The sequence below is a fragment of the Corapipo altera genome, unplaced genomic scaffold, assembly GCF_003945725.1.
Source record: "Corapipo altera isolate COAL_440 unplaced genomic scaffold, ASM394572v1 50, whole genome shotgun sequence".
Taxonomy (NCBI): domain Eukaryota; kingdom Metazoa; phylum Chordata; class Aves; order Passeriformes; family Pipridae; genus Corapipo; species Corapipo altera.
In genome coordinates, this window is record NW_020884889.1 from 12,384,462 (window position 1) to 12,447,852 (window position 63,391).

Genomic DNA, 63,391 nt, shown 5'->3' on the forward strand with positions numbered 1-63,391 from the left:
CTACACAAACTAAATGTGATAAGACTCACTACAAGATTACAACAAAGAGCTGTGATTTGTCACCTTACATGTTTAAGCTGATGCCTACACCTGAGTCAGGGGAGGGTGAGAAAAGCCCGAAGTTTTTCATGTTGTGCATCACAATGCTACAGGTTTACATCAGCAGGAGGCATTTACCTTTGCCAGCAACTCATATCTGCAACATCCAACAATTCAAATAGGAACATACTGCACTTCCAACTCTTCTCCTTCATTTTAAGCAGTAAGACAAAACACATAACATACTATGATCTAACTTGGTGGCTAGAAAGGCTCTCTCTGATGTTACTGTAGACACTTCAAGTCCAAACACCTTTACAGGAGCTTCCAGCAAGTTGCAATCCATTTCTGAGGTTGAACTATGATTCTTGACACACCTCAGTCAGCAGCAGGTGACTGATTAGGGTCAGATGAACAACTACCACACAGAAAAAGCAGCTTAACATGTAAGACAGATAAATTAAAGTAATTGTTAGTAATAAAAGAGAAAGCTTTTATTTAGTGGAAGGGTTATTCAGAGTACAGATTTGATTAGTATTGAAAAATTAATTTTATTGGTTTTCTTATTTTAATATTTGGTTCTAGTTTTGGCTTCAGTTTTTCAATTTCATTTTTTGAAACGACTCACACAGGATGTAAGGAAACACTAAGACCAGGATGGTTAATCTAATGTGAAACATAAAATGGCAGTATCTCCTGGACTACTAGAGAGCTTTTTTTTGAGGAAGCCAATATAAAAATGACTGAGTACTCTAACAGAGAACACTTGGTTGTAAACAATTCCTCTAGGCAATAACATCCTGATATTCTTTTGTTCCAGTTAGATAGGTCAAGAATCAAGTACCACTAAAGTCAAGAAAAAAGCATCAAAGCTTATTACAATGATAAAACAGTACAGCAGCATCACCTTTTAAGATTCAGGGAGCATCAGGAACCATATATTAAGGCTTTCTTAAGCTTCATATCATGCCTGCATATAGTTCTCATTTGAAAGAAAGCATTTCCCCCAGAATGGGAAGCCTTAGCTGGAAAAAAGTAATTCCTGCAATACTCAGACCTTGCAAGTGAGGCAGACATATATGTTAGGGTACATCTAAATGATAATAAATCTTTTTCAGCATCATCAATTCAGTTTACCAGGAGAAGGAAAACAGGAAGGAGACTTTGCTGTCTTGACCACTGCTTCACAACCCAGCGAGCACTCTCTTCCCTCTACAGTTTTGTGTCCATAAATAAGAAAGTCTCATCCTTCAAGAAATGCTGGCTGTTACTACAGGTTGTGTTTAACACCTGCATTTGATGGCAAATTAAGGAAAAGATTCAAGAAGACAGAAGTTCACTAATGCAGTTACTCATTTGTCAACAGAATTAAAAAAACACAAACAACAAAAAGCAACACAACAAATAAAACCCAACCAACCACCAAGCAATTTTTCAACATGTGCAACCCAATATCCATAACACTCCCACTTAGTGTTTGTTAGTTCAGTGTGAAAGAAAGGCTTTAAAAAAACACAAAGCAGACCCAGGTACATAAAACAGCTTCTGGAAACCACCAGATCTACACAAATTATATTGCTGTTCAAAAAAACCCAACCACACACCAACCAAACCCAAAAGAAACACAGAAAACCTCTCAAGACCTCAAGCCAGCAAGCATCACTATTTCTACAAGTGTCTTCACTAATCAAGGCACACTGGATTCCAGAACACGCCTTGCAATGGTAAAGTCCTTCACAGCCTAGAAAAAATGGAGAGCATTTCTGAAGCACAGAGTTGTGCATGTCTGTGGTTCTCAGTTTGAGTGTCTGTACAAGAACAGTCACAGGGAACAGACACCTCGTGCAGAGGTGCTGGGGACACCGTGGGCTTTGAACAGAACAGAAGCACTGGGCTGCCTCAGGGTCAGGCACAAACAAGCCAAACAAAACTACTGTTTTTGTCAGAAGCAAACCAGAGGAAGACTAGCCCATGCCAGTCTCTGAAGTAATATTTGAAAGATTTCTGATCATCAGTATCACCTCCAAGACAGCATCATGAGAAGGGCTGGGGGGTAAGGTGTGCAGAAGTAGAGAAGACAAACCATATATCTCAGACATTCAATTCACCAGGTAAAAGCTAAATAACCATAAACAACCTACTCCAGTAGTAGATCCTAAAGGAATATAAAAATATATCTAAAGCTTTCCAGAATGAAATACCATATGTTTATGAGAAATCCTATGCGACCTGTTGCAAACAAGAACACTTGTTCTACACAGGACAGCTCTCAAGTGACTGAGAAAGCTGAAGTGGAAAATGTATTCAAGTGGGAAGTGTATTTTTGCCTGTGAGAAGTTTCCATTTCTGGTTTGATGCCTGAAACCGATTAAACATAATAGACACAACAGGTCTGAAAAGCTATCTAATATGGAATGTTATTTAGGCAACATTAAAAGAGCTAAGCAAAATAAGAAGCTCTTAATTCAGGCTGGGAGTGTAAGAACTCTGATATATAGAATTTTTTAAATTAAATTGATTATCAAATACACGTATAAAGCAGTGTCATTCTACAGAATGCCATTCCACAGTGCAAGCAGGTATTCTAATAGAAAACAGAAATAAACACCAAACAACTCTTTAGCAGTTATATTTTTAACATGGCAAACCACTCAAAAAACATAATTCCTTCTGTAAGCAAGGAAATAATTGTGCATTAGCTGAGATATCAACAACTCTTCCTTCAGTCTTTGAAAGATCATTCCACAATTACTGCTGGAAAATGCCACATTTAGTATTGCAGTCAACAGCCACAAAAACACAGTAAGTGGAAGTGAATTCTTCATTAGGAAATGCTTGATTGACGTGCTTAATCTACAGAAATCCAAGTCTTAACAACCTGAAAGTTTTGTATGAGGAAGCCCTAAACAAAACCCTGTAGGTACACACACTCCACCTCAGCAAGGACATCTAAAAGCATCAGCAAAGAGCACTGTGAGAGAAGTCTGACCTGGAGGTGGGAAGAACACTTTATGGCACTTCTTTCCACTCTAACAGAGGTTATAAGAGGATAAAAAGTAACTTGTTTTTCATATTATTAGAGATTTTTATTTTTCTATTGCTAAGCCCCTGCTCTGAATACAGAACTATCAGTTTTTCCCCATTGACCTTACTAGTGCTCATGATTTCAATACTCACCTAAGCCATAAAAAGTCCTATGGGTGACACAAGGATACTTTTACAAAAGAAAAACAGAATAAGAGAAATTAAGGACAACTGCATCTGCTTGATTCAGGCACTGCAACTCAGATACCTACATACAGCACACACAATAATCCACTGTATACAGAATAACCTCAATTACAGGTTCCTTTTTATCCCAGCTTCTTTTTCTTTGTATCAGAAACATCAGATTAGCAATCCTTTATTAAGTCCAAGTGATTAATACACCATTAACCAAGTGATCTGTCATAAATGCCTAACTCTCATGGTGGTGGGGGAATCCACACTCTAATACTGCATTCAACTGTCTCAACAATTACACCAACTTCTCCTCACCAGGGTTATTTTATTAACCATTTATTTATAATTATTATATTTACCACATGATCATACTCAAAAGCTGCAACAAGTAAAATGGTTCTGCAGATAACATCGCCTTTTTTTTTAACCAGACAATTTTAATTCATACCCCAAGTAAATCCCTCTTGGAGAACAGCCCCGGAGCAGCCCTGGGAAGCAGCAGTGTGCAGACATAAACTATAACAAGCCTGCAAAACAAGGCGGGGGATGGAGAACTCCTCGATGATACCCTCAGTATGACTTGGGTTTCTGACTGTGCAAACACACAATCACAACCAACACAATCTTCCAGATTTAAACTCTCAGAAGACAGAAAAAGACCATGTAGAAAGGGAGAACTCTTGTTTTCCATTCTAGTACCCTTAGGCAAAAGCAGCTGGCAGAGCAATTCTCCTATAACCCTAAGATCATTTGTTTTGCCATTTGTGCGTGCAGAATCTCACATGAAAACTATGAAGCTCTTTACATGTGCATCAGTAAGTACCACTGAATATTAAAGTCTCTGATCACAAACAAGCTGCATTTTTTCACATTTGTAACTTGGAAAGGTTTGGCTAGGCTTTTGAATTACAGAAAAAGTTGGATCTGATAGATTTATTACATGCTCAAACTTCCTCTCCCTTCCCCTAGCTGTTCCAAACGAACATATTTATGCTCAAAAGGATAGAGGGAATATCAGAATTGTTCCATTTTAAGCAGATTTCAGAATATTTTCCCCATAGCAAGAGAGGCTAAGAAGCAGCTAAACTGAACAAAGCTTAATAAAGTTAAAATAGAGAGCCTAAGGCATGGAATGTTTTAGTCCAGCTACACAGTCTCAAAAAGTTACTAGCAAATGAAAACAGGATCTTGCAATAGGAAGTGTTATGCAACCCTTGAAGCATTCAGTGCTTATTTTCTACTAGAAATCCTATGTAATTCAAGTATTAGGATGAAGAAAAAAATAATTTAAGAGCCTTTTAGTTACTTCTCCAGAAGTGAAGCACAACTTGAGAAAAAAAGCCATGCTAACAGACCAGGAATACCATTTCAGAGCTTTAACAAACTGAATTCCTGTTAAGGCAACAAGTGTGCATTGACACAGAGATAATCACTGCCTGAACACAAAAAAGAGCTGATCAAAGACAGTCTTGGTAAAATACCCTGTTGGCTCAAAGACAATATTACTGACATTTCACACAGGTCACCAAACACCTTTCAGACAGAGACAGATTTTAGTCTTCCTGCACCTGCAATTAAAAAAGTGGGTTTCTTTCTTCTTGATTAAGTTAACTATTCCATAACATCCTGCCCTATGCACAAGCCACAGTTAAGATGCAAAATTCACATCACCTGTCTACAACATACAGCCAGTAACAGGTACCTCAGTCTCAGCCACCTAATAAAGATCCACATGCTCAGGACCTACGACCTCAGGACAGAGGCCGCCGCAGGAGTCACTTCCAGTCACCCACGGGTTTGTTGCCAAAAACTCTGAACCGCACCCAGGATTTCCCACCGCCGCTCACGGCAAAGCCGGGATGAGCCCCATCGCTCGGGCACCCAACTACATTTTGTACCGCTCCAATGCACGCAGCGCTCCTGTGACACCACCTGCCACAAAACCTCGAACAAAGCCTCGATTCTTCGCTACCGGGGAGGGCGCGGGGGGGACAAGAAATCCCGCTTGGCCCCGTCACGCGGAAGTTGGGAGCACACGCGGATCCCTCCGGCCACGGGGGAGGCTCCACAGCTCCCACCGGGAGGAGCCGGGAATGCCGGTGCTAGGCGACACGGCAGCCGCCAGCTCACCGCGCTCCCCCCTCCGGGGCGGAGGGGAACCAGCCCCGGGGCTCCGGCCCCGCCGGGACCCCTCTCACCGCCTCACCCGCTCCCCCGCCCCGCGCCGCAGCGGGCCCGCAGGAAACCCCCGCCCCGAGCGGAGACCCGCCTGGACCGGTCCCGCGGAGAAGCCGCCGCCCGCCCGCGCTCCGCGCAGAAGGGAACGGGGAGCGCTGGGGGCGGCCGGGGCCTCGCTCACCTCGTCGGCCGGCAGCCCCAGCACCTCCGCGGGAGACGCCGCCATGGCCGCGCCGCCCGCCGCCGTGTTTACCCGGGCCCCGCCCCCGGCCCCGCCTCGCGCCCGGCCCCGCCCCGCCCCGCTCCGGCCCCCTCCTCCACCTCGTCTGATTGGTGCAGAGGGCCGCGGCACCGCCCACCCGCGAGGCGGCGGCGCCTTCCGATTGGCTCCCGCCCCGCGCCCCGCCTGGAGACACGCGCAGCGCGGGCAGCCCGAGGGGGCGCGCGGGCCCCGCCCCCAGCCCCGCCCTCGGCCACACCGCCCCTCAGGGCGCCGCGGGAACAGCGCTGAGCTCCGCCCTGCGCTCCGCCAGGTCCTGGGGGAATAACGTAGGCGGTCTGACATTGCTCCCGCCGGTTTACGTTGTCGAGGTCTTTTCTCACAGATTCACAGAGTCAATTAGATCGGGAAAGACTCCTGAGATCATCGAGTCCAACCTGCGACCGAACACCACCATGTCAACCAGACCATGGCACCGAGTGCCACGTCCAATCCTAAACACCTCCAGGACAGCCCATTCCAATATCTAATCACCTTTGTCTGTGAAGAAATTCTTCTTAATGTCCTCCCCTGCCGCAGCTTAAGACTTAAGGCTATTTTTGCATCTCTGAGAGCCGGGCCCAAGCCGAGGAGCTCTTGCCTAAACCCGTCACACCCAGGAAACCTGGAATTGCTAAAATTCGGGGAAAACTGAGAGGAAAAAATCCTTGTCAATGCACAGAAAGGGCCTTGCCTGTCAGGACAAGGCAGTGCTGGCTTCCAGGGTGCTGGGAGGAGGAAAGAAGTCCCAGCTGTGTGAGGACCTGACCTAACATCCAAGCAGGGAGAATGCCAGAGGACAGAAAAAGATAAACTGCAAAAGCCTTGTCTGTAATCAAAGCAATAAAGACGTCAAGACTTTTCTGAAGAGAAAAATCTCTTCGCTCCCCCACACCCCGTTCAAGCTCACAAGCAGTATAGCAGCACCTTAGAAAAAGAGCAGGACAACATTTTGGGGAGCAGGACAATGTTTCTGCTGAGCACTTGATGTCATTCCCAAATCACCATTCAGTGACACTTTCCTGCTGTCACCCACATTCCCTGGGAAGAACTTGCTTCCATGATGGTTTTGTAAATGGCTTGAATTCACACTGCCTCCAACAGCTGCCTGTGAATCAATCCCTCAGGAGTCCCTCCTGCCCACCAGCCCTTCCAGCAGGCAGAGGATAACAGCCAAGAGCTGTGCAAAAAAAGCTATAAATTAAGTAGGGTGTCTTAATCTTAGCTCTGTAGCCTTTCTACAAGCCTGAGCCAAACTACCCCAGGCACTGCACAGTCTGCAAGTGCAGAGAACACACCTTCATCTTAGGATGACCACGTGGAAAATCACGTCACTAACAATGAACAAATGTAGCAGCACCTGTACTGGCCGGGAACCAGAGTCTTTCGTCATCTTTCAACTTATCCAACCTGGCTCCTCACGACCTGGGTGACCTACTTCTGTCATCATCTTGTGAGAAACTCTTCCCTTTCTAAAGCAAACAAAGACCCAGGCTCAGCCCTTTGGACTGTGACCCAGGCAGATCACTAAACACCCAGGTAGGACCTCCTCAGCAGGACTCAGACAAGCCTGTGCCCATTACCACACACACTCCCACTCTCCTCCACAGGTGAACTGGTTGCTCCAAGGACAGGCAATCTCAACAGCAACATCAGCTTGTGCATGTCTAAAAACCATTGTAGGGTATTACCTATGAAAAGTCAGATGACTGTCTGACAAATAGACAAAGTGGCACTGGGCAAGTGTCTTCATCTGACCAGGTAGATTTACATGGGAAAACAATGTCTGTTATAAGATCAACTGAGAAAGTTTGGAAAAAAAACCCAGATCAACTTTGGGGTTATTTCAAAAGAAACAACCCTATTCTGTTTCTGGATTGACCCTCTGAAAACCCAACATTTTGACTCCTTTCACTCAGCCTTGCCTATAGCACTCTTCCAGCACAAGTTTAGATGCTTGTCCAAATTTCAGTTCCTGAGTGACAGCCAAGCAAGGAAAATCTGCCAAAGTTACAGCAGCCATGATTTCTAGGTCCAGTTGTTTCTGGGATTGAGCATAACAATGATTAGTAAATTGTTCTTAGAGCTTGCTAGAAAAAGCGTGTGCATTTGTGGCTGTCAAGCACGAATACCTGGTTTTGCAGTGCTGTCTCTCATCCTCTGCTACAGTGTACAAACCATGTCAGACAGAAAGCATCAAAGCCCCAAAAGCTCATGTGTCTTATCTTTGCTGTAGAGTCTTTAAGAAGAACTATCCTCAAGTCCTGTTTAACAAAGGTTTTGTGTGAATATTTTATTAGCACATTACTTATTATGCTTTTTTGTGAGACATCAAAACTCATTAAATTCCAACTAATGTGCCATTTCAGTAACTTTGAAATTTAAAATAATGCCCTTTGGAAATATACAACAGGCCATTGACATAATCAATTTGTTATATTATGATTTTTAAGTAGCAGAGTGTAACACAGCACTGACTTATTTTTTGTGTGGAAAGACCACTGACTGTCCAGAACAGCAGTTACAACACAGTCAATGCCCAAATCCATAAATGCATGACCTGCTATGAACAGGTCTGAAAGACAGAATTTGTGTTTCTGGGTTTGTACCCAGAGGCATCCATACAGTAAGGTAAGGTCTATGTGCATTTTCAGTGGGATCAATAGTTATCTTCAATATTCCAGCAAGATATCTAGCAATTCACTCAAAACAGAATAATTTTAAATTAAAGTATTATTTTACTTAAAAACAGAGGAACATAAACCACAACCTGTTTGCTAACAAACATTCCATTCTTATGCTAGATATACATCTCCACCATTTAATATTTTATGGTCTTATGCCATTACAAACTACTAGTGAAAAACAGCTCCTCTGAAAGCAAACAATTGATTTCTAGTTGCAGAGAATAACCTGCATTTGAATCATCTGAGTGCAATGGAACACTTTGTATATCCACACCATTAAAAACATATTAATATTTTATCTCATTATTCCATCCCAATAGTGAGTTCTCATCTGGTAACAAAGAAATTTGACTTCTCTTGCCATCTAAATTAACCTTCAGTCTCATGTAAGATCAAAAATTTACAAACTTTAAAAATATTTTCCATCTCTTAGCTTTTGGCATTCATCCTGTTGGACCCAATTTATGGTTTGAATTTTATATACATTTCCAATATTTGGTTTGTGTCTTTATCACAGATGCTTTTTAGGCCAAAGAGAATCCATACACCATAATACTTTGAAAAAAACCCAAAGCCATGGTTGTTCTTAAAGGAGGAAATTATGGAGATTTGTTTCAGAATTCCAAAGGGTTATCATAATAATTTTTAGTTTAGGAATATATATTAACTGTAGTCATGGTTAAGTGACAAAAGCTAGGACATCAAGTGACATCAAAGGATGTTTTATGTTACTAAATATAGGATGCACTTTTGCTACAGAGGATTTTAAATTGAATTGGATACATTATCTTCACTGGTCTTCCTTTAAACGAGAGGAATCACAAGTCATTTTAACTGCAATTAAACAAAAAAACGGATGCAAATGGAGGAAACAGATTTTTGTCCTATTGTCTTTTGTTCTACTGAGTCATACAATAAAAAATGTTGTGAAGCCTTCACAATGTCACAGTGACAGGTAAGTGGAAAACTGCATACAGTGGTGAATTAATGGAAAAAATTTGTATTTCTAGTGAGTCACTGCTATGACTAAGAGAAGTAAACACCTATTGGTAGCCCAGTAATCTCAATTTCTCTACTATCATGACAGTGACTCACTAATGAGACTAATAATTAAGAGCTCAGGACTTAACACTCTTCATGGTTCTACTGTTATGTCCAAATACGTGCTAGATCCTGTTCTTAGTACTAGATTTCAAACACCACAATAACAAGATGCAAAACTGAGACAAAGATGAAGGCCTAACTTTTGGAAGCAATAATTTCAGTCTGGTAAAAGCCACAGAGCCTGGCGGCTGTCTCTGCATTGCATTGCAGCTGGGCTGGGTTAGCTCACACTCAGGTTTTCAACAGCCCCTTCCTGCTCCTTTTCCTTCTCAGTTCTCCAAGGTCACAGCTTCTGTTTTCCTCAACTTTTCTTCTTTCCCTTAAAAGCAACATATCTTCTGTTTGGATATGTGTGCTTTGTGTGTTGCCTGCAGCCAAGCCGTTGCCTCCAGCTGTCTCAAAGCCTGCAGCTCTACCTGTCCCTGCAGGATGACAGCGAGGTGTGACCATCACCCAGGGACAGACCAGATGTGCATCAGAAATTCTCCACTCGAGCAGCTTAATTTTCAGGGCAAACTGCAGACAAAATTTAACACTGCTCTCCAAACGAGGGTCTGTGTTCCCAAGGCATTAACACCTGCCCTGGGCCAGCTCCCTAGTCCCTGTCTCCCAGGAAAGCTGCTGAGATTTTCAGCTCTCCCAAAGGAAAGCTGTGAGAAGGGGAAGATATAAAAAATGTTTTTTCCTAATTTCTGTGACTGGTATAACAGTTTACAAGCAATTTCTTTTGGAAATTTCTCCGTCTTGATGAGCAAACTTGCATAGTAAGAAGAGCAACTGAAGTGGAGGTGGAAAGTCACACTCATGTTGTGCATATGCATTTGAATGAAGTGGTAAACACTTGTCTGAATCACCACCGCTCAGATGTCATCTTTCTCTCCCTATTTTCAGCTTGAGGGGGAGGAGAGCTGCCAGAACAGAAACCCGGAGGTGCTGAGCTCCAGTCAACTGCTGTCATGCTGTTCCCAGATTAATTATCCACCAGTGATCCCATGGTTAACACGGTAATTGTGGATATTTTTGCTAACAGCTCAACCCATCACAATGTTACAGAAGTGAGATCTTTCCGGGGATGACACAACTGGGCTTTTCTTCTTTAAATACCTTGAGATTATCATTCTCCATATGTGTATGAAGTAGTACGTGCTATTTGCTTTTTGCCAGTGCCTAAAACATCAATAAGACCAGTGGAAGCTACTGTTCTGACTTGGAGCATCACTCCCATCTTTCCACATCTCATTTTCACACAAGATGCTCCTTCTTATAATGTGTCTCTCTTATTTAATTAGGAAACTGGGAATAGTAAATAGGTGTCATTATTGGGTGGTTTGAACTACTTCTGAGGGGTTTTTAATATTCAAATACTTTTGAGCACACAGATTTCCAGTGTGTCATCTTTTGTCCATTGATTGGCTTCCAGTGATCTTGAAAGTGTTGTCACTGGAAATTAATTACTGATAAGGCCAAACTACACTTAATAGCACACCATCCAAGAAGTGTCCATACATCTTCAGGTCTGCCTGGCATAGAAAGTAATCTCATAAGAAAGTACTCCTAATAAACAGGATGACTGTCAAGGATGTAGGGCTGTAAAAGGATACTTATTAGTGATGAGTAAATTGTTCTTACAGCCTGTTAGAAGAAGCGTGTGGGTTTGTGGCTGAAAATTTTTTAACAGGCATCACCTAAATAAGTCGTGTGGATAGGCAAACTTCCAATGATACATAACTTTCCCTAATCCATAGAAAAGCAGGTTATTTAAAAGGAAGCTGACAGCAGAGAACAGATGAGCCACAGGGACAAAAATGAACCTTTTTAATGATTTCAGAGCTGAGGTATTACCAGATATAGAAATGGGTAGGCAGGCCCAGGAAGAACAGACTCAGGAGGAGGCATGACAATAGATATGCAAATGTTCCAACACATCTGAGTATTTACATCACTAGTAGGATATCTCCTACGAATCCAAAGCACATAGCAGGAATGTTGTGAGCTGTCAGGAACTATAATCACTTGGTTATGTATTCTGCATTGTATCAAGGTGGTCTTTTATTTGGAGTATTTAAACACTGTAATCTGCATGAAACTGCTGTCTTTTTACCTTTCTAAACAAATTTTTCCATGTCCTCAGTTCACCTCTGACTTACTTGATCTGGCCTTGCTTAGTTTATATTTCACCCTTTTCTCCTTTTTTACCAAGCTGAGTAGGAAGAGCAAAAGAGACTGGAAGGTTTGCAATTTCATCAGCTAATGTTAACAATGCACTAGGAGGTGCTGGTTTGTTATAACAGCAGTAACAAAGGTGCTCAGATTCTGTGCAGTAATGCATAAAATGCCCTTTGCTAGAGTGAGCACTACAAAGAAAGAGAGGACAGTGTAGACAGTCTGACATCCCTTCAGATCCCCCAACTGTGCAGCACTGAATGGGCCTCCGAGCTACAGGCAGATGTTGCCTGTGGAAGGGTTGCCCCATTTCAGTCCTTTGAGCTATTACAGGATTTTCTTACCAGAAAACAACTCTGCTCATCACTCCAAAGCTCAAGCAGAAAGGATGTTCACATGAGAACTTCTTGCTGCACTTTCAGATAAAGGCATGGACACTCCAGTGGCATCACTGCTGGCAGCTGCCTGCAGGCTCCTCTGTTTTGGTGACCTGGCCAAGGTTTCCCTGCAGCGAGGGGATAAACACAACACAGCAGGGACAGCACAGGCCTGGGCACATGCAAGGTAATTTTTAACTGTTATGTGGATCCCCAACTCAGAAAAACCTTAAGCATACAGTCAGGTCACTGCTCATTCCTTAAGTTTGGAATCACTTTCCAGAGTTTCTCCACAATTTGTAAAGCCTCACTATACTTTTTTTTTTCTATTTTGTCTCCTTACCCAAGCTTAACTTGTACCATTTTTAAGAAAGGGATGAGGGCAGCAAGATCCAAGCACCGGTTAACTCTGACCTAACACATCAGAGGACGCCTAGATAATTACAAGTTTGCTGTCAAATGAATCTGATAGTCATCAAATATTATGCTTAAACTTTACCTGAATGAGAGCAGCCATGCTACACAGTCAGATCCAGTTAGGTTTACTCAACCCTCCAGCTGCCGACCCTGCACATGCTGCCAAAGTGAGGTTGTAAGGGAGCTCCAGAGGTGTCCTAACCCAGCCCCCTGTACTCCCTCTAGTGCTGCAGCTTCAGACAGAACTTCTTCTTCTTGGGTCTAGCAGAAAACCTTCACAGAGGCAGTTTACTCTGCAACCACCTAATAATGCAGGGCTTCTTTCTCTGGAGAAGACAGTGGTATCAATTGCCAGAAAGACACGAACCACCAGCTAATTTGACACAGCAATCCCTTTCACATTAGAAGTGCAATTCTGTTACCAGAGCACCAGCTGCATTCACATATACAGATCTGTATTTCTAGAGATGTAAAAATATTTCAAAGCAATTGTTTAGAATTTCCTCTGGATGTCTTTATTAAGGAAGTAAGTGTCCAATCTTTTGAAACCTACAAAGCTCACGAATTGAACATCTTGCAGCCTTTAGTTCCAACATTCCTACCTTCTTAAGTCTTTCCTGGTAGGACGTTCCCATTTACAGATTTGTTTGCTCTTTCGACTGTTTTTATTGAACATTAAGGCAAATTCTTTCCAGCCTGCAGCTGAGAGGTTCCAATTAAAACCCATTATTATTTCAGATGAACAATAAATTTCTAATATAGCCTTTTGTATCTCCTACATTATATTCCATCTCATTCCTTGGGAGTTTTTAATTTGCATTTTTTGTGACCGTGGAACATGAAGAAATTGTGTTTCTGAATTTTTCATTGAGAACTCTCTGTAAAGCATGTTAATTTAGAATCCAGTGAGATATATTAATAGCATTTCCTCCAAATTAATGTCTGATTCTCTTTCATTTATGTTGTCTCATGTCTCCCTGAGAATTCTTTTTCTTTGTTGATGAACCTAAGTGATTTTGTGCCACCATCAAATCTGCCAGCTCATCTCAGCACCTCTGTAGTCTGGGATGTAATCTGTTAAACAGTGCTACCTTTTTGGCATGAAAACCTGAATATTTATCCTCACCCATTTTCTCGTGGCCACTTTCTGCTCCGTGGCAACGTTTTTTCCATCACTGGAAAATCCCATCCACACAGACTGTGCTGGCAACAGTGCTGGGTTCACATACAATTTTACAATCCAAACAAAGGACTCCACAGATCAAAACCTAGATTTTCCCCTTTATGTCAGCAAGCCAAGCCACACTGTAACACTGTAGTTTAAGAATGCCTTACTAGTATGGGAAAGCAAAACCAGGCAACACCAGCAATGGGTTGTTGTGTCACAAGAGCAAGAGCCACCACCTAGGCATGAAACCAACACTTGCACTCTAAGACAGACCACCCAAGGCACCCCAGCGAGGAAGATTCACCTTCACGCTCAGCTTTAAGTGTGTGACTTGGCTCAGCAACTGCAGGAAGTTGGTTTAACTGGGCAGCTCTCATCTGTCATCACACAAACTAGAGAACTGTGTATTTTAGGTCAGACTGAAAAGCACATTTTCCACGTAAAGAAAAAACTCCAGAAATAATTTTAATATAAAATGTTTTTATTGTTTTTGAAAACATTTAAAAAACAATTTTTGAGCACTTTCAATAAAAAAAATAACTGAAATGCTACTGCAATATTCAACTACTGTAGTTTCAGCAGTACAACAGACAACAAAACACTGGGGAAGAGGGGAGAAACTGGATTTCCTGCACTAAATGAAAATGTGGAACAGGGCTTTTTCTTTCCTTACGGTGCAGTAAATAAAGCACAGTATAGTACAAGACTATTATATGAACCTCAGATGCACTGCACAAGAAACGCTTTCCTTCTTTTCAGTTCAGAAGTCAGTGCTTATTGCAATTATTTGCAAATTATTTACTTCATGAATTCTTATCATGATAAAATGATGCAAAAATGTTTTTTCAACACCAGAACAATAAAAAATAATCCAAGAAAGGAACATATTCAACAATAACTAAGCTGAATTAGTTAACATAAAAAAGTAAATAACTTGTGAATAACTATGCTCACCTGGTTAACACTGAACCAGCTTCAATACAGCAAAAGAATAAAAAAAATAAAAGTGGTTACAGGAATATATCTAGTACTGTACAAGATTAAGTCATTAACACTCATGCACGTTTTGTGATCATGTATTAACATGGTGAAGCAAACTAAACTTAATTTTTCCTGCTGCAATATTCTCATGTAAGAGAATCAAAAATAGAAATATCTCATTGAGATCAATGCACATTGCTACATAAGACAATTTCACCTGTCACTTTTAATGACATTTTGCCTTTTAATAATGAAACACATTAAAAAGTTTTTTTTTTTTGTTTTGCCTTTTTTTTTTTAATCTGTGGGCCGTATTTGTTGCATTTATCCTAAGGAATGTGCCTGCCACAGGTTCAACAGAATTTTAGTGCAATATATGAACCCAGAAAGTTTGCTGGACTAACCAAGCAACCAAATTTAAAGTGTTTGCTGCAATACTGTACACAGGGTACAAATTCACTAGTTTGTATACTTTAGCAAAAACTGCTATCAAAATAATTTATTTCTCATGTTAGTAGGAAGCCAATAATGTAAACAAGGGGTCAGAACTGTCTCAAATTCTTAGTTTTGGAGTATCTGACAAAGACAGGCTTCCATTTGTTAGAATCACAGAATTTTCCTTTGGGTATTGCATACTTTGGTGTGCAGTAGTGCTCTGTCTCAATGTATTGTAAAGAACTAACTAGCACTAAGTACAGGGACCTAACATTAATTATAACACCAACACACAAACATCTCTAGAATGATACATACCAATGTACAAAGCTGTGCCTGTGCCTTGGATTTTACTTGAAACAATTCTTATAGAATTTAATACTTTTTAAACTAAACATATTTTTGCTTTAAACCCACTGATTATAGAGTATTTCTGCTAATTAAGTCATGTTAGGCCCAATGTAACGCTCGTATTTAAAAATAATTTTAAACACACTTTTAAAAACCTTTGGTGATGGCTGCATAATTTAGAACGCATCAGCTTTAAATCTCCTCTTGCTTTTCTGAGAAATCTTTGTTAAAAAAAAAAACTAGTAGTTGGGCAAAACCCTACTTCCCCCAGGCCCACCTCAGTCTCAGTGTGAGGGAGCCGAGGTGGGGCTGAGCACACGGCTGAGCAGCACCCGTGCAGCTTCTCCCCACAGCTTCTCCCCACAGCGCAGGGCTCGGGTCACGGAATCACAGAATCTGCTGAGCTGGAAGGGACCCTCCCCCCTCCATCAGAGTAGGTTTCACCTATTCACAGTAGTGCTGGCACTTCACACAGGGTCAGGAAACAGAAACAAAATGGTGCTGAGTGTCTCTCAGACCCATCCTCTCAACCAGGGAGAGAGGATGTTCAGCACATCTCCGGCAAAAGGCCATGGGCGGGTCCAGGACTCGAGCCCTGCCTTCAGCAACTTCAGTCTACATCAAAAATGGTTCAAGTCTTACTGACAGACACCTGGCAGGGTAACAAGCAGAAGGCTACCATGCAGCTTTTAGTCTCCTCCCCATTTCTTTAACAAAACTTAAAAGAGTCACTTGGTCTTAAAGCAACACACACTGTCACACATCCCTGCACTTCCAGGAAGGATCGGAACTCTCCAAGCTTGTTTCCGATGAAGTGGCAAAACTTGTGATACAAGCACAGTGAAATCAGGCCCTCAATAAGGTGCTATAGCTTGGCACAACTGTTTGTCCCTGCAGAAGAGGCCACAGACTGGTGATGAACTGGGGCAAGAGCAAGAGCACCTCCAGTGCCAATGCAGCAGCACAAGTTGAATCAGCACCACCAAAAAATCTGACCAGTACTGGGATCTCGAGTCATTCACAAAAACTGAAGAAACAGAAGACCACCAAGACACTTATAGGAAAACACTAATCACATGAAAAATATGAACATCATTCCCTTAAGGAAATCTATGGTGGGGTTACTGAACCTCCCCTTCACAAATTCATGATCACTCATTCAAAGTAATGCAAATGAGGAAAATTTTTCCTGCTCAGTTTTCTGCTTAAGGGGTGGTATTGTGGCATACCCAGTGCACCACTTCTTTTGTAAAAACTTGCCTCTGCAAGTCCTCTTTCTAGCATCAGGGCCATGGCTGGTTAAGTACCTCTCTCTTTTGATCATTTGAGATCCATGCCATGCTGATAAAATAAAAGGTCTTTTTTGGTTCAAGTGAACTAGTGAGGCAGAAGTCTAATTCTCATTTTCCAGAGGGGCAGCTAAGGACTTAAAAAAAAATTTAGATTCACCAACCCTGTCAAATTACTTTTGAAAATGGAGTTCAGGCTTTTAAAACAGTAAGCACTTTTAAAAGAAGTTTTACCAAAAGAAAAAACACGTCTTACTGTGTATCTGTAAAGTGCCTGGCAGTATTATGGCTCTGTATGAAATATTTTTAGATCAACCACATTTTCTAATATTTTAATAATCTTTTGTTTGAGAGAGAGTGAGCAAGAAGGACAGAAAGGCTCAACCTACTGAAACACAGAGAAAATAACATCTTCCTACACCCTCCACTAGGTGACAAAAGAGCAAACGTGAATAAACCAATCTTTAAAAACAATATTTTAATGAGCTCCAGCAGCTCTTTATTTAAAAAAAATGAGGGAAAATATGTTCCTTCTCTAGCATTGATAAACAGTACCTATCACTTTAAAATAGGGTGTTATGCCTAGATTAAATCTCAGTGCTTAAAATCTTTTTGCACGAATTTTACCTAATATAAAAACACTGATGTAAGAACAAAAATATCAAGTATGTAATGGATATTAATGGATAAAATAACTACATAGATTTATTTCTCTTAAATAAAAAGATTTAGTGCATCTTTCTTTTTCCTTGATCATCCCCGTTAGCTTTCCCCATCTCTGTGTTTTACAAGAGATGCCAATGGCACCAGTGCTACAGAGATTTCCCACAGTTCACCACTGAGCAGTGCTCCAGACAGCTACACAATGATGAGGCACCTGCAAGTCACCTGGTCCACTTGTACCCACTCCCCACCCCTACCTACCTGCAGGCACCCTGCATTTCAAACCTGAACACAAAGGTCAGTAAGGATCATCTACTAAGAAGTAACAACCAGTACAAGGTATGGAAAGCCTACTAAAGAGCTCGACTTCAAACCCTCCCAGAGCATCAACCATAGCTGTCATCGCTGGCTGGCCATTAACCACTTCTTTATTTGCTAAAACGAGAAATGTTGAATGGGAAACACTGTAAAGTTCAAATTTTAATACTGGCTCTTTGATAGCCCATCACCTTCAGAGATTTGTTTAAAATTGGTAAGACTGCCTTTTCCTTGCTGAAGAATGAGCAACAGGTACAGCAAACTTTTTTTAAAAATGCCATAATACATAGCAAGTGTTTCTGCTGCGGGAGGCACTTCCATTAAGACAAATACAATACGTCTGTCTTTTAGATACAGTGTGCTACATACATATTATAAAACAAGATTAACCCAACATTTCAACAGCAGGATGATCCTTACTCTCCATCCACTCAAAACCTGATGCAGTCATTGAGTTAATGGATTCATTGCAGATTTGTTGAAACAAGGGGTCATTTTTTAATTCCTCCAGTGTAGCATCATCGTCTTGTCCCTGCTGACGACCTGGATCAAACAGTAGATTTGTGTCTAAAGTGTTCAGATCGTTAATGCTGCCTGAGAGCTCGGAAGACAACCTGATGTCGCTGGGAAAGACAGATGCAACGTTATTGAGATCTGATGCCACCTGATTCACCAGCTGCTGGTTTGTTGGCAGACTGTCCTCCCCTAAAAGGTCTTTTACAGTGCTGCTAAAATCTAATTGCTGCTCTCCGATGTCTGATTGTGCTTGGTTATCTCCAGAAGAAAAACTGATCTGATCGGTGCTGCTGTTTTTTGTGAGGTAATTTGGTGTTTGGAATTCATAAACTGAAGTGCTGGAATTGATCATACTTTGTGGGTTGGCACTAGGAAAAGCGGCGGATGTCTCCAAAATCTGAGTGAGATTCATCCTGGCTGTGTAATTTGAGGGCATGTTGTTCATTCCCAAACCTCTCACTGCATCATCGCTATCAGAATCAAGTTTGTTTAACAACACATTTGTTATTTTTTTAGTGTTTGTTTGTTTCTGAAGAGACGGGAAGGCCGTCTGCATCATCACAGTCAAGGGGACTGACTGGCTTCTCTGTGCTATGTTATTGGCACTGGTGTCTGCATGGATATTAGCAAATACATTGTGAACTTCAGGAGTTACTGGACTTCCAAAGGGTGTCATATTAGAGCGTGGTATATTTGACACGGGATAAACAGTGCTCCCACTGAGATTGCGCTGGCGATGGACAGCAGGGCTCACGCTCCGGCACCTCAGGCTGTTGTTGAGAGAGGAACCGGTTCCTTTGTTGTCCAAGGGAGCAGGCACAGCAAAGCCCTCCTGCTTAGTAGTGCTGCTGACAGGGGCTGCCTGGTGCTGCACAGGTGACACCGGAGTCACGCGGCCGAAGTGAGTGTCGTGGTGGCGCGGCTGGGACTGGTAGGACTGGCCGGGGACGGCGAAGGCGTGAGGTTTCCTGAAGCGATCTTCCACCAGCTCCTGGTAGCTCGTGAGGATGCCGTGGTTTGCAACCGAGGAATTGCTCACACCACTGTAGCCGTTGTTCATCCACTCCAGCTTGGTTTTGTCGGGATGGGTCGCCATAGGCCGCTGCATTGGCTTCACGGGACTGCTTGATATAATGCTGGCATCGTGGTAAGCCATGCTGGAGCTGATGGGAGTAAATGCAAATGGGTTTCGGCATTCCACAGGACTGGGAGGGACACTGCTGCTGCAGTTTGAGTGTGGTGTGCCAATGGGCGTGTGCCGGCTGCTCCCTAGAGCACTGTCCACGGGAGTCGTCTGAGCCAGCCTCGAACAAGGGCTCTCTCTCGACATGTTCTGAGATCCAGCAATCATTTCAGAGGTGGGTGTTGGAGTCGGAGTGGGGGTGGGAGTGGGGGTGGGTGTGGGTGTGGGAGTGTGAATTGGAGTGCTGTTGTTGTGGATCGAATGGTAAAAGTGCGTGCTGCTTGGGTGAGATGACACGGGAGCTCCTTGAGCTGCAGTCTGACTCTGAATTGCCATTCCTAGACAACCACCATAAGGATGGGAATTATTCATGGACATTTGCTCCTCCATGAGCACCAGCTCCTCCACAATGCTGTCCTGGGTAAGGTCATCATCAAATGAAAAGAAGTTTTCATTTGATTGAGGGACTGTATGCTCAAACTCTTTCAGCTCAGACTGCAGAGGTAACTGATTTGAAGACTGTGCTTGTATTTGACTCAAGGAGTCCTGGATCTGGCTCTGTAGCTGTTGGCTGTACACATCCTGCTGTATCCCTTCGCAGTGCACCGGCTCCCACGCAGATTCCTGCAAGTCACTGGAGCCAGAGTGCCCAGCCATAGTCATAACACTGATATCTTGCTGCTGATCACAATTCACAGATGCAAAGTCAGAGGTTTTGGTGATATGGTGCCATGTATTTGGGTTAAAGCTGCCATCAGATTTTGAATCATTTTCTATGATAAATAAGTTTCCTTCCAATTTTACTTTTATATCTGGAGATGATGCTGATGCAAGCTGCTGTTCTAAAGTAGGATCACTCGTATTTAAACTGGTGCTCAAAGAAAGGTCTGTTGCTAAGCTGGCTGCAGCTGCAGAAGCTACAGGTACTGTCATGGGTACCGTGCTGGGGACTTGAGCAAGTGTTGCTGTACTGTCACTGTTAGCTAATGATCCAACCTTCAGAGCCTTCTTAACACTGTTTGCTTTTTGACTCTCCACAGCATTACCAGCTGAAAACTGCTCCACTAGTGGTTTCTTTACAGGTGGTACCTGGGAATCCTGAACTGTGGAAGGTTGTCTCTTTCTTGGACTTTTAGTGCATGTTTTATCTTTAATCGTAGACTCACCAGAAGGAGGTGAACTGATGCTGGTGCTGGACAAGTTTTGACTGGCAACTGTGAGCTTAAGAGTGCTTTGATTATTGCCTGCTGAAGAAACTGGTGTGATCTCATTAGACTGTGTTTTATATTTGGTCCCTGCTTCTTCAGCTCCCTGATCACAGCCCTTACCTGGTTTTGCCTCCATGACATCATCAGTTGAAACCTTCAAGGCTGCAACCTCAAAATTAATTAGCTGTGCAGGAGGCAGGTCAGGGGTTGCCTTTATGGATTTAGACACATCAGAACTCTCTTGGCCCTGTACTGAGTTCTCATCCAGCAATGCTTCCGGTTCCATTTTGATCTTGACTGCAGGCGCAGCTACAACAGTACTAGGCTTGGATCCTGGAGACTGAAGTGAAACCACAGACCCATTTTTGATCTGAGGACCAGTCCTCCCTTCTTCCGCTGCTCCCGCACTACTGCTGACCGAAGGCGTCTGTTTGACGGGCACGCTGCTGCTGCTCGGGGCGAGAGATATTGCTGTCATTTTCACCACGTTTAAGGAATTCACGTGTGGAGCTGGCACAACAGTCTTGATTGGGCTACTGGTGAAGAGCACCGTGGTGGGAGAGCGGATGGTGAGAGCACTGGTGTTTGCTGGCTTCGGTAAGATCTGCGGGTAGCGATGCCGGGCAGAGCGGTCCCCGACGGGGCTGGCGGGAACGTTCTGGGGAGTCTTTGGTGGCTGCTTGACTGATTGCATGTGCTGAGTGACCACCTGAACGTTGAGCGGCAGGACCTTGCTATCAGACGATCCCATAGGACTTGGAGACGTCACCAACTGCCTGGTCCTTGGCACCTGGGCAGAGAGAAAAAGAACAGGTGTGGCATTGAAGCAGCAAGTCCCCAAAGCCCACGGACCACCTCGGCCCCAAGCATTTCAAAGGTGAAGGACCACACAGCTCAATACACCAAAGCCAGTGAATGTCAGTTTGAAACAAAGTAAGCTCTTCTACTATGTACAAGACAATTTCTACTTGTCTGCCTAAGGACTGGTAGATATGTAACCTCTATTTTTAAGGCACAGGGCACTGGTCTACACACTACTCTGCACTTCTGCTAATGAAATGGTCATTCTCATAAAATCCTTCACCATGTGGGACAAAAAGACAGACATACAAAGGCTAAAGAGGAAAGGATGTGTTCAAAACACTACTCATTGTTAAGGTTTCAAAAGTGAGTTAAATACAAACTATCAGGCAGAAAAACTGGCTTACCTGTGGAAATCAACAGCACAGTGAACATCTTAAAAACAACCAAGCTCCCCCCACTGCCCAGCCCAGTTTTGTATGGCCGAAAGACAAAAATGTTCCATACTACAGACATTCACTCAAAAATAAAATTGTAGCTGTCAATAAATGCAGTGGGTCAATGAAAGGCAATTTAGATTCCATATTAAGACCTCAGTGACTCACACAACTGGTGTCAGCTCTCTCATCTGGTTAAACTTCATCTCAGGGCTAGCTTAAATCCCCCTGTCACAATAACTTCAAAGACAAACTTGGCCTTTGCTATGCAATCACAATTCTGATGCCTCCATATGAATCCTGTGACTCATGTGTATAACACAGCCAGGACAGAGAAGCATCGAGGGACCCAAGCCTTTGAACAGAAACTGTTCTTCTAGCCCTCTGACACCACTGAGTTACTGTCAGTGTACAACCTTTTCATCAGGTGGTTTCTCTAGAGAATTGCTGGAGAGCATTACCGGAATGGGGCTGGGGACAGCTGCCACAACAATGCCAATAGGTGGAGGAGACAGGATGGCAGGACTTCCATTAGATATACTGGTCACACCGTTGGTTGTGGCACCTTCAGTTTTCTTTGCTGGAGACTCTCCTGGCAAAGGAGACTGCAGTTTCTGTTCCTGCTGCTTCTTCTGGATCTTACGCTGCAGCTGCTGCTTGGCATCAACAGGAGATGGCAGAGTTTTCACTTGTGGTTGAAAGGAATTACTTTCAGCAGTAGGTATAAAAGCTGAGGGCTGGGGGATCCCTTTTATTCCTGAATAGAAAAGAAGAAGGATGAATTATAACCAAACATACCCTGTCTGCTGTGTTGCCACTTCTGTATTTAACAACACAGAATACATGGCAGGCACCTCCACAACCTTTCTGGGAACATCTCCTCCATAAGGTACTCCCACCCACTTTGTGCTCAAATCTATTCAGTGTTTCAGTTTACTTCCACATTTGTGGCAAAGTCTGTTAGACAAACTGGGCATTAGCTGCTAAAATACTAAAGTACTGGCCTCTTGTTTCTAGTAATCCCAAATGGCAACTTTTGTGTCAGCAAAATCTCAACCCAGTGCACTTCACTAAACTGGCAGCAGAGGGCGGCGGGTACGTTTCAGATAAATCTTTAAAATCCATTATCTGCTGTGGTTTTGTTTTGTTACCTGTGTCTAAGGCAGGCATTAAATACAATGCATCTAATATCAGAATGGATCAAAACCTCTGTGTGGTCAGGGATAGTGGTGAAAGAAGGGCAAGAAGAGAAGTGTCCAGGGAAAAAAGGAAAAAAGAGAAGAAGGGAAAATTGAAAGAACTATGGAAATTAGAATGGGAGAACATTTTTTTCTGGAGAAATTACTTTGCTGATTACAAGCAAGCAAGTGGTGGTTCCAGGGAGAAAAACAGTACAGCTGGTACTAGTTTCTCTTACAAAATCACATCACAATTATCATCTCTGTTATTAAGAGTCAAGAGGAATAGCATGCTCTTTCAATGACCAAATAACCTTGCTGAACTGCCCCTCTAAAAATTCTTTAACATTGTTTCATTTACACTTTGAGGTTATACAGTTTTAAAATACCTCCTAATTATAAATTAATCAGCATCATTTTACTACGTTACTAATTTTACTAATGCTAATCCCAAGTATTTGGTTTTAGATGCTCAGCACATGCTTAGGAACTGTGATCTGAACACATTTTGCTTGATAGGCCTAGGCAGTACTTCCCAGAGGCAAGTCTGGGGGCATGCTGTGCCCCTGCATTTCCCTCCTCATCCTTTATTTCTGTAAATTACTTCATCCACAGCCACCAAAACACACTTAAGATGATTAGGTGACTCATTCTGAGCATGCAGAAGCAAACAAACCACACACACAAAAAAAAAATCTGCTCTTGACAAAAAATTAAGACAGACAATTGTTTCCAAATTAGGGCAAGGTATCAGACAGAAACACAGCTACACCAGCAGTCTGTCTACAAACCAGCACTGCAGCAGCACCAAACTCCTGATCTAGCCGAGTACATAAATTCAGCAAGTACTCACACGCCCCAAAGTGCTTTAAAAGACCAGGTTCCTCATGGGAGAAATGGGAAAATCACAGACTAAACCTGAGACTGCTGCTGATTTTCACATCTTTACCCAGAGTACCAGCACGTAATTTGCAGCAATGTGACCAAAATCACATAACTGCATGCTCAATGCTCAGTCATGTTTAAAGTTTGCCCTGAAGAGAAGTCCCTCCTCAAACCAAGATGTTTCTACTATTAATAGAAAGATCCCTCATCTCAACAATTGAGCATTATCTCATTACCTGCTGGTGCCCCTGCCATTACTGTTAAAGCTGCCATGGACTTGGTACCGATATAGTGACTTTTTACAAGGAAACGAGCCAGTTCCAAGACTGTGTCAAAAGGCTGGCTCAGCACTTTCTGGGCCCATTCACAAACAAGCCGGCAGGCTGCAGAGATGACTTCCTCATCAGCACTTTGCAGCTGCCCAGATGGCTCTGCTCCATCCAACTAAAACAAACAAACAAAGGAGGAAAGGTTACTTTGATTATTAAGGGTCATTGAGGCACAAAACCAAAAACAGAGCAAACAATTATCAGAATCACACAAAAAGTTAAGTATGTTCACGGTTTTTCATGAAGTGGAGAGAATGAGATCACATCAATGTAATACAAAATTAAATTAGTGTTAAATCTAGTGGTTGTTTCCAAAGACATCAGATGGAGCTGACATCTCTGGAAGAAACCGCAAACGGAGTCCCAATATCTGGACCACCAACAGTTGATGCTCCTTGTATCCAGAGTCTTGTCAACTCAGCAGTCACTGCTACCCAGGATCTGCTTCTTTCACTGGGATATCTCTTCTCTAGCATTGACTTGAAAAAAATAAAAAAACCCCAGTAAAACCAAAACAGAATCATATCTTATGGGTGGCAACACTGTGGAAGTCTGCTTCACCTCTAAATTAGTTTAATAGCACTGTAATTCATTACAAACTTTACAGAAAAAACAGCAAACAATGATTCAGAATAGAAGGATCATAAAGAAAAATCTTAAAAAGCTGCACAGCTCTTCACTTTGTTTTGAAAACATCAGAAAGAAAAACAGTGTAATAAATGTTAATTTTCAGAAATATATGTCTATATATATAAAAAGAAGCAAATATGTATCATACCCCATCTCCAGTCTTATGAAAGTCAAGGTTGGGCAGTGTTGGCATATGCACAAAAGCCTTCTTCCTCAGTCCACTGTAGCAATATGTGAACAACAATTAAGGTTTAAATTGTGTCCTTATTAACTGGGGGATGAGAGGGAAGGGCAGTAATTTCTCTGATAACTCTCATAAGCTTTATAAGCAAACTCAACACAGAACTAAGAATTACTGTCACTAACATGGTCTCACAGCCAGAATCAAAAGCCTGTCAGTGGCTGTGTTTTGGGCAGGTCCTTGGGTTTCTCCATCTGTGCAGAGGTGCTGAGTATGATGAATTGCACCTGATCACACAGAAACACGACTAAACCAGGCCAAGCAGTTTCAGTTAGCTACTCAGTATTCAAATCATTAACATAAATTTGGACTGAGCTCTCTTCCTAAAACAAGATGGGAGAATGAATTTCCAAAAGTTAATCACTATTAAAATACACGGTCCCAAATTTAGGATCTATTTTATTTCCTTCTCCTAAGGGACTTCCACATGAAGTTCCCCATGACAAGGATAAAGTGTTTGATGAGGGCATGCCTTTCTAAGATTTCACACAATGTTTGAGGCACTCTCTCCCCATGATAATTTTTCTTCTGTAAAAATATGAATACAAAGACCCAGACTGATCCCATCAAATCAGTACACAAAAATACACTCCCTCCATTCTTTGTACTCACTTGTTTATAGGTCTAAATATCAAATCAGCCTTTTTCTAACTCTCCACAGAATTACTCTGGGAGTTCACATATGGTGTCCCTTCTCTGTGACACACAAATCCTTTTCAGAATCACTAATTTTTCACATTCTGTAAATATGTTTGTATTTCTCCTTCCTAGACCATGGAGTTTGCATTTGCTTACATTAACCTGGATGGACCATGATTACAGTAAAAGAAATGGAAGGAGCCTGGGTATTACAGTAAGTGTGAGACAAGGTCATATTTTAATCATTCTATATTAGAAACTTAGGAAACAGAACTTAAAGAGATCCCTTGGGTCAAGCTACAATTACATCATATGATTTCTCCCTTAACACTTCTCTAGCTCTATCCAGAACATGACTACTAAGTTTCGGATTCCACTGCTTGATAATCTAACACTGTATTTTAGGAAACAGTTTAACTGACACACATCTTCTCCATTTACTACAACATGGAAGGTTTTCTTCCTCTACAGAAGACAAGTAACTCTGGGTTGCCCACTAGCATTGAATTCTCTCTATAAGAACATGCTTCAAGTGAGACCTGGCAAAGGGCAGTATTGCAGCACATCCCTACCATCACTGTTAGTTCCTTGGAGTGGTTTTTAATTAGAGCCTACAAGCACCTCAATGCCTTTTAGTCTCTTCATGCTCTCCCTCCCCTGCTTTACTGCAGTGGCTTTGCCTGCCCAGCACGTCAGGACCCAGCACGAGCTGACCCTGGGGAATGCAGCAGGTATTATATTACTGCATGAGGGCTTCTAAGGACTCTCAAGGGAAGGTGTAATTCTCATCTTGGAAAAGACAAAATTGGTGCTGATGAAAAAACTGCTTTGAAAATCACTAACATTTCTGGTTCCTTTATTCCAATCTCTCTCTTTGCACTAAATTATAAAACTTCTTTGATTCCTCGCTGCTGTGACAACTGAGCGTCAGAACCTAAATTTAAGTACTTGTTTCCAAAGTTATATCTTGCAACACAACACTGCCACAATTAATAATTTTTAAAGAACGTTGGAAAAAGTGTCTGCATTTTTTATTTAACATTACTTCCACATTTAGCTGGTAGTTAAGCCATAACGACAGATGTTCCCCAGGCAAGTGCAGAACAAGTCACTGAGAAGTGTTCTAGCAAAGGATATTTTGATTTGCCTCTTGTGCCTAGACGACGGGCCTTCATGTTTGGAAAGACATTTTTCATGATCTTTCCAAAGTCAGCAGCGCTTAATGGGTGGTAGCCAAGATTGTCACAATAGCTCCTGCAACAAAGAGAAAGAAAGCGTGAATGGAATCAAAGTTAATACAAGGGGCCAGCCTACATGCTAGACCCCATCAAAGGTTTTCAAAAGAGAACACTTATACCCATCCATAGTCAGAACCACATTTAACATTAATGAAGCTATCCACAACGAATTGAGTGCATTAAAAATGTATAAACAAGAGCTATTAATACCATAGTTTTTGCCTTGTTCTCTACTGAGTTCAAAGACAAGTCATGTGGAGACATAACAAGCACTGGCATTATCTAGAGCACAGTTAAGATTTACTCCACAACTTAGTTTGAAGCATCTGTTTCAGTTCACTTATTTTAGGACATAATAGAAACAGAGATGCTGTTCTAGCAAGAAGCACAGCTTGAGTATAGTAAGGCCTGAAGTCCTGCAAGAATATTTGAAAAGCAGCAGTTAAATGCAAGTGCAGATATGTCAGTGTCCAGAGAAAGATTCTGCCCATACAACCTCAATTAATTAGACCTTAAGAGAACTACATTTAAACCAGACTTTCCCAGGGAACCAGTTTCACCTTTATAGATGTAACACAAGCATGTACTGAGGACCTAGTCCTCCTACCTCTGTACCACTACTGAACTATGACAATGTTTGATTACAGACAACCCTATATAACAGTCCTTATACTAACAGAGATTCCAACTGCTGCTGCCAATGAAGATCATCATGTGGCTCAGAATACCACCTGATGATAAAGGGGAATAAAGAAACAAAAGGTAATTATTTTGCCAAGTTTACTTATTCCAGTAAAATGAGTTTATCTGCCTTCAGTTCTAAAAAATAGTAGAAGGAATTTTGTTTCGACATCTGAGACATTTAAAAAATATGTCCATGAGGCAGACAACAAAAATCGTTGATTTTGCTGCAAAAGGTGAATGTTCTGGAAAACCATAAACCTATAAAGCAAAAGAGGAAACCATGAACTGCCCTGGAAGGTTTACCTGCACCCCAAGGGCTTGAGGCTGCACAAAGACAGGAACGCCCTGCGCTGTGGCACAGACATTGATGTGCTCTGGCCTAAACCGCACCGTTAAAGCCTTCCCAGCCACAGAGCCAGCACCAGACAGCAATGACCTCCTTTCCCATGAGAAGTCCTACCAGCAATACACAGAAACAACCTGCCTCTAAAAAGAAGAGGTGACTGCACACGATCCACTGTGGGTATCAGCAGGAGTGCAGAAAAACAATGACTTCATACCCCACAGTTGCCTGCTATAATCAGGTACACACACGCAAACAAACCTCTGGAAGGTCAGGCAGACAAAGAAAAAGCAGCAGTCTGAAACAGATGCTTCATCCCCAGCATCACCCAGTAACAATCTGCATCCAAGTAGGCCAGTCAAAATGTCTTCTCTGCAAGCTGTAGCTCTATAGAAAGCTGTATGTATTTCTTGAGATACTTCCACTGCATTTACTTTCTGCAAAAATGCTAGTTATTACAGAGCAAGTATCTGGTGCTTTTACCCTGGCTGTATGTTGGTATCCTCCCCTTGAAAAGCACCACCACAGATGTAATGATTGTGATGATGATAAACAGGAACATTTATGCTCTTTGGTTCTGACACCCCCTGCAGAGCCTGTGTGCACCCAGCCACCCCAGTAACCAGGGCCAGTGTCCAAACCAGGACACGTTGCCTACAACACAGTCAGGCATCAGTCTAGTTTCTATATGGGACATCAAGAAGCTTCATATCCAATTTATATACCAACACATTTCATTTCAACATATGTCAGTCACAGAAGCTGGATTCTGAATATGCCCCTTTGAAGTTATTACAAAGGAATTCTTCTCCCGCCTCACTGTACCCTCTTAGGAATCAGATGTTGATTTATGTGTAATAAATAGATCTCTGTGCGCTTTTTGTCCCTTGCATCTTGCCAGGCCTCAGTGGATTTAAACTCTACTCTGAAAATTCCTAAAAGGTGGGTCTTTGTTGCTCACTGATGCTGATTACAAGACTTTAAGTCTCAACTAGCATGCAAAGGAGGGCTCTCCGAATTTCTCTGCCAGGGTCAGCAGAATCTTTGACTGAAACTCAACAATGTCAGCAAAATAAATTAAAAAAAACCAAAAAACAACCCAGCAAAACAACAGGATTAGGGACCTACCAATCTATCAACTTCAAAGTTAAAATTACTGCCTCTCTTGGAGAAAATAAATAAATAAAATAGGAATACAATTATCTGCTCCTCAAGTCTAGCACATCTGGTGTAAGACAATCACTTGCTAGCAGCAAAAACAGTTACACGGTTCCCTCGTATCCATACTGGCAGCTCCTGCGAGCTTGTGATTTCTGAGCTATCAGTATTATCCTGGAATTTCAGTTTCCAGACAGATCATCCCACATGGCCCCTCCCCCTCCTGGCTTGGCCGAGAACCCTCCATGTCCATCTGTGGTCTCTCATTGACTTGACAACATAAACCAGGAGTCTCTCCCCTGGAGCTCTTCTCTCTGCTCCTTGCACTCTTGGCACATGGCTGAGCCCAGGAGCTGTCTCGCTGTTGGAAGGGTGGGTGGGAAACAGACGGGGGGGAGGGAAGGTCTACACAGAGACAGGAATGACAACGGACACGCGGTCGCTTTGTTCCTTTGTACAGAGATCCCCTACACAATAACCAGAAAAGGCTTTTTATTTTTTTTGTAAGATCTATGAATTGAATGTACTCCAGACCTAAAAAACACTAGAAGTGCACCTGAATTAAACCATGAAAAAAAAAATTAACCCAAAAGCTAATGAAGATGGTCAGGTTATGCAGCCCAGCTTACAGTTTCCTGGGCAGAAAAAACCATCATGAATAGCAAATGATAAAAAACCTACAGAATGAAACAAATGTTTTGGTTTATCCACTCTAACCAAAACAACTGCTCCCCCAAAAGAAACCAAGAACCTTAGGAAGAGGTAGGCTCTCATTAAGCTGACGAACAATGCTGGCACAGAAATGAGTCCTAATAATCAGGTAGGATGGAAACCAAATGTCTGAAAACCAACAGAGAAATGAAATTGCAGGTCAGACTCCCGAGAGTGGGGGGCAGAGGTGGGAACAACTGCTTTAGTTAAAGTTTGATTGGTTTTCAAAGGAATATATAGGTAGTTGCTTATGACCTAAGACTAGACTTTGCAACACAAGAGAGCCCATCCTGTTCCTATCAGGGAATTTTATATAAAAACACTGGATAAGCACTATCAAACAATATTAGTATGTACCTTGTGTCCTTTAGGTGCTTAGTAGACATGGTATTCCTATACCTACTGCCCTCTTCTGTGTTAGCTTCTGAACATTCCTCTAAGTTGCTGGTTAATATTCCTAACACTTAGTGTACATAATCTATGCATCAGGTGGCATCAAGTGGCCCAGCAGCCAGTAAAGCAAGGATTAATGATTTACAGACTAAAGGAAAGAGATACGGGATGACTCCAAGACCTCCTAATCCATATTAAGCGTATCAAGTGAATCTTCAGGGCACCAAACTTAAATATGAATGACTTTCTTCCCTTGCGTCACAGCAGCAGAAGCAAGATAAGAGGACTCCAGTGTTTACTGAAGGCTCAACAAATCGTTTTATGGGCAAATAGGGATTTTGCCTGCATAAATACTGCAGGACTGCACTTGGACTTGAAATCTTAAATCTCTAAACTCTAAAGCCAAATCTACACCTGGCTGCGTCCAGAAGGGTGTTTACTAATAGGGACAAGATATCCAAGTAAAACTGACTGACAAGAAAACATTGAAAGGATGTGATGGGAAGCAGCGTCCATTCACTGCAGGCTAGATAACATGTTAGGCAGCTCCCCTTGAGCTCCCATACTTTCCAGCCTGTATTCCTCCCTCCCAGAGGAAGCTGGCAGAAGGATTGTGTGTGCCCAACAGAAATACAGCTTCCTGCAGGTCACTGTATTCTGTCAGTGCAAGTGGCATCAGCACCAACAAGAGGTGAACCAGCTCTCATCTACCTCCTTTCTGAAATTCAGCTGCAAGCTCTCAGCCTCCTCAAGTGCTACTGCCTTATATTAATGATGGATTTTCAATTTATTTTATCCCTTTCAAAAGAAAGATGAATCCATTCACTTTTATCCAGTTGGAGACATGAATTCACAATTCAACTGAAGAGTAACTAAGCAGAAAGAGGAGTCACTGTGTTGAATAAGCTTAGTGAGAACAGGCTACTGAGACATGGAAGAGCTGAAAACACTCAACATCTGCCAACAGTGGACTTGGGCGGAGTGCAAGCTTCTGATTCTCCCTCTTCACAGAAAAAAACCCATGAAAGGTGATGCAGAAGGCCAGTAGTTTTGCAAGATTTATTTTGACCAAAATTTACAGCAGGACTGGAGATGCTGGTATGATGCAGCATCTTCTGAAGCCTTGCACTTTTGATTTATGCATGCAGAGTGCATAAGCTTGCTCACTGTGAGCTCATGCAACATCCATCTCTGCACATAGAAGACAGAAATTGTAACCTGTTAATATAATGGAATAAGGTTTGAGGTCCTAACACCCTTAGGTAAAGAAAAATTACTTATAACTAACTCTTATGTATTTATATGCCTGTTCCCTACATCCCACTCAAAGACTGCTTTTCCTTTGGTGTGCAAGAATAGCTCATGAAAATATTCAAAGAAACTGAATGTTTTAAAAACAGAACAGAAGCTTTCAAAGGAGAACAGATTCCAAACATTTGATATTTTCCTGAATATTTGCTTACCACCCTTATTTTGTTAGGGGGAAAAAAAAAAATACAATATACAAATACTAGGATGCAGCTACATACAAAGCCATCCAAATTTCACACTCCACAATCTGTAGATGATGATTTTTCCGGGCATCTGCAGCTTGGCACAGCAAGGAAGCCAAGCAGATTTGTTGCTGAAGCAGGCCATAAATTATTTAATAAGAAATATATTTAAGAATAACGCTCCCATCTCTCTCTCTCCCGCACAGCAGCTGCCGCTGTTGCCGTGTCTGCGCGAGCGGCTGCTGCTCCGGGATTGGCCATCCCGGCACGTCGGTGCCATTGGCTGCACTTCCCGGCTGCGTCACCGCTCCAGTCCATGGCAAGATCTCAGAAATAGGTGTGTGCATGTTTATCAACCCCAGGCAAGCGAATGCCATCATGCTTCAGCTCAATCAGGGGAAAAACACTTGAGCAGAGAGAGTTAATTAAAAGGAGGTATTTGCAGAAGGCAGCCCTGCAATAACAATTACTACGGGGTGAGTCCTGTAGGCACTTAGGAGGTGAAGGGACTCAGCTCGCTGCAAATTACTGTAATCGTTCAGATTATGGAAATATTCATACTAGATCATAAATCTGTTATTCATCTTCAGGCAACTGGGTTGAGGATGATTATTTTTTCCCCCTCCCCCGTGGGGTATGTTCTGTAAATGAATTCAAATCCAACTTTCATCAGACAGCTCCCTCTCCCTTGCTTCTAATCGCTTTCTCATTACATGGTAGCTTTGAGACTTGACAACACAGACTCACAGTGGCCTTGGTTACTGGTTTCATACATATTCAGATACATTGTGCCTCTGTAGAAATCAGGTTTGCTGCAGGAAGGTCCAATATTTATGCATTATTCTGGAAAGAAAGGTGTAATGGGCAAGACCGTGTGTGCAAAATAGCTGCATTTCCAGAGGGAACGATTCAGCCCCTCATCCTTGTTAAGGTAGTCAGGTATGTATGTAAACACAGGCAGACCAAAATGTATTGTAAGATAGTAACTGATGCCTTTTTCCTGTGCTGCTCTGTGCACAAAACAAAACCAATATTCATACAGATATTTACTTGCTAAGAAGTACTTGTACCTTTCCTTCAGTAAATACAATGCACAATTTAAACAGCACAGCCTCATCTCCAGTGGCAGAAGCAATGACCACAGTTTGCCCCACTGCAGCTCCGTGTTCTCAGGCACAGCAGCGTGGAACACCAGGCCCTGGCCGTGTTACACCCGTGGGGGACCTGCAGGGTCAGTGCCACAGAACACTCTACGCTTGCTAAAAAGCCATATGTGTGGATCCAGTCCGGGAGCACTCACTTGTATTCATCATAAACCTCCTGCTTGGGAAGGGACGTCTCGGGGTGCTCTTCCAGGGTGTTCCGTATCCACGAGAAGGCGTGCATCTGCTGGGCACGGCTGGATGACATGGAGATCTGATCACTGGGAAAGTAGAAGCAGTGCTGGTGAAGATTCTATAGTTCCTCCTCAGTTACAAGACTTAATAACTGTCTGCCTACACAGGTGGAGACACACCAGAGACAACAAGGGCCAGCACCTCACACATTCAGCTATTTCTTGAGCCATGGGCAGCAGTTATCCCCTTTCATCCATGATTTAAGAAGAGACTCTACACTCCAATTCTTGACTGACACACAGATATGAGTACACAGTGGCAGGCAAGGGTTCTACTTCCTCTAAGCTTTTGCCCACTTAGTTTGCCAGCTGCCCTTTGGAAACATCCAGCTTTCCAAGCAGATACTCAGAGTGCTTCCTGTAGGCACTTGCCTGCCTATAACCACCCTACTGGGAACATATGCTAATTTTGTGATGCTGTGATCTGCAAGTTAGTTTTCTAGACCTTCCTTTAGTCAAACAAATGTTACCAGAAATACCACTAGTTTATTCTTTCACCCCCCATGACATTTGTGTTGCTATTTCATCACTTCACACATAAATAGCGAAGGAACAATTACACTTGGGCTGTGAAACACTTTCTGTGATGACTCTTGCATTTTAGGAGATTCATATTTACAAGCTATTCATGCAACAAAGATTTTAAAGTTTAAAAAACCCACAACTAATTTTCAGGAAGAGTCCTTAATGTTTAATAAAGCTGCTTCTGCTACCAGCCACATGATGTGAATGATTCCTCAGCAGTTAAGTGCCACAGGAAGTAAAGCCAGTTTTCAGTACTAGCTGATCACATTTACACTCACACACATACCTTTTGTCTCCATTGTTGGGACCCGAAGGCAGCTGAAGGTAGAGGTAGAGTTTCTCTAGGTCTGTAAACTTCTCAACTTCTTGCTAGATAACAAAGGTGGTTTGGTTTGCAAAATACGGGGGGGGGGGGGGGGGGGGAGGGAAGAAGAAGAAAAAGCAAACAATAAGAGTTGAGCTAAACAGCTAAAAACTGTCATCTGACAATGTATTCCTAAATAATACAATTTGAAACAAGAAAATATTAACTTAAGCGAAAGAATGTGACTGAGCACTCTGGGACTAGAAACATGATTTCCTATTTTAAATACACTTGTTACGATTACAAGATTCACATGCAACAAAAGCAGAATCTGGAAAAATGTCAAAAACAGATCACTTCTGCAATCAGACACAAAACATGAAAACTTTGTCTTCTCCAAGCACACATGAAGCACCTCTGAACATCCAGCAGCACAACCAGCTGTGCTGTAACAACACAGGATGTCAGCCCTGATCCTGCGATCCACTATACATGTTAACAGTTAAGTGCCACATGTTAACAGTTAAGTGCCACAGACTTCAGCAAAGACATTTTAAAACCTATCTATGTACATATTGTATTTTTTTGTTGCCTTTGGGAATCAGTTTATGAATCAGTTTATGAACTTGTTACTGCAGACAAACCATTTTGTTACACGAATCTCAGCGATGTCAGACTCCTCCAGCTGAGGATCAGACACCAGAGGGAGTTTTACCTGGTGTTTGCAAACAGTGATTGCTACACACGAGCTAGGTTTTGATCACCTGAAACCAGCTACATGGACTTAGAATATCAGGAAAATCAGTTGTGGTAATGTGCTCAGGCCTGCTCAGCAGCAGCAGTGCGAGTAAAGCCATGCAACCAGGAGCAGAGGGGTTCTCCTTCAGGAAGATGTTGCAGAAGGAGTGCTTGAGGTGGGGTACCATCAGTATGGAGTCAGAGACTCACAGGATTCCCTTTTAAATCAGAATGCAGCTTTTAGATTACTGTTAATTCTCTTTTTCTTTACTGGTGTCTTACTGCCAATGTAACCTTTTCCAAAAGGAAGAGGAGAGGAATCAACAGGCAGTGAGGTCTGATTGTTTACTTCAGCAATGAGCAGAATGAAGAGTGAGGAAGTTAAAAACCTGAACTTCACTTCAAACTGGGGCTCCCTCCCCAACCCAGTCATGTCCAGATGCACCTCACTTCAGCTGGCACAGAACTGACAGCAGGACCAGAAAGAAATGAACTCTGACTTCCCCTCCACTGACTTTGCACTCAGTGCACAGGTCCCCTCCCCGTCCCCAGACTTTAGGCAAGGACCAGTAGGACATGCTGTCCAGGGAAGGGTCTGGGAGAGTCCAAGGGCTGGATAATCCCTGCCAGCTAAACCCACCACAGAACTGGGCCACCAACGATGGAGAGACATTCTCAGAGCCAAGACAAACATTTCCAGCAGCACACAGGTAACAGACACTGGATTTGTTGCTTTCATAAGCAGCAAACCACAACATTTGGTTGGATTTTTTTTCCTCTGACAAACTTCTGAAATTTGCTGACACTGACTTCTGTGTGGCTCTACAGCAGCTTACACAGCAGTGGTGCTCAGACCACCAAATATCCAGAGAGGTATTTCTTAATAATGAGTGCATTTTGTCAAATTCTCTGTTCTTCCTTTCCTGCATGAATCACAGCATTTGAACTGGCGGGTTTTCCTTTAGCAAACCCATTACTGAAAATACCAATGTTCTTCAAAGAAGTTACAGCAAATTAACCATTTTTGAGGAGACTGAAATTTAACCACTACAAGAAAATTTGTACTTCTTTATTAGACATCCCCTCGTTCAAGGAATTTAGCTCTTTTTGTTTGAAATGGCAAAGGCCCAATCAGCACACCAAAGGACCCGGTTAGGGTGGGATTACCTTGCACAGTAAGCACTAATCTATGAGATAAAAGCATCCCATGCAAAACAAAAAACCCCTGATGACTCTGACACCGAAGCAGAAGACAAACTCTCTCTTCCAAATCTAACGTGCCAGCGTGCAGAATAAAACGTGAAGTTTTAAGAAAAATATTAAACCTTTCATCAAAATACACTCAGTGCCCACTGGAGTTGAAGCAACTTCTGACACAGCAGGATGAAGGGGCTGCGGGGAAGGGCCCTGTCTGAGCCGCTCTGCTACACAGGCCCTGCTTGTCAACCCCCCAAATTCAAGAAAAACAAAACAACAAAAAAACCCAACATATGAGTAAAGAAAAAATTTGACTGGGACTATGTTAGCAGAACCTTTTCCAAAGGATGCCAGTGAGCCAGCCACTCTCAACAGCAAGACTCCATCCCTACAGCTGAGGCAGCTGAGGATTAGGGCTTCCTCACATCCTCAGCAGAGGCAGCTGGACAGTGATGTTATCTCACTGTTTGCACCCAAACTCACTCCTGCCCGTGCACTTCCCTAGGCAGCACTTTTGGCACAACTCCTCCACCTTCCAGCAATGGCTGCAGGGAAGCCCTGGGAAGGCAGGACCTCCTCAGAGCAGGAGAGTTAACAGGAGTCACAGGCAGTTCACAGAGGTAAATCCTACCTGGGTGGTAATTAGATAAACCTAAGCTTATTAGATGAGACTGAATCTATTTAGAGAAAATCATCTTAAAACTGAAGAAGTGGCAGCGAAGAGATACAGTGCGACAGTCAGTGCAAGTAGATTCAGGAAGACTGCATTTTGTTTAGTTTAAAGATTTGTTAAACATTGTTTTTGTTTAGTCTGTTTTCTCTAAACATTTCTAAAACCCTCAAAACCTGGTTTACAGTCTCAGTAAGTACAGTCTCTTTCTTCTTCAGTCTCAGCTGTCATTCACTAGTTCTCAGGGCTGAAGGTCTGGTGAATTCAGTAAAAATTGCAATTACTGTTACTGTGACTGTTCAAAGCATGAAAACTTTCAATTTTTTTAATGCAATCAGCATCACAGAATTTGGGGAAATGGAGGAACATTTCAGCTGGCCTAGTAACTACTGACCAAGAAGAAAAAGATTCATTCATTCTCAGTTTTTCTTTGTGCTAATTTGGATACACATGGAAAGAAATAAAAAGAAACAGGAACATAAAACATACTATAAATTCCCAACCCCCAAATAGGTCAATAGTGTGGAAAAAATAGGTCATTAGAGTGGAAGAGAGTCACAGCATCAAAAGGAAGACTGTGATGCTGGCATCATTTTGGACAAATTCCCCTTTGTGCAGCCTGTTAAAGCTTATGCTACTGTTGTTCTAAAAACCATACAGCGACTACAATGTCTGGGGAATCCTTTTCTGCTACTTAAAAGGATCTGAATAAAAATCCTGCTTGAAGTTTCTTGACCTTGATTGACTGGTTCTATCAAATCAGATGAAGACTGCCTAATTCTCCAAAGGCTATTTATAAATCATATTTCTTGAAGCTACATTAGAGACATGCATAAGCATGTAAACTGCTTGCAGGACTGAGGTGGAAAGCCAGCACAAAGCATTGCCTCTGGTACTCCTGCTCTTCACTCATTGCCTTTATCTTCTGTAACCAGAACCATAGAAAACAAAGGAAGATGTAATGAAGATGGGGAGCAAGCAGTGTTCATACTTATTTTCATCACTTGGCTTCAATTTAGCCAAAAATCTATCAAGTACTCAAAATATCTGAGTGAACTTACATTGTGAGGTAGAAAAACTAAGGACAAAGAATTAGGAACCTCAAGTCACAGCTATGTAAAGACTTTCAGTAACATATAAGGGAGCAGAAATCTCTGATATTTCTGTTTTGACAGTTACCAAATATAGACAGTTCACTACAGAAATGCACAAAATAAGCAACAAACAAATTAAACCAGAGATCAGTGGCCACAGAGATCTGCTCCAAATGGATCTGTCCTTTTGCTGCCTAAGACAGACACAGAACGAGATTCTCATAGAAACAGATGCAACTTTTTCAAGCATTTTGATTAAGCAGCTGTGATATAAACCAAGATGGCCAAAATGTTGTGGGGTTGGGTAGTTTTTAAACAAAAATAGCAGGTTTTGATATCTGGTTCCACTCTGGGAGACACTGATTAAACACTGCAAAGTTTTCACAGCACAAAGATCTGTTCAACACAGAGTGTGGTTAAAGACTGTGTCATAGGAACCATGAGTTTATTCATGTTTCTGCTTGAACCAGAGAACCTAGAGATTTGAACACAGTCCCCAGAATCACAAATCTTTCAGGTTTCCTGACCTTGGTGGATTGGTTCTCTCTGCTCATCTACTGTCAGGTCACAAACATTAGTCAGGTTTCATCTTAAAGTTACCAACAGGGATTGCCATAGGGTATGTGCTTTTTCTGGATTGTTTACAGAACAAAATACCTAGTTAGGCCAAACTTTAAATAAGATAGAGGAAGAATATCCTAATGAACAATCAGAAGAGCTGCAACTTCTGTAATGTATACAGTGAAAACGTCATTCAAATTTGAACTATTTCCAATTTCCACAATGAAAGCAGAATTACAGGTTATTTCTGTCCTCAAATTCTGATGAAGGGGGGCTGAAGGTCAGGGGCACTCTGCAAGCTTTGTGCAAGACTACTAGTTTAGTGAGCATGGACTGCTCTTAATATTTCTTTCCATATTTTGAGTATTTATAGATAACTATAATCAAAGTAAAAAAGGCTGTGCCAATGGCAATGTAACCTGTACCAACTGGCAGAGTGGTCCTAAAACTTGTCATACTTCAGCAGAGCAAACATCTATTATTTAACAACCAGACCTAAAAATAGCAAAGCAGTCAAGCAATCATCTCTCCACTTTATGAATAGAGAAATAAGAAGCAAAGCTTAAGTAAGTTGCTCAAGGTCAGATGGTTTGTTGGAAATATCATCAAGACAGATATATAATAATACAGTAATACTGGAAACAGAACCTATTATTCTAGAAAGCAGTTAATAAATACATTTGATGTGCTTTATCTGAACAGAAGCAGGAGCATATTTCAGGGGCTAAACATTCCAAACAAGCCCTAAAAGCACATGGCAGCTTTGTTGTGACAGTGGCCAAGCACAGCTGCCAAAGCTTCACAGAGCTTCTGCCTGTCTCCTGTAGGGCCCAACAGACAAGTGGCACCTCCCCTGCGGCAGGACTGACACCCTCTCACACCTCACACACTGCTGCTGCTCCAGACATCAGCAGCTCTGGTTTTTATGGCCATTGATCCATCATTCTCACCAGCACTGATCTCTTCTCAGAGGATTAAGGAAAGAAACCTTGACTGTCTTGCTGAGTGATTATATGGAGGATACCATTTTAAAAATCAGGTTCAAAAGTTCATTTAGTATGTGGCTACAAATATAACAAGTGAAGTCATAAGAGAATCTACTGCTAGACATGTTTACTACAGTTAAAAAGATGTTATAATGAATTTTTAATGACTGTTTACACCACAATTCTTGCTAATTATCTTTTTTTGGATTGCACAGTATACAATGATTTTCTTATGATCTTCCAGAAAATGACAGTGTGTCAGAATGTAAGTGGTGCAGTATCACATGGAAGAGGCAGATAACTCTGGACTCTTGCATGAGCAATTGCAGTCCCAGTGCCCTTACAGTGGCTGCTTTCCACAGTCCTCTGCTACTGGAGACCTCCACAACAGACTACTGCCATCACCTCCTCTGCTTCTTCTTCCCATTTCTCTCTTTCTCACTGAACTGTGTTGAACTAGGCAGCCCTAAACATTTGTGTGTGGCTCTGCACGCTGTGGCTGTGACTGGTGCTACCAAAGAGTCATTCAGAGCTATAAAGCCATGGCCTTTCAGTTTAATGTGCTGTCAGATTCTGCCTTGCAGCTCGCAGCTTTCCAACAGCACATAAAACCACAGAACCCATTTTGCCACAATTCAGCTTAATTTTGATTCATTTCCTCAAACTATTCTGATCTTGGATTTTTCTTTTTTAAACTACCTGAACAGCATTAAATCTACCTTTGCTAACCTAGAGTGGCTTTTCCACTGTTGACACGACTCCTCTGAACTCATCAGCAGGACAGACAAGGAGGCATCTGGAACAAAAAATTAGACCATCAGGACACTGCTGCTCTGTTCCAGGTCAAGCCATGGAGACTGCTTTGCATCCAAGACTTCTTTGTCAATCCAGTGGGTGAGACCTGACCTTCGTACAAACTGATAATCCCTACCTCAGTACACAAAGTCCATCTGCAGAATTTAATGCAAAAATAGTACTAGTTTAATTCAATTTTCTTAAAATGGATTTCCAAAAGTAGATGACTGGTTAACCTCCTACTTCTTTACTCCCTTTTCCAATGATACTTAGAAACACCTACCCCAACTCCCATTTTTTCGCCACAGAAATATCTGGTGTTAAGAGTTTTACAGGTGCAATTTTGCAATTTGCCCTTTTGCCACTGAAGACTCACATAAAAAACAGTGAAGACCTTAACACACTTGCTTTGTATCCACAAACATCAATGAGGAATAAAGTGGACAAAAATGTCATTTTGCATTGCTATTTCAGTTGGGTGAACATTTAAAAAGAGGTAAAATGGGGTCCCAAGTTTTTTTGCAATACAACACAGCTTTAAGCCTCATACAACAACAAATTAAGATATTTTAAGGCAAGAGAATCCAGTGCCATTTGAATTAGCCTTTGATAATGTGACTCTAAGGAGTACCCTTAGTCAGCTCAGCCATACAGCTGGACAGATTCTATTTGATAGAGTCCAGATAGTTGTCTGTGTCATCCTTTTATCTTACCCACTGGTACTTCTGGATGAAATGCTGAAGGTAGAAAGTCAAGATAAGCACTCCCAGTTTTAAGATTTATGAACTCAAGACTCTGATTTAAAGAAACTCCCAACCTGCTCGCTATTAAAAACAAACAAAACCTCTTTCTGAGTTAGTACTCCCCTGAAATAATCTCTTATCGCTGCCTAGATCTTGTTATTTTAATGCACAAAGGAAGACAATGTTTTTGCATTTCAAAGGCTTTTCCCTCTTCAAAAAATGATCTCTCTGTCCTAAGCAGTACAGCAGAGCTAACAGGACCTGTAGTGTTGCACATTTCTGGGAAGGTATGCAACTTTTGAGGTTAGCAAGACTTTAAAGAAAACCAAAACCAAACCGACCAAAAATCTGATGATTTTTACAGACCAGGAAAAAAACGTGACATTTGTCTGCCAGGTTTTGTGCAAATATGCACTTCAATCTAGTTCCTTCCTTAAAATGTAATGCCAGCCATGAATTAGCTGTTCCAAGGAAACAACAATAAAAGCAATTATCATTGTCATTAAAGGTCTAAAGAGCAGTGGAACTTGAAGGCACAATAAGCTTCTTGCATAGTCTGATCTGGGCAATACATAATCCTCCATTTAATAAAATCATGCTTACAGAAACAGTCACCCTTCCGTGCCATACCACCTATACTGACAGTTCTACAAAGGGTAATCACAGCCACTTGCTGCTGGAAACAGGAGGTCAATATTCCATGGAAAACAAACATCAAACCCACAACATGTATTTTTTTTTGCAATGGCAACTAACTGTGATTGCATTTAGTGTCAGTACCTGAAAGCACTGCTAAGGAAAGGCTTCATAATAGCTGTTAGTCTCTAGAGCCACCTATTTTAGTCTTGCAGTTTATTAAATATTGAAAACTATTCTGGAGTTGTACTTACCAAAATGCAGTCCACTTTAGATTGTACAGTTTTGCTAGATGTGAGGGAAGAGAGAGAGAAAAGAAATATTGAATTAATCTAAACAGCAATGACAAAGCCATTACATATTAGAATCTCTATCACTGTACTACAGGCTTTATGTCTTACAGTTAAATACCCTTCTAGTTTATGGAATAATACTCATCCAGCTATTTTTATGTTGAAAGTCACCCAAACTTAACTGTTTGTTAAAATTCTTGCTGTTTTGTTCTTTTCTATAAGAACTGTATTTTTTAATGAAATATCATTGCAACTGGGAGCTATCACCCAAGTTGTAATGCAGCCAGGATGGATGTCACTACTTTTATTGTAAGCTCTTCAACAATTCAGATGCATTTGACTTGTTTACCTGCAAACACAATTACTATCCCCCCTCTCCCCACGCTTCAGTAAACCCCACTATTTCAAGGCATTTAGTTCTAGCTTTCCAAAGAGCTGCTACAAAGCAGAGAACTGTTATTCTACTGTTATTCTACTCTACTTGGAGTTTTCCAAGTTAGTCTCTCTACCTCCCAGCTGGCTTATTAAGATGACATTGGGTGGGGACTGAATTGAAGTATGTCAGAAACAACCCCGATGCATGTGCCAAGGCCAGCAAACTGTATGGAATTTATCAGACTTCATATAAACACACTCATAAGCAGCTTTCGTGTTTCTTAAGGGTGCTGTACTTCACATGCCTGGTCTGACTGCATCACTTGAAGGCATTTTATCCCTGCTCTCAAGAGGAACAGAAGCTTTCACACACAGAAAGCCTCTGTCTTTACTGCTGGACACCTACGGAACAAGCACCAAAAAACCGCTGTTTCGAGTTCAGAGAGCAATTCTTTTCCCCATAGAATAAAACATAATTCAATATTTTATTAACACAACAAAATATCTCACTGGCAGTTATTTTACTTTTGTACAGGTGCCACCACAAACAAAGCTAAACCCAGCCAGTCATCTGATGGATGTATTAAAACCATAAGTAAGAAACAAACTAAACAAATGGCTCTAATGTCTGGTGGTGACAGGAACCAGCACCTACCACTGCATCACATGCTCAAAGGAGGCAGGGGTTTGGTTGTCCTGCTCATTACATCACTTCATTTTGACAGCCTCAAAATCTGTTTTGTAAAGGCTGCTAATACTGATGCCCCTTCCCACACAAGAACTGCTCATGCTATAGTGACAGAATACAATAAAATATTTGACAAGTCCACTGAGGAGATACATAAGCAGAAATCTGCTTCAGCTGACTTCACGTAGGGGAAGCCAATGGATGGGTAGACACTCGGGAACACCAAGGAGACACTAAAGCAGGACTACTGGGGATCTGTAAGAACAAGGAATGCTAAGGATGGTAAAATGGGAGCTTTCCTTGCCTTGGGAAAGATGCTCACACATACTGCAGCATCTGAAGAAGGGAACTTAAATGTCATCTCACCCATCAAAACCCACCATCTTACCAGAAAAGTCAAAGGACACCAAGCATGGAAACCTGCTGCTGCTGCTGAACACTGTCACTGTGTCTGACTCAAAGCTGAGCCAAGTTTGCTGACACAGCTGCTCCAGCAGCGCTTCTCTACCCTGGACTCCACCTCACCCACTGCCTCTGACCCCTGTAAGGTCTCACAATCCCTGTGCTGCTACAGATCCACAGCCTCTCCTACAAAGCATTAGGCAACAGGAATCAGGTATATATGCCAATTTTTGTACATAAACCTTTTCTATGGCTTCACATGACAGCTTATGCAGAAAAGGAGCATGGAGTGTAAGGGAATGCAGGGTACTGACATAACAAACTTAGCCCAAACACAGCCTCTGCTCTACAGACTTGCAGACAACATCATGTTCTGGGCTTTTCAGGAGAGCACATTCCAGCCAGCTCAGCTTCCGTCCTGTTATAGGTTCTGCCAAACAGAGCATCAACACACCCAACTGCATTAACATTTTCTTCTTGCAAAGAGAAAGAGGCAAGTTGCCAGGAGGCAGCTGGGCAGGAGATCCCTAGAGCTGCCCTTTTATCTCCAAATATCAGTCTGAGCCAGGAAATGTAAACTCTCAAATTTAGTTCAGGCTCTTCCCACTGTGACCTCTGCTCCTACAGCCCCGATGAACAGCGTCAAGGAGCCGCAGCAGAGGAGCAAGAATAAGGCCAGTAAATGCAGCTTCGCTATGTTTCCTTTTCGCCAACTGGTGGCACAAAAAGGACAGTCAAGTTCATGTCCTCCAATCTGCAAGCAGATGTTGTGACATTTTAAAAGGCAAAGGTCCCACAGCTTCAGCAGGGATAAGCATGATCTCTATTTAAACAGCAATTGTTTTTCATCTCCTGCCCCACGCTCCAAGAACACTGGGAGGACACCATTAAAATTTGTTAGTGGTAAACTGAGGCTTCTTTCTTCCTAACCAGAGAACAGGTTAATGTGCCCTAATTCTAGAAAGCCTGTGCCTAATGACAGAAATGCTTCTTGTTTCCCCTCCAGTGAAGGTGATGCACGTCAAAGTCAAGCAATGACAACCCTGAAGAACGAGCCCTTTGACCAGGAAGCTACTGGGACAGTGACATTCTCATGGTCCTGAGCACTGCACAGAAATGCTCCATCTGGTGACACTACAGAACACATCTCCACCGTACCAGGAGGTAAAAGGACAGGTGGCAAAGGGACAGCCATCCCAGTTACACCAGCCACCTGTGTTTACTTCATCCCCACTTCTTCCTTCACTAACAGGACAGATATGCTTTGAAAGCTGAAGTTTCATTTACCAACAAATAAGTCTGCTTCTGTCTCTGTCAAATTCATCCCTTATCTAATTACTACTGCAATTACAGTCCCTGCAACCAGCAATCCCAACAACAAGGCAGAATCAGGCCCTACACAGAGCCACTTCTAACATCTGGAGGCCACCACCCACACACTTTGCTGCAAGTCCAGGAATAGCTGCAGGAGAGCAGCAGGAATGACAGATGTTCTTTCTAATGAAAATAACCATTTGAACCTATTACAGACCTGAGCCCATTGGAAACTAAACTCAGAAACTGTACCTTAAGCCCTCAGCCAGAACTGCTTCTCCTAGAGAGCTGCTCCTGGGAGCTCACTGTGACTCACCCCCACCCAGAATCACAGCTGATGTTACTCTCTCTTTCACAGCTCTTCATGCTGACAGTCTCCCTGAAGTGAAACTAGTTCATTTACTTGATCCAAAACTTAATTCAGGTTACTCCAAGCAGTTTCATCCAGGACAAGACTTCTGATTCTGGGAGCAGCTATCTCTTATGACCAATAACAAAGGTGGCTGCTTTTACAGCTGGCTTGGATTTACCAGCTTGAGCCCAATGACCCAACAAAAGAACCTTAGAGTATAAAACTTTTTATCAAAACTTTGCCTCCCTCCAAAAACCCCCCCCCAAAATTAACGACACTATCACAACCAACAATGAGATGTTTGCTCAGGGGTACCATTGTACTGACTGTTTCAAAGTTCAGTCTCTCAGTCACAGAGTAACCCAAGAGCCTGTTGCACTGTCTACAGCAATGCTCCTCAAAATGCCAGCACCGCTCCAAACACCACCAATCTGGATCAATTTGGTCACCTACCAACAGCCACTCAAAAACACGAGCCCAGCTTCTACTAATGAGTAAAACAGCAGAGAAAAGAAGGTTTCTCAGTCTGTGTTTGGAGAAGCAGCACAGGGCTGCAGAAGCCGCTGTATTTGGAGACCCTTGATCCTACAAACTGCCCAGAAAACACGTGTTGGCTGCTTTGGGTCTGCAGCAAAAAGCCTTATGGGAGAGCCTCCATCTTAACAGTCTCAGCTTTTGACTTAACCTTTAGGGGCAAGATGTTTGAGAGATTTTTGAAGGTAACTTTTGAAGGCTGTAACAATTAAAGCTCTGAAATGCTGAAGCCACATTGACAAACTCCTGAAACTATCTTCAAGAGAATGAAAAGGGGAGAAATCAGACTATTTCCTCAAACTGCCCTTCTATCTTATGCCAAAGTATGCATTTCTGTTTTCCCTGACCTATTTACGTATTTCTGCTCAGAGAAAACCCATTTTAACAGCCCCAACTTGGCATGGGCAGAATGAGGAGTGTGTTCTCTCCCCAGGTGAGCAGTTGGGTTTACTTTACACTGAGGGAGAGGCAGAAGGGGAAAAAAGCAGGAGGAAAAGGCATAAAGATGCAACTTTTTTTCCGAGTGGCATAAAACCAGATGCTGCCAACCTTCCTCTAATTAAGCAATACTCTACTTTCAGCAATAGGTAGCTGAACTGCACGGAGCAATATGGGAATATCTTATTACAAGAGGTGGCAGAATTCAGTTGCTCTGAGCACATCAAGTACTTCCTTTAATGCTGCAAATAGTAGAAGCCATATAACCACAAGGGATAAGAGAAGCCTTATGTCTGTGAGACCAGAAAGAGGGAGGTTTTTGGGAGGAGTAAAAGAAAGCCCTCAAGTTTATTAGCTACTGCCTACTTAACTCTGAGCCTTCTCAAAGCCTGCACAGCACTGAAACTAAACCCCAAGCTTTCCAGCTGAGAGCATTCAGTCCCTGTGAAAGGCAGCAGCGTCACAAACACTGTGGGAGCACCCACGCATGCACAGCGACCACACATGAACACCCACCCCTGCAGTCACAGCTCCTGTCCTGGGACACACTGTGCAGCAGAGGATGCTGGAAAGGGGGTTCCTGGGTTGAGTCCCTGGCAGAAGTGGGACAGCAGCACTCCCAGGACACTGCACTTCTGCAGGGGAGACGTCCCAGCCACAGAAGTTACACAGGGCATGGCTCTCAAGTGGACTCGTTCCTCCAGTGGAGGAAGATGTCAACAACAGCAACAGATCCAGTTCAGCCAAACTCAGTGGACAAGTGGAGCCACAATTTATTGTGCCAAATACAGTAATGGTTTGACTCAGTGGTCAAACGTGGGAAGCCCAGAGTGATTTTTTTTCATTAAAAGTTTGGTGCCATCAAGGAAATTGCCACAGATACTCTGTATCCCTTTCATCTCAAGACTGCAAGTATTTGCCTAAAGTGGAACACCCTCCCAAAACCAGCCTCTGTAGCTGTGTTTTATGTGCTTGGCACATTTTGGGTAGCCTGGAGAAAACATTATTTCTGCCAAACCATAATGCAATTGATGAAGAGGAACCACTTTCCATCACTGCCAATAGCTGTGCTGCACATCATGAAGGCAGGGCATAGTTCCTGACTGGACAGCAAGGGTTCCCCACTGCTGGGCTCCCAGTTTCGAGCAGGGGTGTGTTAAGTTACATTATTACCCAAGATTTAGGACTCAGTACGAAAAGCAGTAACTAGAATTAAAAACTCCGGTGTACAGTTACTTACCATCAGCACCAGTGCCTAGTAGTTATCACCTCAGATGGCAAACCACTTACCCTCTCAGACAACTAACAGAGACAGAAAGGAGGTTTATAAAGTTCTAAAATAAGCCTCCTTTGGAAATGGAGAAAAAACAAAAAAACTCTGAAGCCAAAAGAACCCCAGCAGGGGCTGTTCAGGGCCACAGGAAACCCCCGGTGGCTCACGTGCAGCACCTACTGCTGCCACAGTATTTTTACCCAGAGATCTGAAAACAAGCCTTCCTAAAGAGAAGGGTACCCAAGACAGCAATTAGAACTGTCTGCCAAGGAAGGATTATTTTGGCCACATGGTCTTTCAAAAAAAATTACTGCAACCTGAAAAGCCTCCATTTCCCACTGCATCAGTGGTTCTCCCACAGCATCTCTGAAGGGTGTCTGTCAAACTGTTTAACAACAGGGTCAAAGGGTAGTCTGGAAAAGATGCTCCTGGTGGGAGCAGTACCACATGAGCATCATTGCCAGGCACGTGTCTCCCAGGCACAGGAGGCATTTGGGTGTTGACAGCACCCAGGAATTCTTTCTCCTGTGTAGTGTCCTGCTGCCTCTTTGCCTCTTGCAAAAATGCATTTGGTTCCCAAGGAAAGCAAGTCAGACTCTGCTACAAAATACCAACGGCGACGGTTTTGGCAAAGTCATCTTTCTGAAAGCCATGTTAAAATAGAGAGGGTCATTATTAAACTGACCACATATCCTTTTGGAAAGATTCAATCTCAATTCCACAACTCTGACGACATCAGGTGACATTAAAAAAAAATAAAAATCTCTATTTACTCTGCAAGCTGTGAGAAACCACTCAATAAAAGGATTACCAACCCCATTACAGTAAGTGGTACTATCAGAAAGGTACTATTATCACATCCTTACCACGACAGGCACTGTGTCCCAGCAGTGCCTGCAGGATTCAGCTCTTAATTCTTAATCTTACTGAATTAATGTTTCTCTTTCTTAGACTAACAGCTCTAAATATATCTTTATATAACCTTCCACTCAGAAGCACAAAGAAATGTTAAACTGGAGCCAAGGATCATCTAAGGAGAAAATTATGAAACAGCCGCCTATGTGTGCTGCTACTCAATTAACATCTTAACATATGCCATGTTACATTGTCTGGCTTGGCTCACGGTGATAAAGAAGTAAAATGGCTGTAAAAGCATTTCAATTAAATATTTAGAAAGCAGAGCTGCACAAGGTTGGAACATGTTTGAATTAGCAAAATGACGACTATCTATACTGCTCAGCTAATGGTGTAAGAGCTTTAGCACAGGGTGCCAAGAAAGGAAAGCACACCCAGGCCGGGCAGGACTCCCCTCCCATCACACCTCTCACCCTCGGGCGTGCAGCAGCCAAAAATCAGGTGGCTTCTGATGCCACCTAGGGGCTCTGTCCCTGCCTGCACTGCTCCCTCCCCGGGGAGAATCCAATGTCATGCCCCAGACACCAGGCACTTGAGCCCAGCACAAACACAGGCAATCAGAGGCAAAACATTTAATACAAGACAGATTAGGTCTTTCAGGATTCAAATGAAGATATATTCTACAATATATATATTCCAGAAAAAAATCTACAGGGACCATAATTGCATCCTGGAAGCACATAAAGTATTATTATTATTATTTCCCTAAAGGATAAAAATAGCGGGAATTGTGTCCACTAGCAAAGTGTCCAAGTCTCAGGCCTCGAAAAGTAAACCAAGCAAGTATTCAACAATTGGTAAATATTGGCTCTTCAGCTCGAAGGCAGATTTCTCCTCAGTCCCAGCCAAACCACCCTTCTCAGCGAAATCAGGAAGGAACAAGCACAGTAAAACGATAAAACAGTGCAACCAGGCAGGGCGAGCTGCAACGATTCATCCTCCCTGTAACCTAATCCACCCCCTTCCACTCGCCAGGGAGAATAAGCCAGACCGGTTTTCCATCAGACATAAGGAGCAGCAGTGCTGCATCACAGCGCTGAAAAACAGTGGTTCAGCATGCCTTGAAGTTAATGCAGGTTAAAATGTGTCAAACACATGACTTCAACACTTGTTACTGAAATAAATGCCATTAAAATATTTCATATAGGATAAAAAATAAATCCCTTCACCATTTGTGACACTGTGATCATTTTATGAGTGTAAATAATGCCAAATATACAAACAGCTGAACAAAGAAGGAAGATAAGGTTGGCTGCTAACGAAATGCCCAAGACTCAAATGTAGCCCATTGTAATGAACTGCCAAGAAATAATTAGCCAGCAGACATCAGAATACCTCCATCTGAAATTTAGGTCTATAAACATCTTTTAGCTCTCTGAAGAAATCTGTTGTATTCAGTGCTAAAGGTTTGTTCCACTATTCTTAAAATAACTGAGAAGAGCTTGCAACAACCACACGCGGCCAGGTGCTCTATTCCAACAAGACAGTCATTTAACTACCTGGTCGGGTTTTATTATATTTATATAAATTCAGTATTTTGCCAAAAGATACTTTAATGAACTCTAAGAAGAGACAAAGAAAATGCTTTTACACAGTTCTCACCCTGGTTTGTTCAGCACTGCTCTGAATTAAAATCAGTGTGTATTGTTATATTCAAGCAGGAGCCTGTTCCAAGGATGCTATGCCCTCTGTACAGGATGTGGGAAGATCATATGACTTTAGAGGAGCTGCATCCTATATTTAATACTAACAATCTCTGATCTCAACAAAGCATCATGAAAAAAGATAGTTTGAGTAGGATATCCCACTGAAAGCAGAAAGGTAGATGCAAGTCACCAGACAGGCAGGTTTGCGGCTAAACAGCAAATCATCCATTGAAATGGCTCACATATTCCACAATAAAAACTTCTGGGTTTAAAACTAACCATGAAAAACCAAATAAATCTTTGGTTGCTTCTGAATCCAGTCTATAGATAGCTAAAAGATCTGCTGGGCTATTTTCAGCCATCGTCAGCAGAAGAGAAGCACGTTATTACTTAGGGGTCTGAAATGGAGATGCTGTAAAGCACATGGAGATTTTTCTCCAGCCTTTGTCCTATAAGGCTCTAAGAAAGGATGCCCTGAAACCAAGGGGGTGACAGTCCTCAGCAGCACTTAAAAAAACAAAACCAAAAGCAAACAGGAAAAAAGTGCACCCACAAAACACATGTGCACAAAATAGTTTCCCTTCTGTGCCTGCAGGGCCAACAAGCTGAGGAGGAGGAAGCCTCCAACAAGGCACAGACTTTGTCTTCCACTGCCCTTCCCTTGGGAAAGGGTGGGTACAGACAGCTGATGGCAAAGCAAAACAATACTCATATAAGCAAATAGAAACAGTTCCACACTCTGCTTACAGGTAACACACACCCATAAACATACAGATTGCATAGGGCTTTTACTGCACAGAGCTCTGAGCTCAGATGAATCCAGTGTAACAGCTCCCAGGGTCAGCAGCTCTACAGCAAGGTTTTCCTACCACATGTGTTTCCCAATGCTGGTGCAGGTGCCTGGATGGCAGATTTAAGCCTGCTGATAAAAGCTGTGTTTCTTCTTCTTTATTTTGCATTATTTCCTTCAACATTTTCATGACCCAAACCTGTCCTAGTTATGACCTATTAAAAGAGAGATTTGCTACTGGTTGTACCTCTTCATTTCCCTATTCATTTGGTGCCCAGGGAGGTATTGTCTGGTTCACAGTGCCACAACCCAGTCCTATCCAAGCTCTTCTGTGGCCTTACCCGGAGGGAGCAGAGCACACCCCCTGCACTACTGAGCCATGACAAGCTGGCACTCAGACACCCCACACAGTCACCCCCTCTCCAAAACCCACAGGGCCAACAGTTGCACATGTTCCACTGTCAGCCTGGACAGGAGCCCCAGCCTTCATGCCATGCTGCCATCTCAGTACCACCTTGGCCTGGCACGTGCTGGGAAGTGGAGAAGCATTCCATGAGCTGCACTTCACAGGCACTTCACAGACACTGCACTGGGGAAGTCCAGCTTAACCCACAGTGTTTTCCTGGCACACTCTTCATCCTTCCTCCATGCCACAGATACCCATCACTCTTCTCCATACTGACCAACTCCCCCATAGGCATCAGCCTGTCTTTCTGCAAACAAATGCACCTTTAATCCAGCCCTCTCCTCTTGATGCTGCCTGCAACATCCTGTTACCTCTGCTTCTGCCCTGACCTCTGGACACGTGCACTCCTCCTTCTCCTTGTTCCCTTACCTGTCATGGCTGCCCACCACACAGCTCCTCTGCACCCTTTTTTCCACTTGAGGAACCTGTACTCGACTGCTGACTCCCAGGGAATGCAATCCTTGCAACCTCTTAGGTTTCCCTGTGCTGAGTAATGCCCTGAGTATCTACATGCACCCTCCAAGCATCTGCCTACTAAAAGGGTCACTTGCTTCCTCGTGCTAGATGGGCATGGCTTCACTGCCACAGGAAAGTCAACTTCTCTCCCTGACCTGTGCCACACTGCTCACTGGCACATAGCAAAACCCTACTCCTGTCCTTGACTATTTTGTAGAGGTGAAAACCTAAAGCTGAACTTAGGCAGGATGAACATGGCACTGCTGCCCGTTGGTGACCATACAACATCCCATCACAAAAAACTCCTTGTTCAGCTCCCACAGGTTCTTTCAGGCCTCCATCCCTCAGCCCTGCACCTGCACACTGGGGCATTTCTCACTCACCTCTGCCTATCGGCTATGACCCATTCCAGGCACAGAAACTGTCTGGTCTCTGCAAATAAAAAGCTGTGAGTAGCCAGAAGTCTCCTGCCTACCTCAAAGGTCAGTTCACTGAACACTAGAGCAGTGTAACCCATCGGTTTTCCATCCTCTGCCTCAGGGGGTAAAAAAAGTAAAGTTTGTGGCATCTTTTAAAATTGTTTTAAACCCTAAAGTAGGATCTTCAGAGAAGTTACAAACACGTGCTACTCCAGTTCTCAAGGATTTCTTTTGAAACATTTGAGTTCCCCTCACCTACAACCCAGGTGAACTTCAGTTTACTTGCAGACTCAACAGCTTGTCTAAACCTGTAAGCTGCATTGCTTAAAATTAAACCTGCACAAAATTTAATTAAGTTAATCTTGTTTAAGTTCATACCTGCATGCATCTATTTCATTTTGCACCTACAAAGCTGGGTCTAAACACAATTGCACTCACTCCTAAGTGGTAGCTTAACTGTGTCCAATGAACACTTTCCTTGGGCCTGCACTGCAGGAAGGGTTGCTCCCACCTGGATCACATTCCTGGTTCTCAGGCTGCAGCACCATCAGGACTGACTGACAGCCCCACTGCCAGCACAGCACACGCTGCCAGCGTGGGGCAGCCCAGCATCACCCACTCAGCACCTCCACTCCACCCTCCCTGCCAGGCTGCCTCTGCAGCCAGGATGAATGAGCAAGCAGGTCTGTCAGAGTATTGCTTTCATCTAAAACCTGATTCATGAATGGAAATCATGAACAGCGAGCATCTGATCAGAATTTAATACCCCACAACTTTAGGGTTCAGTACACTCTGTCCCCTTGAACAGTTTGCTGCAGGCAGGCTGTGCTATGCCTGGCTCTGCCACACCATCCTACTCTAGGCAACCAAGGGGATGGGACCCAAAAAACTGGGAACTTAGCCATTTTCTTCTCAAGTAACACACCTGCTTTGCAGGCAAAGAGTTGTCCATAAGCATTTTGATATCTATTTTGGAAGTTTTCACATTGTCATGGTTTTCTTTTGAAAATATAGCAGGAGGCATGTGATCTGTCCTAGTACAAGGTACTGAAGCCAAAACCCCACAGGTCACTGAGTTTAGCACCCTGTTAAGACCATTTGCAGAACACCTGCAGAAATTCATCATTCATAACATGTATATTCCAAACATCCCAGGAAACTGCACAGTTACACCACAACTTACTTAGCAGAACAGTCAGAAACAGAAAAGGCTGTCCTTGATTAAATCTAGATCAGACTTCAGAAAAGCTGCATTAAACTTCTGACTTTGCAAAAATCATAGCACCAGAGAATTATATTTAAGAGGGATGCAGACAGAGATTGTAAAGCAATACTCACCAAGCTAACTGTGCTGTTGAGATTCACCTGTAGGCTGCAGCACGTAGCTGACTAACATCTCCCAGCATCAAACAATTCACTGAACTGTGCTTCTGTAAAAGTGTCACACTAATGTTATCCACAACTACTTGTCTGATGGGTCCTTCCAGAAGGAGACATTGTCTAAGAGCACCACAGAACTGACTGGTCTGGATTTTCATTCCTGTGAACCACATCATGCGTAAACATTGCAGTGGGAGAGCAGATGTCTGCGTTAAGGGAATGAAAATGTCCTTATGTGATTATTAACAATTTAATTTCAATTTTCAAGGTGAACTATATGCTGCTTTGCCACTCCTGTGCTCAGCCACTGAACTCATCATACCAAAACTCACCTTTCTGAGTTTGACCAATTCCAGAAGAATACGAGGTACTCGAGCTACCTCCTGATCCTATGCTGGGCCTCATCTACCACAAAGCTACTGGTATTTAAAGTATTCAGTGGTAACTAAGAACTTCACTAAAGCAACAAGAACTCCTGGGAAGTGACAAATAGCAATTAATAGGTTCTGCCCTGCACACACTTACCCATTGCAAATATTTTCCCTCTGAACAGCTGGAGCTGTTGACTGACGACATCCCAGTAGGTGCATGTGTGACCAAGTGTTCACAGAGGGGCTTCTGCACACTGAACCATGGTTCACATCATCTGTATTTTGTTTTTCAATCAAGTTGCAAGTTCACCAACTTGATAGTACAAACCATGGTGACAGATGAACCCACTCTCTTAATCCCTCCAAGAAAACTAAATTGCTAGCAAGAAAAAGATGCAGTCCATGGGAATATGCTCCATGAAACCTAAATGGGAACTGCTTAAACTCATAGGTATTAAACAAAACAAAGCATCTTGTGTTTCATTATTATTCTTAGCCTGCAAGATCAAGACCATTGCCTTTTTTTAGCCATTATTAACCAGGAAAATTGGCTACTCAAAGTACATTCAGGCATGGATCTGTAGGGTAATCAGACACCTGGCTTCTACTCGGAAGTAATCAATAAGGGATAGGTGTTTGAATATCCTCATGGATCACGGACTTAATTACAGAGGTTACCAAATCTTCGGGGTCAGCACTGGCATTTTTTGCATGATCAAATGATGTACAAGATTAACTGCATTTAGACAAACCTTTGTTCAATGTAATTAAACACATACAAACCACCAGCATCTCCAAACTGCTGTAAAAGGCAAAATAAATGCTTTTTCTTATGTCTTCAGCACATTTGTTCATTATTTGAGATTTGTTTCTTTGACTCAGTAAGCCACCTCCAGATGTTAAATACAACTGATAGATTCTGTTCAAAATTTCCCAGGGATATTTCTAGGTCTTTAAAACTACATCTGCCAATCCCATTTCATTCACTTGTTGAATGGAAGAGGCAAATACACTTTTCTCTCAGCTGCCAATTCATTTCTCAACTTTTTAGGAGTCAGTGATTGAACTATACCACTGGAATCAAGCATAATGAAAGTGATGCTGCAGAGCAGGCTCCTGGAGCCAAAAGCTGGATTAGCTCTTCAGCAAACTGTGGTTCCAGGTGTGCAGCTTCCAATTACTGCCAGTGAGTAATCTGACTGTCTTTTAAATACCAACTAATTTATTTAGTCTACATGACCACTAATAGCAACTGTAGGCTCTCCTCATTTATAATGCCAAAAGGCTTAATAAATAAAGAAATAAAAAAAATCAAACCATAAAGAAAATAGACCAAGTTTTTATACACTTTATATCAGAGGGACTTTGTCATACTGTGTCAGAGCTTGGATAAAACAGGTTTCTGTGGCACTGTCTGACTTCTGCAAGATTACTTCAAAATGAATTTTGGCCTTTGCTTCAGTCCACCCCATCACAGCAGAAAGAGCTACATCCTTCAGCAAGGGCTGAGCACTGTCCAGCCTCACAGATGCCTCACCCACAGCTCTCAACTTCCATGGAACCAGCACATGGATCACAGTGATCACTGACCTTGCACTGAGAAACACCAGGAGAAGCACAAAGCACCTGAATCCCAACACAGAGAGGGACATGGAAGCTATAAGAGAATGATGCCAAGTACCAACAGGCACAGCTCACTCCGGCAAGGAACCCGTCCTGCATGGAGCTTCCCGAGGGCACAGACATCCACCACCTGCCTGCTCTTCCCAAGAAACTACTGCCTGCACACCTCCAGCACAGACAACAGACTGGTCTTGCCAGAAGATGTCCAGCCCTGAAGCAGAGGCCTTGAGTCTCAATTTCAAATGGCCTCCAGACACAGCATTCACACGGGATCCAGAATCCCCTTGATGGATTCTTGCCCCTGGCTTAATAAGCACCCAAGCCTCTCCAGTAGCTTTCCTCCACTGAATAAGCATTAAAACTAATATGTGGTTCTGGAGGTAGGAGTTGTTACCATTTTTCAAAGAAGACTAAAAATGAAGACTAAAATTCCATCCACGAAAAAATACTGAATAAATGTTAAAGCTTTTCAATTTACTGGCCTTCAAAGAGTTACCATTTCTGGTACTGAGTAGCTGCCTTCCCAGTCTGTATTTTCATGTGGCAATGGTCACACAGGAGTATTTTTACTGCAGTCACAAAGACTTCTCCAAGTATTAACAAGTGATTTCTAAACAAAGGCAAGAAGGTGATGAGGAAGATGCAGGAGAACAAATTGTCCATCCTACTATCCAGCACACCTTGCTCACAGACTAATTCTTGTTTGTCCAAGGGATGCTTGACAGACACTTCCAGGCAATCTTGTACTAAGAAAAAGATGCAACAGTTTTTAAAGCTGATTGCTTTAAAAATAGTTTAATTCACTGCTTTAAAGGCAACCAAAGTAATGAACTGTAACTCCTTCTGTCCAGTGCAATCCAATTTTTTCACTCGCAGGTGCCCCAACAACCTTATAATGGCACTTAGGAACTTCTGTGTAAGAAATACATGTTGCCTGCATGCCTGTGAGGCCATCAAACAGAAAGGACAGCCACTGATCACGGACCTTGACATTTAACCACAAACTTCCTCTCAGGAGGGGATATGAATACGCCTCATTTCATAAACAAGTTCTTCCCAGGAACAAGATTTTCTTCCCAAACTTGAAGTACCTGACAATCAGCAGGTGATAGCATCCCCAGCCAGCTCCTGGGAAAGGCTAAGCAGGACTTGTTGCTGTGGAGGAACACAGGTCCACCCCAAGAAACCCACATCCACAGACACAACCCCTGTCCCAGCACCAACACAACCCCTGTGCTGCACCACGCAGAGTGTTTGGGGTCACAGCCGGGAAAACACAACAGCTCAGGTAGGCCGAGTAAGAGATAAAGACTGGACCACTCACCAGGTGTAAGACCAGTTAGGTCCTCCTCCTCCACGGGAGGCCCCTCCACCACAGTCCCAGGGTGCAAGTCCCACCACCCACAGAGTCATCCCCATCCCCACTCCCCCGGCAGCAACACCCGGCCTCCTCACCCTTTGACGGGTGCAATGTCACTGCAGCAACCACACGCAATTAAAAACAAGCAACGAGGAAAATATTTGGGAAGTTTTGAATGTTTTTTTTTCCACTGTCTTAATGATTAAACATTCAACAATACAAAACACTTGGCAGCTTACTGAAACCCTGTTGATGGCACAGCAGCTGATAACGAGCATCCTACTTGATGGGAGATAATCCTTTTTCCATTAAATCAAGAAAGCATTAAAATTGAGATACTGGCTAACTCCATTTAGAACAAAACAAACCCTCAAAATGCCCAAAGATCCAACAGAACACCACAAAACATGCCACCAGTTCCAGAATTTTAAATTTAGGGGATTCTTCTCATTTGCTTGAAAGTACCAATGTGTGCTTGGGTTCTTTCTGGGTGACAAAGCACCCACTGCTTTTTTATCTATTCAATTCACCTTTTGAATTTTCAAACATACAGTCCAGCATTCTACCTCTACTGCTTCAGAGGCAAGCTGGAAAGCTACCTCCATCTCCTCATCACAGTTTAAAAATAAAGAGTTCCCTATTTATATACGAGGCTTTGTAATATTAGATATTAGAAAAGCTTGAACCAAAAATCCAAATTTGGATCCTGATCTGAATTTTGCAGCTCTGGCCCTTCTCCAAATACTTCTGTTTGGCAAGCAGCAGAGTAGAGTAACAAGAGAAGGCAACATACATAAGTTATGGGATCTGTGTAAAAACATTAAGCTCAACCCCTGCTCTCAAAACTACACACACACACACAAGGACTAACAAAACCACCCCAAGCTGCAATTAATTAAAAGATTAATCAGTGCTTCAATATAAATCTGATCACCCAAACCCAAGCAGTACCATCATCTCGCCCAATTACAGTAGTTATTCTGAATAATTTATACATCCAGGAACTTTTTTTTGGGGGGGGGGGGGGGGGGTTTCCAAGTGTTCTTTTGAGGAGAAATTTGGATTCCTACTCACCAATGGCACACAGACATGTGAATCAAACAGAATTGCCCCAAATGGCAAGCAACCCAGCTATGGAGGCCTGGGATGACAATCTTGAAATTCTGTGCTTATTAAGAACTCATTAGAAATGTTGCTCTGAATCACAATGTCACACAATCTAACTTGCTTCGATTAAGAAACTCCAGCAGTGGAAAGTAAAATGTTTATGAAACAAAGAATTGCGTATGTTTGATGCTGTGAAGTCAACAATTTAATGCACTCTAATGCATTTTAAATGAACAGCCGTAAAACTTATCCAAATCTTTTATTACTTGAATATTGTTTCCCCCCACATACTTTATTAGGTTCAATTGTTTCAAGAAATGAAGACATACAGAACCCATGAGCAAGAGTGAAAAATCCACTCTTCCTACATGCAGATTTATAAAGATCTTTTTTTTTTCCTGCAAAGCTATTTCATCCAACTCAGAGCCAGGATATTCAATAAAACCTCAACTCCATTCTCAAAAGGTTACATAAAGGTCACCATTCATTTTATTCAGGTTTATTTTCTAACCTTGTAAAAATGCCTCCAGACCAAATTGGCTTCCACACCTGCTGACCTAGAAACTCCACCACTGTGGTGGCCATGCCCCTTTTGGAGAGTTGCTTCTCCTCCCACGCTGACCTGGCACGGATTCCTGCCACTGACCTGCCCGCTCCCGCAGCCAGTGGCACGGGGGAAGGCTTTCCCAACAGCACAGGGATGTACTTGCAGAAGAGTAAATGCTCTTGAAGGAATTCTTCTGGGGGGGGCTTCCCCACAAAAGATGGGTTTCCTCTTTACAGGAACGTGTAGAAGAGATAAAGGGTGTACCTGGACCTTGTTCAGGGGAATGGAAGGTCTCCAAACAACCCCACAGAGGCCACCTCCAGGAGAAGTCAAGTTGAAAAAGTGACAAATGGTGTAGGATTTACTTTGCCCAAATTCACGAGATATGCACCACAGATGGTTACACCCTGGCACATAGTTTAAAATTTGTTGATAGTCAAAGACAAATAGGCACATGAACTGATCAGATGGATTGTTTTATAGAAACATCTTCCCTAGGAGCTGGCCCTCACCAGAGAGAATATTTTTTTCTCCACAACAATACATTTTCTCCACAACTTGCACAGAACCAGGTGGAGTGAAATGAAACAAATTCCACTTTCTCTTCTTATCCATTTGGGGAAGCAGAGTGTGAAGGAGAATGACATGCTGCTAAATCCTTTGCCCAAGGAGGCCTGACCTTCCCTGAAATCATCAGGAACTCTAAAATATGGTCCACAGTTCAATTTTTTCCTATGTATTTGACTAGTTATACACCCTATCAGGAAATACATTTGGGACAGACAAGTCTTACCATCACCTACAAACAATGGAACCAAAAACCCTGGGAAAACCGAGTTACTGACAAGAAATCTTGGCAGTTTTACACAGCATATCTTAGCTGAGGGACTCAAGGTCCTTTTTTAAAAGATGTAAACACACTTCTGATGTTGCACAGATTTAGTGAAATGAGTGCAGCCTGCACACCTGCCAATGATAATTATTTGCCTTTCCCCACAGAAATCAGTAATCTGTAACTGAAGAATTATAAACTGTGTTTCCCACTTCTAACAATGAATTAACCAGGAGGGAATGATGGTGCATTTTGGGCTGAGGCACAGAATAACCACAAAGAATCTGCAATCAGTTAGAGGAAATTTTAAGTTCTCCACTCAATTTTACAGGCCATGTAACAAAATATCTAGTTATGTTGGGCTTTTTTCTCTTATTTCCTGCCTCCTTTTCCCAAGCTACAGGAAATAGAAAGACAGAAAATGCAGATGGACTGGTCTCCAGATTAGTCCAACCTTACTAAAGAAATGTATGTTTAAAAAAAATACATATAGGGTCTTACAGCAATTTCAACTGCAGAAGAAAACCACCAAAAAGGTGTATCCACCTGCTTTGCTAAGAGCCTGAAACACACGCTCCTTGAGCTTCCCCCTTCATTGCCAGGCATTTTATTAAAAATATCAAGACTGCCAATCATTTTTTCTGCTGACCTAACTATACAAGTAAGTAACAATTCCTATAATGAAAAACCTCAACGGCATTTCCCAAGTTGCAGAACATTTGCTCTGCCAACAGCTAAGTGATGATCCAGGCTTGCTGACAATGCCTAATGAGGAGTGATGGATGCAACTGCAGGAGGGAGCAGGAATGATGTAAGTCCAAGAAAGAATGGAGCCTTCCAAAGATTAGAAAACACTGGTGTTACAATCAGCTAATCTGGTTTTCTAGCACGATACCAAGAGCCCAAAACTAACAAAGGCACAATTCACCTCCTACTCCTCCTTCAACACGAGACAAACTGGGCCTTAGGACATATAATTTCGGCACTGCCCGGCCTAGCTCATGTGGTTTTCCATTACAACTTCTAGCTAGAAGAGTGATTTGAGGACGAAAATTATGGGTCTGAAACCCACACCCACGTCCAGCTGAAATGGCTGCAAATGCAATGCTTTGTGTTTGCCACTCCACACTGCCTGGTCCTCAGCCTGGTTTACACACGAGACTGGGGAGGGGAAGGAGAGAAATTAATCTCTCGAGCAGAATTACTATATTCAAATCCTAACAGATGCCTCTAGGACAAAAAGAGCTGAGATGCAGGCAAGGTGAAAGAGGCTGGGGCCAACCCATGCACAGATGCAAGCACCAGATTACTATTTACAACAGTAAACAAGTGCTTATTGAAGAATCATCACCAGTTATTCGCAACAGTGAACAAGAAAACAAACCTGTCCGTTCCTTCAACGTTCGCAGCTACTGGATTTTGGATTAATACACTGAGCAGGGGGATTAAATTGCCTAAAACTGTTGGTCTTTTTCTTTCACGCCATCGAGACAGACCCTCAGCTCACACCATCCTCCCCTGGCCACCTCCCCATCTCAATCCTTGTGCCACGCTGCTTTTACATCCGTACTTCGCTGTCTTCGGCGATAAGATATTCTTTGGCAACTCAACGGGATATTGAGTAGACTCTGTCTTCCCCACCATATGTTTGGGTACAGAAACATCGTATACAAATAACACACATTCAGTAATACCCTCACCCGAAGAAAATAATTGAAACCCCATTAGTCTATATGCTCAGACAGCTGACTAGGGAGGTTTTCCCGCCTCGGGCTCCAACGTCTGGACAAAAAGCTATTAATAAATATGAAAGCTTTAACGAAACTAAAGGGAAATAAAAACAGGCAGATTAAGGCCCAGTGTCCAGCGAAGACCAGGGTAATTTAGAAACCCGCCCATCCCGACACTAATCAGCCAGGCTGGGCTCCCAAAGACGTGTTCTGCCCGTCTAGACTCCTAATCCGTCAGTGGGAAAAGACATCCAGTATTATTTCTGCCCACTTCACCCACACCGTAAGAACATCCAACCGCCTCAGCAACTCAAAGACGCAGCACCAAACAAAACCAGACACCACTTTGCTGGATGTGTTCAAGTGGGGCGGGCAGGACACAAATACAGTGAGACAGTGATGAGCTTCAATTACTGTAACCAAACAGCAGTTAAATACCTGTAGGTGATGTTGCAGTGCAAATAAATACTTCCAGATTTGTTTTTAAACACAGCTAAGTCACTCTTTTATCTTCCCCTCCTCAGTTCAAACTAAGGGTCACTTTATATGCAAAAAACCCAAAAAAATCACCCAAAACACCCCAAACAAACAAACAAAAAAACCCAACAACAAAAAATCCCAAAACAGACCAGACTCCTAGCAAGTACATTTTTAAGTCTTCAGTAAATATACTGACTGTGCCTGCAAATATAACCAGCAGGACTTAACCTATTGTTTCAATTTAAGGGGCTCCACATGTACACAATTACTTAAGATGTTTTTGTCAAATTACATTTTAATTTAATAAACAGAATAAAATAAGTTGAGGTACTGAATACCTCATTGTCCCACTCGTGGCCTGCATCACACTCTATATTTATATTTGTCTGTACAGGGGAGGGACAAGCACAGACTTGTTTGTGATCCTGAAGTCCAGTATTTCAGTAGCTGCTATATTTTGCTATACTACTATTTTCATTGACAATATAATTTGAAGACTGAAACCCTTAAAATAAATAAAAAAAAAACAAAACAACAAAACAATAACAAACACAGCCAACTTAAAACCTCCATCCACTATGCACAAACACGTGTAGGAAAAAAGGAGGTGTGGGGAAAACAACAGAGAAAAGTACTAATCTGGATGTGCTAAACCCCTTGGGAAGGAAAGAGGGAATTGAATGCACCAGCCTGCCAGCACATGCAACTGGCACGGCAGGGGAAGAGGGGAGGAAGAGGAGGGAAGGAGAAAAGAGGAAGCTCTCCTCTGCACATAACACTTAGTTCTGTTAACAGCAGTGCACTGCCATTTTCACAACCAGCCTTCCAAAACCTCTCCTGCTGTTTACCCATCACCAGCACCCACTGAACAGAGCAGCAGACCCAAGGCTTTCCACTGTTTACTCGGGTGCACGATATCCTCGGCAATGCTCCTCATCCTTGCAGTTCCAAAACAACCACCACATCTACAGGAAGATGCAAATTAACGTGAAACTCCAGCCTCAAATGAAGACTGCTTGATCACAATAGCGAAACACGGGGTTTGAAGACATCAAAGAAAAGGTTTTCTTATAAAAAAAAAACCACCTTATCTTCAAATACTGCATTTCAACAGCAAAACCCACAGGGAACGGATGCTGCCTGAAAGCAGCAGGGAAGTTGAAGCCTGGTGCAGGAAACAGGTAGGCAGGAGGAACACCCGTGCTGAGGTGAGGAACGCCTGTGAAAGTACCAGGAGAGAGGGCTGCAAGGTGCTGGCGAAACCTCTGCTGGTCACAGGCACTTGGCACCAGGAGAGCCACTCGCATCGGGAAAAACGCTGCATTCCTTTGTACCAAACCTGGGTTTGGGCTATACATCAAGTTTACCTGAATCAAACAAGCAGCTTTCATGTCAGAGGCTAACATTTGTGCTCTTTTCCCTTGAAAAGAAAACCCACAATAAAAGCAGAGGTTTTACTTAGTAGCCATTTTGTCTTCAACTTGGACATGATACCTAATCTGAATGCAATGTAAACATGCTCTCCCAGGCTCATTTCCAAACAGCACGTTCATGCAAAGAGAAGAAAATATGAAAAGGCCATCAACTAAATACCATAATAAATTAGGAAGGCGTGAAGATTTTGTGATCCAAACAGACAGGAAATTCTGCAGTTCATGTTCCTTCTCTAGGTCACATTGCAGAGAAAACCAAAACAAAAGGTAGCAAGTGTGGATTAAGCAGAATGAACAGTTATTTACTGCTTAAATAAGTAAAAACCACCACCATGCCAATAATAAATACAATGTCAGTGTGCCATACAATAAAGGAATCGGAAGGTAAAATTATATTTAGATTCTCTTTCTTTTCCAGCTACATCCATTCAAACCACACAATCTAACTGTAATATGACGTAATATGCAAGCTAGATCTGTATGTTTTTATTGGGATGAGTACATGTATAAAATATACACGGTGTGTGTATATAAACGAAAACATTATATGAGTAACCTGTATTTACAACTCCCAACTTTCACTATACTTTATCAGCACCCTCAGCCAAAGGCAGCTTTTAAAAACATACATAAAATACAAATGCTGCAGGTGACAGCCTCTTGCAGATATTTTTTTATAAAAAACACAAAGCGCTTTATTTGCAGTAAGCTGAACTCAATTCACACAAATGCACACAAAATAAAATTCTTAAGTCAAATGCCGGTTTACTAGGAATTTTCTTTTAATTTCTAGGGGGGGGGGGG

At 42.5% G+C, this 63,391-nt stretch overlaps 2 protein-coding genes across 3 annotated transcripts in view; both read right to left on the reverse strand.

Moving 5' to 3' along the window:
- NEDD4 (neural precursor cell expressed, developmentally down-regulated 4, E3 ubiquitin protein ligase) overlaps positions 1–5,677 on the reverse strand; it is a 53,884-nt gene extending 48,207 nt beyond the window's left edge. Inside the window, exon 1 of the mRNA XM_027644390.1 lies at positions 5,621–5,677. Within this exon, the coding sequence (XP_027500191.1) occupies positions 5,621–5,665 (45 nt within the window). The 5' untranslated portion in view covers positions 5,666–5,677. The remainder of the gene's footprint in view (positions 1–5,620) is intronic.
- Positions 5,678–14,074: 8,397 nt separating this feature from the next.
- RFX7 (regulatory factor X7) lies at positions 14,075–41,656 on the reverse strand. Of its 2 annotated transcripts, none has more exons than XM_027644433.1 (8): positions 41,618–41,656; positions 33,926–34,008; positions 33,019–33,141; positions 26,836–26,952; positions 24,967–25,051; positions 24,096–24,303; positions 22,258–22,553; positions 14,075–21,348 (listed from the first exon to the last, which is right to left on the reverse strand). In XM_027644433.1, exons 3-8 carry the CDS (start codon positions 33,126–33,128, stop codon positions 18,037–18,039), a joined length of 4,128 nt encoding a protein of 1,375 aa, XP_027500234.1. In that variant the 5' UTR covers positions 33,129–33,141; positions 33,926–34,008; positions 41,618–41,656; the 3' UTR covers positions 14,075–18,036. The 2 variants fall into 2 exon arrangements, with proteins under 2 accessions (XP_027500234.1, XP_027500233.1); XM_027644432.1 differs by lacking the exon at positions 41,618–41,656 and adding an exon at positions 39,909–39,942.
- Between the last annotated feature and the right edge of the window lie 21,735 nt (positions 41,657–63,391).

What these genes read in the sequence shown, in the direction of transcription:
- RFX7 (XM_027644433.1), bottom strand. Translation starts at nt 33,128, where the DNA reads ATGTCATCCAGCCGTGCCCAGCAGATGCACGCCTTCTCGTGGATACGG. An exon ending in TTCATAAGACTGGAGATGGG is followed by an intron (nt 24,304 to 24,966) that starts GTATGATACATA and finishes TGTTTGTTTTAG; the next exon opens with TTGGATGGAGCAGAGCCATC. An exon ending in AATGGCAGGGGCACCAGCAG is followed by an intron (nt 22,554 to 24,095) that starts GTAATGAGATAA and finishes TTTTCTATTCAG; the next exon opens with GAATAAAAGGGATCCCCCAG.